Genomic DNA, 56621 nt, shown 5'->3' with positions numbered 1-56621 from the left:
GGAGCCCCGTTAATTCTAATGAAAAGCTGAAACATGTTTCCACCATTTTACATCTGCTTCTTTCACAACATAAGCTTATGGGAAGAAGTCTTTTAGGGCTGCGGTGCATCACATGACGTGGTAACTACACAGTTTGGACACTAGAGAAGGAATGAATCATTATTTGACCTGCTTGGGTTGCACCATGAATTACACATTTGATGTTTTTTGATTTAAAAGATGATGTTTCAACTTGAGAAAGTCTCAGATTGTCATCAAACTAATGAAATATCAGACTGTGAAAATACGTCATTATAAAGACTACACAGCCAACAGTGTCGTTGGTGACATGTGTTGAGTGAGACGATGTAGTTCACTGAGCGCTTTAAAACAAAACTACAAATCGAAAAATATCTTTTGACTGACTAACATAATACACTATATTGCCAAAAGTATTGGCTCACCTGCTTTGACTCGCATATGAACTTAATGACATCCCATTCTTAACCCATAGGGTTTAATATGACGTTGGTCCCTTTGCAGCTACAACAGCTTCAACTCTCCTGGGAAGGATTTCCACAAGGTGTTTATGGGAATTTCTGACCATTCTTTCAGAAGTGCATTTGTGAGGTCACACACTGATGTTAGACAGGAAGGCCTGGCTCTCAGTCTGCGCTCTATTTCATCCCAAAGGTGTTCTCTCGGATTGAGGGCAGGACTCTGAGCAGGACAGTCAATTTCGTCCACACCAAACTCTCTTCTCCATGTCTTTATGGACCTGCTTTGTGCCCTGGTGCACAGTCAGAGTTGGGAGCCTGGAATTGTAACCATAACCCCAACCCAACATCTCTTGGTATGCTGAAGCATTCAGAGTTCCTTTCTCTGGAACTAGGGGGCCAAGCCCAGCTCCTGAAAAACAACCCCACACCATTATCCCCCTCCACCAAACTTTTTAAGGCCGATACCGATACAAATATTTGGTGATTTAAAAATCTGATATTCCGATATATCAGCCGATATATATATATATAAATAAATCCAGAAATGCATAACAAAACATAAACATCTATTTTTGTATACATACACTGAGTATACTTTATATAACACAATGCATAACTGATACTGAGAGAGTAATGTAATGTAATGTAGTAATGTAATGTAACACTCGCAGTCTGCGATGTCTCTTCGAAGCTGCTGTGTCAAATCCTCGGCCATTACTTCACAGCGCTGTGTAACTGTACCATGACCATCCAACACTGCGCGAGCCAGAGGAGAACACAGCAGCAGAGGAGCCAGGCGGTGAAAAGAAATACATTGGGCGGGTGAATAAAATTTGGGCTGCTTTTGAATTAAAAAATAGTTTTTCGTTCAGAATCTCAATCAGGTCGTTGTGGGTCTTTCAGCACCACAGGTGTGGAAAAGAGGAGAAATAGAGAGGGAGGGAGAGGTGCTCTGTATGTGCATAATTTTGTTTTGTTTTGCATGTAATCGTCATACAGGTCACTTGTGATGTAAATAATGAAATCATTTAGGCCTACACTGCTTAAAAATGCACCTTTTTACGTGCAGCTGGCATTATTACTAATCTGGGCCTGGCGCTTGGATGCCAGAGGTTCATTTTGCAATTTGTGTAGCCGAAGGTTGACCTATCGCGCTCTTGTTGGTTGCAATGTGCAAAAACCTATTTATCTATCATTAATGTTATTTTATTAGGTTATCTGATGCAGATATGAAACTCTGGGTGTGTTTTCTATTGCATGTGTTATGATTTTACGGGTTTACACAGGTGTCTGGCAACTTCGTGGTTTGGGCTGGTTTTTATTGGATTGGGCGGGTTCTAAGATGTGATTGGGCTGAAAACTGTCAATCTGATCTGGCAACACTGCCTGTTTTCACTAACTGCCTGATTTAATGAAGTCTAAAGGACAAAGTATCGGTAACCTTGGAAGCTATGTGCAGCTACAATATATTGGTAATGAGCTAAATGTGGGACAAAGTGGTACAAAGACATGTTTCTGTGAAGACAGTTGTAGATGTAGTGTCTGTTGCAGATGTGACTGATGTGAGAGGATCTGCAGGCTGGGAGCAGCTGTACAACAGCCAGGGAGAAGGGCGGCCACAGCAGCATCACTACAGGAGACATGTGAGGGGTTTTAATTCAACAGCTCGTTTCATACACGACACACACACCAACACGTTGTGCTAGAAACTAGAGAGCGCACGTTTTCACACATTTTAAAATGTGCAGAAAATTGGCAAAACAAAATGCAAACAAACACTAACATGCAAATGTCTCCTCTGCTGCTCTGCAAACTTTAAACAGACAATATGTAATTTGTGTCATTAGGGGTCTCTATCAGAACACAACTAAATAAGTTTGCCAAGTGTTGTGTGGAGAGAACTGAGCGGAGCAGCGGAGCAGCCAGACCTCTGACCTCGGACCACCACGGGACCTCATTTCAGAAAGAATATGTTAATGAGCGGAACGAGCCAAATAATGTTCGGATCCCATTTGATCTGTGACATGATTTACACATGTGACCTCTTTACAATGTAAAAGATCATTTTTCAACTCAAGAAATTCACAGTTTGTCATAAAACTAATAAAATATGAGACAGTGAAAATACAGCCAACAGTTACAAGTAATGTGGTCTCGATTAACGCTCACAGAAACCAGAACTGAAACCTCGTAGAGCCGGTCGTGTTTCTTCTTCTGTCATTTCTTGATTTGCGTTCTTTTTTAACTGTGCCTTTCAGATATCTTAGGACCTGTTTTACAGTCGTCCACTGCTCCAAAAATACTGTGACAGTTTGCTGACAACAATCTCAGGTGGGGTCGTGTACATGTAGTGAGACAGATTATGGCTGCCAACTGCCTCTCTGTATTTTCTGAATATTTTCTGTATTTTCAATCATCTTTTCTGCATCATCAGTGTAGTTCACTTTTTGTTCACAAGGTGTCGCTCTAGGTTTACAGTTTGGCATTTTGAAGCTTTCAAGCACTCTTAACACCAACCTGAACCCGTCTCTAGACTCTGGGTCAGTCGGTCCTGCTGTATCTGTGTGTACTGGCTCCAAAGCTGCTTTGGCTCTCACATCAGGGCTCCTGGTTCTGTTTGAATCAACTTTCCCTGAGTGCACACTTCACACTGTTTATCTGTTTTACCATCAACCCGTTTGTGCCCAGATTTTTTTTTGGAGTTGTAAGGCATATCATTTTATCAGTTGAGTCCCTCTGAATCGTGTTATGTATTTATTTTTTCCATTTTGTACTTTGTTTTGAAGAAAATAGCATTTTTATGACTGGCAACAATTATTGCCAGTAGTCACACAGCTTGTCACTAGGTCAAATGTCACATAATAATAATGTAGAAATAATAATAATAATAATATAGTAATAACAAAATAATAATATAGTCATAATAAATAATAACAAAAAGATGGAGGGGGGGGGTGTAAAAAAAAAGTGTAATATATATACATATATATATACATATACATATACATATATATATATATATATATATATATATACATATATATGTAAATCTGTACATGGATACCAATGGATATATAATCCCAGGAAGGTAGCTAATGATCATGGTTCAGACGTTGGTTCCCCCTGTATAAAATTCAAAACAACAAACAATTTGAACTGGTTTCTTTATTCATAAATAACCTTTGTATCAGACAACCATCTCAGCAGTGGCGTGCACAGACTTTTCGAAGGGCAGGGGATAAAATACAGCACGTTCTCGCCATTGAAGAGGGCACTTTAGCGTGCATTTTTGCCACCCAAGAGGGCAGTTTATCGTGTTTTAACCAGCCAAGGGGGCAGTTTAGTGTGTTTTGCCAACCAAGAGGGCACTTTAGTGTTCGTTTTGGCTCCCAAGAGGGCACTTTAGCACGCGTTTTTCAACAATTGGACCACGACGGGGTGGCGACCGCCTAAAAATCCTATAGACACAGGCCTTGAATACCTGTGAGTTTATTTAGCTAGGAAGAGTATTCTAAGAGGACTAAAATGAGCTGTTGTACATCATTCTACAATTTGACATAAGTTAATTAAGAGCAATCCTGCAGACAGTGTTTTCCTTTAGTTAGCGACAAGCTATGTGCCCACTGGCAACTTTTGTTGCCACTCACAGAAATGAGCCCATGGACAAAAAAATAATCATCCCAGGTAAAATTTTTGGGGGGAGGGTTACTCTAGAGACTTGAATGATTAAATAATTATAAATATGTTTGGAGGGAAAATCATAAGAAATTTATGAAAATTGCCTCTTTCCAGGAGGATTGGCATCAACCATGTCTTCAGCCAGAAGTGGCAGGAAGCACCTTTGAGATTTTTTATTGTGAGTAGAAAATGACAGTGATACACTTCGGCAACAATTGTTGCCAGTGGGGCAAAACGGGTGGTCCTACCATCAACATCATCATCATAATTACAGTGCTCCAGGATCTCAAGACATTTCTGGATGTCAGAACAACTTTTACATTTGTCATCATAGTCATTACTTTCTGTTTGCAGGTAGTAAAGGCCGTTATACGCATGAATGTAGAGTTTTGTACCGTCTCCGTGTCTCAGGACGTCTCTCCTTGTTTGCGGATCACTGTTGCTCCACTGGCAGCAGCTGCTGTGACAGAAAACATGTCCTGTGAGTGTGATGGGACATACAACGCCTTTCTCAGCCTCGTCCTCTGCTGTCCATCAAGCAAACCTCTGCTTCTCCTTTGCATCTTGTGCCATCAGCCAACTCCACACAGTGTGTCTGGGGCTGTAAATCCTCCTCCTGGTGTTTGAACTTTGATATATGGTGACGATATGGAAGCTGCTCCTGAGTCCACCATCAGGCCCTTTTTGATGATCCCTCTGCCTGGCTGGATCCTCATGTCTCCGTCGCTCCCTCCTCGCTGCTCGCCTCCTCGCTTCCTCGCTGCTCGCCTCCTCACACACCTTTTCACGTCGTCTGGCTGTTCCCGCCTCCAAGTTGCCTCCCGATGCGTGGTGCCTTTACATTGACTTCACCTCTGCTTGTTCACCTGCTCTGGCTTTCTGTCCCTTTCAGCCACACCTGGAGTCACTATGTTGGCGCTGTCAGCCCCACGGTCATGTGCAGCTGTTGAAGCGCGTCTCACACTCGGCTGCACCTTCGTTATGTTGTCTTCGGATGCTGCCGCGCGCATTTTCTTAGTTGCCCTTTTCACACCGACATTTTGTTTCCATCTCCTAAAGTTCACAAATCTTTACATCTCCATCAACAACGAGCCCAGACCAACGGCTACTGCTGACGGTGCTAGCATAGCATAGCATAGCATAGCACAGCATGCTAATCCTCAGCGACCCGCTGTACGTTTGGACTTTTGTCTCAGTCGTAAATTGCTGCTTAACTCTGGTGAGACTGGACAAGAACCTGTCAGCACAGTCGGATAGCTCAGTAGTTCTGCGTGAACACCCGATGCTAGAGCACAAACATAATGAAGGAGGAATAAACTCCGTGAGACATCATCAGTCTTGACCATGACTGGAAAACGTCTCTCACACACGTCACGTGCCACTTACAGCGTCTCTGATTGGCTGTTGTTACTGTCCATCACATCACCTGCTTCAACTGAAAGGTCTGCCTAGCAACACAAACTGAGGCTCGTTCTCACAGAGAGCACAGTTTACATCCAGCTCAACACAGGTGTCAGTTACAAACCTGCCCAGTGACGTCATTCAGAGAGTTTATGGCAGAAAGACAGTTGTATGAATCTTAAATATAATGTTGGCTAACAGCTAAAACTGCGCGTGACAAACTGAGACAGACACAAGAGGTGGAGCAGTCGAGTTAAGAATAAGGCCTTTAAACGTTTCTCATTATGAGGCAGTGGCGAGCGGTGACCTTTTACTGTGGTCATGCTGAAGTGTCAATACCATGCGCGCCCGTAAGGGGGGTATTTATTTATTAATAAAAAACATAATATGAGTCGCAGTCCCTCATTCAGCTGATGATCAATCCGTGTGTTTCCAAATGTCTGCAGTTTCACCATACAAAGGATGTGTGAAGATGCACGCTCATGTTTGCTCATAGCAGTGTGAAGGTTGTTTAAATCACCATAACCTGTAGCTGTCCAGACTGTGTGTTCCGTGGAAAAAAGGAGACACGGCCAACAGAACAGTTTGCTAACCTGTGGACAGCCAGCTAGCCATTTATGTTTCTCATACGTGCTGGCTTGAAAGTGACAGACGAAATTCTTTGCAGTTTTTGTTATATTTACTTCAGGAGTAGGCCGTCCACTTGAAATTATAGTTTTCTTGCCCTCAAAAGTTCTCCGCAAAAACGGCACTGAACGCAAAGACTGAATAGAATTGATATTTTCACTCATTTTGACCCAGGCTACACGATGAAATGAACCACTGACAGTTTCCCGCTGAACAATTCAAAGAAGTCAGTTTTGCGCATGCGTGTTGGCAGATAAGCTGCTTCACTGACAGCTTTTTTGCCATTCAAAATGCTCATCTACAGTAAACACAGCCTCTAGCAGTAACTGTACTACTCGGTGTCATAGTGCGCATGTGCGAAACAAGCTGTCAGCTTTCCAGCTTTTCGCAAGCAAAACAGGACAGATTAGGCACGGATTTAAGACCAAAACAGTAGAACTAAGGTATTGTATAATTGAACACACTGCCAGATTAATATTTTCGATTATTTTTATTGAAGGGCTTGGGCATGCACTGCATTTATAGCTTATTATGACCGCTCGCCCAAGTTATGAGGATATGAGCATCAACGCTAGCTGCTATCTAACAAGCTGAGAGCTGTTAGCTGTTCCAGCTTCTGAGAGAGCGAACGAGACATTTCTTATTTGGTGTGAAAAAACCCAGTTAAACTCTCTTTACCAGCTAACATTAGCTTCCACACGGCCTTTAGCATCATTTCGAGCTAACATATTAGAACAATATTATATAAAGAAGAAAACCTTGACAAAAAATATGAAATATTCTCAAATGTGTTCTAATTGTTATATGATTAAAAAAAAAAAAAACTGTCCAGTAAAACAAATAAATACAAAACAGAAATGTTCAGACAGTCCATGGATCAATAAGGGATCACAACTATATAGAGAATTCATCAAACACAGAACCAGAGAGGCAGAAAATAAATATAAACAATATAAAATTAAGTTCACTAATATTGTGAAAATTAGTAGGAAGGAATATTATAGAAATCTATTAGATAATAAAAAACAATGATAAGGGTATATGGAACATATTAAACAGTGTTATTGGAAATGGTTCTAGACAAGTTAATGATCATCAGTACTTTATTGATAATGATATGATCATTAACAATATGGTTGATGTGGTTAATGGCTTCCATCATTACTTTGTAAGTGTTTGGAGCAACACTGTCAGGTAGAATCTCTGATTCTGTGACATCTGAAGAGAAGAACAGTTGTTTAGGCAGAAAGAAAACAAAAATCAGCCAATGAGGATTTTTCTCTGCTCATTAACATTTCTTCACCTAAACTACAGACTGCTCCTTTAAGGACAGTTAAAGAAGGACAGGAGCTCATCTGGCCTCAACTTTGTACCATCAGCTGAGGAGGAGAGGAGAGACGGCACCGGTCCAGCTCTCACATCTTCATCCTGGCTTCCTGTGTGTCAAACTATTGATTTTAAAGCAGTGCAGCTGGTTTACAGCACTGGAGGGTTTCTACTGTCCCCAGAGTCCAGAGCACACCTGGAGAAACAGCATGCAGCTGTTATGCTCCACACATCTGAAACTAACTTTCAAATCATGTGGACACAAATCATTTCCTATGAAACCACTGTTTCCTGTTCTGGTTCTAAACACGTCACAGCGCCATCCAGTGCTCATCTTCTGCTTCTGTCTCTGGAATTATCTTGTATCTCCACAAAGAGGAAACTGTGTTCGTGTGTCCGCTTTCACCTCATCTTGTTCTTCACATGCATCCACCATGTTTGTAAGAATTTCACCTTCATCTGAATAAAGGCTCATTTACTGTTTGTCAGAAGGCTGCCTCGGATCTTTCTCTGTTTAAACTCTCACAGTCCAACTCTGAGTTCTTTTAAATCAGGGAGTCAAAATGTGTTTGCCACTGCGTTTTATCCAGTTCACATGCTTACTCTTCATATCTGGCACTGCACTGTAACTTTAATTCTACCGTTTCATTTCTTCCTGATAGATTTCAGCTGGACTTGTTTTAAAAAATCCAGTTCAGGTGTATTCTTTGATATCTTGTCCTGTGTTTGCCTTCAGGGGGAGAACAAACTGTTACTAAGGGCTGCACACTTCATCAAAATACTATTAAAGTCACAATATGACCAAGTATCAACAGAGGCTGCAGTGTTTCCAAAAAGGTCAAATGTGTGACAGACATCAGTATAATGAAGTGCTGTAGTGCTGCAGAGACGTCCTGACCTACACATCTTGTTCTCCACATGGACAAAACTAAAACATGTTGTGAAACGTCCCGCTCTGCTTTCTGAAATGAAGAGTACTATGATCCAACATAGCCTGTTACTGATAGCTAGATAGATAGATAGATAGATGGGCAAAGATACAAACTATAACTATATACAATATACAAAAATCAATAAAAGACTATACACACTAACAACCTTAAGTAGTTTTTAAGTTAAAATAAAATACAAAGTTAAATAAAATACAATTATGAGCTATGGAGGAGTCAAGGTAAGTGGAACATAAGGTGCAGTTTTATTGTGAGTACAGTCGCCTTTACTGGATCAGTACCACACTGTAAACCCAAACCCATCATGACACAAACTTTCTACCATCCACAAAAAGATTAAAAACTGTCAAGATGACATAAACAGTCGATCCTTGTATCCTCTTTTTATATTAAGTCAACAACTTTTAGATTTTTGAGTTTATCTCAGTAAAGTTTGTACACAGCTTAATTAGTTTAAGGCCAATTAAAAACCTGCTGCACGTATCTGTAGGAACACAAGTCTTTGTCTCTGCATCTTAAAGTGGTCTCATTTCGGCCATGATTACCTTTAACCCAAATCGTCTCCTTTTTCCAGCCTATGGGACTGAAAGCCCCCATATCCTGGCCTGGCAAATCCTCTCCTCTCCACAAAGTAAGATAATGTTGTTTATCTTGCTATAAACAGATCACCAGAGATCTTCTTGTAGTAATTTACAATGACTAAGCACATCTGGTCTGTTTCCCTTCCTCCAAAGAAGATGAACCCCTTTTCCTCAGGTCAAACAAGGTCAAGCCCGATAGTCTTCTTTCTCCACACCAAGAGGAAGGAGGAATGTTTTCTAACATAGATGTGGTGATTTAAGATGTTTTACTAATCTACGTTTATCTTCCTCTGGAACATTTTCCAGTGGGGGAAGGCTTAATGGGAAACCTAATCTGTGTTCTTCTCCTCACATGTCCAACTGTTATTTACGACCGTTGTTGTTCCTGGGTCTGACATACCAATCCCCCTTGCAGTCTTCTATTCTCACCCAAATTCAAATACGTCCTGAATAACTAATAAATTACATCTCAATTTCTTAATTTTAGCAGATTCCAAATAGCGTAAAAAGGTCATACAATAGATCTTTCCCATGTTATTGTCAAGCCCAAAAGAAGTTTATTACTCAATAAGATTGAGGTCAACAAAAACCACCCTTGGTGAGGATGGAGAGGACTTGCACACATCATTCCTTGTGTAATACTTGTGTTATTTACCGGTTAAATGTCTGATATGTTTTGTTAAGATAGAACTACAAGGAATATGTATACGTCCTTGGTTCTACTGTGTATGGTATACTTTATTGTTTTATGTTGTATACTTTATGGCTGCATGTCTTAATCAGGTTATAATTCTTTTGAATGACAAATGATCATTATCATGTTGCATCTTTTCACAAAGACAAAAATTTTACTTTTAAGATGAAGTTTTGGGAAGGTTAAAACATGATTCAAAACATTAAATACAATATAGTATAGGTAGATTAACTTTTTGGGAGGCTAAATGAAGATCACAGAAGGAGGGACACTCTGCCTCACCCCTTCTGGTCCATCTGCTGCTGGTCATAAAACAGACCCCTCTGCTCTGCTCTTCTTCACCGGGCTCTCTTCTCTCCCTGTCCTCTTCTCCCCCTGCTTCTTCTCCTTCTTCTCTCTTCTCTTCTTTGTTTTTCATTTTTATTTCTATTTTTAAAGTAATCTTTAGTTTTATTTTTGCAACAAGCTCTAAGACAAGCGAATTGAATCCCTACTTTAAGTATTTACTTTTATTCAAGTTTTTAATAGAACAAATTATTTTCTTTTTGATGTTATACTGTTAAAGTATCACCACCTGATTCAGAAGAAGTTGAATTAGTTTCAGAATCAGAACTTGAGTACCACTACTTGAAACCATCAAGAAACGTTTTTTTCAAGACTGTGATCATCTGATGAAGAACGTTGCAAGCCTTGCAAGGAGTCTCCAACAAAAAGAGACTTTGTGTGCTCCCAGCAGAGACCGACTCTGCCCCCAGCGCTCCCAAGGCGGAAAACCTGCTGGGCCTTCGGACCAATAGTTCCTCAACAGAGTACCGGCCTTCCCTCTGGCTACTGGACCGACGCGCCGTGCCGTAGTCCAACCCAGAACTCTCAAGAACACCAAACTTCAGTGTCTCCTGACTCCCAGACAAAACCGGCTGAACTTCTTCATGCAGCTGGATCCACACACGTGAGAATGAGTGGTGTCTAAAGTTCTGACTTGTGTCAAAGTTCTGACTTCTGTCTAAGTTCTAACTTCTATCTTATGAACTTAAGAGAATTAAGATTAGGGTCTCGTAGTATTAAAAATTACTCTTGTAATATTTAATATATATATAACCCGACCCTTTAACTTTACCATCTACCAACGGTCACACGACGTTATTACTTTCCTTATTACAGTCTTTACCTTTTCTGTTATTTGTTGTTCGTCTAAAATTGTCATTTCATTTATTTTACTCCAAATTATCTAGTCAATAAACATGTGTAATCATTTGTCTTTGTCTGGAACTTAATTTTAATATGGAGAACCGATGGATACGTGCAAAGAAGTCACTACTTCTGAATACTGAGACTGAATGAATTGATTTTGAATGGACTCTAACTGTCCAAGCCAACTGGTACAGTTAGGTGTTTGGAATAATGTCCTCCGGATTATTCCAATAACTAAACATGGAGGTGGTGCCCCCTTTAACGAGTGTAATATTAATTGCCAGTGATTAATAATCATATATATATCAAAGTAGTGTGTGAGCAGTGTCTCCTACATTATATATTTATGGTGCTGCCCATGTCAGGCCCACATACTTTCCTACATATCGTATGTTTTGATATTTGAATGAACTAAAAATGATGTTAGAATGTAAACTAAATGTTTTATGTTAACATGACATATTGTCACTTTCTTGTTCAGTGAATTGAAACATCTGTGTCACTCTGCGTAACAAAGACACTAATCTGCAGTCAGACGAGGATCATGTGACACGCTGGTCTTTGTGTCAGGTGAACTATAACTCTCATGTTGCTGCTCTGGAAAGTTTTGTGTCGTAACTGTTTGCAAAAAAATCTTTGAGCTGAGTGAACAAATCTGGATCCTGAAAAACTTTCTGTTAATGTGACTTTAAAATGACAAAGGGATGAACATCATTATGATTGGGTTTAATGTGAAAATAAAGACATTTTAATGTCATTATAACATTTATTCTGTTATTATGACACAGAATTAATATGATGTAATACTGTTCGTCTGTACAGAACAACAACACAATTTAAAGGAGCACTGAGTAGTTTTATAGAATAATTTTAATATTTACAATATTAATGAGGTCATAATACAAACTTTTGGTCCTCAGAGGAAAATAAAGTCCCAGAAAACAGACACGAGCACAGACTTTACACTAGTTTAACTTGTGGACAATTTAAATGACTGTAGATTTACACAACGGATTAACAATATTGGATTTTTGCCTTTTGATATCTGCACATATTTTCCCAGCTAACTGCAGAGAACATCAAGTCTCTCTTAACGAGTAATGAAGTCATTATTTTGTCTGCTCCTAACGTGACGGCTCCTTGGCAGATGCAGCAGAGCAGTCCAGATACACTGATGACACTCTGTCACATCCAGAGGAACACTGGGATGATGCTGGACTGGACAGTGGAGCTGATCTCAGAGCAGTTCACACTGCAGCACTGACAGTCATCTCCACGTGTTGTGACTGGTCTGTCAGTCACTGCTGGATGAAGCTCTCCTCTCCGCCCAGTCAGAGCCTCTCCACCCACCAGCTGATGGTGCTGCTTCAACCTCTCTGGATCATCAGGACACAGCTGATCCTCTCAACACTTCCACCTTTCTCATCACTCGGACAGAGATCACCACCACCAGCTGATGAGAGAATCAGAAAGAGCAGAAGTGATACATGAGTGGTTACAGAGACTCCCTCTACCAGCTGTCAGTCAGTAGACCAAAAAAAGAATGATGTGGACTGGCAGTTGGAGAGTGCAGGTTCACATCCTGGGCATTGCCGAGGTGCCCTTGAGCAAGGCACCGACCCCTAACACTGCTCATTGGGCGCCGTGGCATGTCTGGCTGCCCCTTCGCTCATCTCTACACTGCATGTGTGTGTTTGTGTGTGCGCACCTGTGTGTAATGTGAGTGGAAAATAGAATTTCCAAATTTAGGATTAAAATAGTATATAGAATAAAATAAAAAATAAAATAAAAAAATTAATAAACCAGCACGACTGACTCCAACTCTCTACTGACCTCAGAGTCTCCAGTCGACAGTTTGGACTCTCCACAAGTTTAGACAGCAGCTTCACACCTGAATCCTGCAGCTTGTTGTCACTCAGCTCCAGCTCTCTCAGATGGGAGGGGTTGGACTTCAGAGCTGAGGCCAGAGAAGCACAGCTGATCTCTGACAAACTGCATCTCAGCAATCTGAATAAAGAATAAATGATGTAACTTTACAGTTTAAATATTCAGTCAGTATATACGTCACAAAGCTTCATGAAAATGTTGCAATAAGACAATTCTGAATACATTTGTTATTGTCTGATAGTTAAAATAGAGATTATTTAACTTTTCATTGTGGTACGTATTTTTCTCATCACTTTAAAAAATCATTTTAAAAAACATGATTTGGAATCTAAGATGTATATCAATAGTTGAGGATGTTCAGAGTGAATATTCATATTGTTATATGAAGGTTTAAAATGTGCAGCTCAACATTGCTCTGCCACAGTCAATGGACTAAACCACAGAAGAAGAAAACAGACTTAAGATGCTCAGTGTGGATCAGTATAATATCAGCCTGATGTCTGCAGATCAGTGTCAACACAACTTTCACATCATATTAATTTAAGCACAGAAGGAAAAAATGGTGTCTGACTTCAGAGTCTCCAGTCGACAGTTTGGACTCTCCAGTCCAGCACAGAGAAGCTTCACTCCTGAATCCTGCAGCTTGTTGTTACTCAGGTCCAGCTCTGTCAGATGGGAGGGGTTGGACTTCAGAGCTGAGGCCAGAGAAGCACAGCTGATCTCTGACAACCTGCAGCTCTCCAATCTGAATAAAGACTACATGATGTTAGTTTGAAAGACAATGTTCCTGCTTGAAATCATTCAGTGTTTAATTTTCTGTTCAACGTCTGTCAGTGAACTAGCCCCCGCCTCGGCTTCAGATTCATCAACAGCCAGCATTACTACCTCCAAGAGCGGTTAGTAAAGTATAGCAAGTATTTTCCGTGCCCCGCTGGCTAACGACAGTAACTAAGGCTACAGCGTTTTTTATTTGTAAAGATATCAAGCCTTACATAGTTCTTACTGACCTGACTCTTATTGTGACAGTGAGGTTGATGTTTGTTTACAGCAGCATGTGACCGCTTATACTAGTTTATTTTCTATGTGTGAGCTGTTACAGAAGACCTCTTTGTGAAAGGTTCATTTATTGTTATTGATCATGATATAAAAATTGGTCTGTGCTACTCACTGGTGAGTTAGCCTACAGGTTGCTTTAAATGTTTAAATCCTTAATTCAGTGAGCCAGGTATATTAAAAGTGCACTGTACTATTAAATTGAAACAGAGAACACTTTACAGGATTTGTGAAAAAAGGGCAGTTTGTGAACTATCCTAATTTTAGTCGATTAATAAATAATCAAACTCATTAAATTGTGTAGCCTCATTCGTTTGAATTGTCCAATCCCATCGTGTCACATCAACTTGCTCTGTGTTGAATCACACTGTGTTGATTCACATTGTGTTGAATCACATGATGTGAATTGTGTCATATCACATTGGTAGTTGCTGCATCTGTATCTGTATTGCATCGAATGATTGACAGTGTATTCAGATGTTTATCGTGTCGACCTCACACCAGAGATGCACAACTGTATTTCTCAAGTAAAGCTAGTTTTCTTGTTGTGATGAACAACCACATTTGTGTGCTGTGTGTAGCGAATGTGTGGTCGAGCAAAAGAGAGAGAGAGTGAAAAACGTACATTAATTACATTTTATAAATACACAGAAACACCTGAACTGACCTCAGAGTCTCCAGTCGACAGTTTGGACTCTCCAGTCCAGCACAGAGAAGCTTCATTCCTGAATCCTGCAGCTTGTTATTACTCAGTTCCAGATCTCTCAGATGGGAGGGGTTGGACTTCAGAGCTGAGGCCAGAGAAGCACAGCTGATCTCTGACAGCCTGCAGTTCCACAATCTGAATGAAGAAAAAATGATGTAACTGCTTGAAATCATTCAGTGTTTAATAATCTGTTCAGAGCTGAAGAAGGTTTAGAATGTAGAATACTGCCAGTATGGGCATTGCCACATGAAGACGTAGTTTTGTTGGGCTCCTCACAGGACTACCAAGTTCATATTATTTCTCTTTTCAAACCACTCTGTGCGACCCTACGTGCGTCTATAAACGAATTAGATTGACAAGTTTCTCAACTTGGAGAGGTAAATGCCCAAAAAATCGCCAAGGAAATAAGTTGGAGTCAGAGGCTAACGCTAATGCTAACACTAGTGCAGCAGATGATGCAAACAACGATAACCAACAGGCAGTGCTGCCTGGAAGAAAAGGCGACAGATTTTCTGTTGATGTAACTTGTAAACTGTGAATTCTTGCTCTTTTCTGTACACGCAACATCTATTGCATGTCTGTCCATCCTGGAAGAGGGATCCCTCCTTCTGTGGCTCTTCCTGAGGTTTCTTCCATAGTTTTTTTTCCCTTTTAAAAGGTTTTTTTCCATCAACAAGTTTTTCCTCACTCGAATCGAGGGTCTAAGGACAGAGGAAGTTGTTCACTGTACAGATTGTAAAGCCCACTGAGGCAATGTGATGGTGATTTTGGGCTATATAAATAAAATTGATTTGATTTGATTTGACAACCCAGTTGGCAGAACTCCACAGCCAGATTGGCCAGATTCAGACCATTCTACAATGTGCAGTGGATAAACAAATCGAGGTGGGTGTCTGAGCTGGAGGCTGAGGTTAGCGGTTGCTCGAACTGCCGCTATGGAAGCGGATGTCAGCGTTATGAAAAAAGAACTGGCCACACTAAGAGACCGCTGCAAGGATTTTGAGGCGAGATCACGGTGTTGAGATGAAGTCAGTGACTACTGCTGATGGCGACCATATCCGAATCCTGCGGGATTTCACCCAGGCCGCGAGTAAACAGCGGGCAACCTTCACCAAGGTGAGAGGTCTGCTTTGGGGCTGTGAGGGAGTCCGCTATGGCCTGGGATACCCCGCAATACTAAGAATAACCACAGCGGATGGACAAGAGGCAAGTTTTAAGGATCTGAAGCTGGCTAAGGAGTTTGTTTTTAAAGAAGGTGCTACACAAGGCTTCATAATGTCCATGTTTTGCTGAGTGGCCACTGACTAAAGTACCAGTTTTATTAAGCTGAGAAAAGAAGGGGAGACACATCAAGGACAGTTTTCTTTTCTTTTGAAAAATTGAGGATTGTGTTTTCCCGCTCGAAGTGGTCATGGTGTCCCTGCTGTCAACATTTGGAGATGGACAGACTAGTGGAGGACAGCAGAGGCTTCTATTTTGTTATATTGTTCCACTTTCAGGACTGCTTAATACCACTATTGGAAAGACTCTGACTTGTATGTTACGCACGCTCATGAGTGAAAGTGTGGAGTCAAGTTTGAATCTTTTATTATTGGGATCCAATTATGTGGGAGATTTCTTATTTTTTATTTCATGTTACCTTGTGTTTACAACTGTTTAACTTATTTTGATATTCTTGTAGATGAGTGGAAAACAAACCACATCGTGCTACACTAAGGACAATATGTATAATATGAATGAATGGGTTGAGTTCTGTTTTGCTTTGTTAACATACTACATTATCAGCATATTCGGCTTAAATAGATACACTGTAAGAGATAGGACATTTATTGAGCATTTTCTCCTGTGGGGAGCCCACATGGTAAGCAGTTTAGGAGAAGAGGTTGACTGGAAGACCAGGCAGTCTCCATGCGACAGACAAGCAATGCTGTGTTCATGTTTTGGTTTTTATTTGCAATGTTCAAGGTTGTTAGAGTTATATGTTGCTTAATTATTTTTGAATGTGTGTTTTTTGAATGTGTGCTCAAGTGCTGTCTCCCCCCTCCCTCCCTCCCACTTCTTTTTTTTTGTTGGCTATCACTCTATCATCAAGCTCAGGGAACCTCTGTTGCAGTATTTTAAAAACCACCAACAACAGGTCACAGAGATGAGGCAGTGGTATTGTGTGTAAGGTCAACTTGATTACGTTGGATAAAGGTTCAGACAAGGCTGACACCAGGTTGGTGAGTTGGAATGTAAGGGGTTTGAATCAGCCAGTTAAGCAAAGTAGGGTATTTTCTCAATTAAACAAATTAAAAGCTGAAATAGTGTATTTGCAGGAAACTAACCTGTTAAATAAGGACCAAGCAAAACTCCACAGAGGAGGATTCACGCAAGCTTTCCACTCAGACTTCGGTAACAAAAGTGGGGGATGGCTATTCTCTTAAATCAAAATGTGCTTTAAGGGACATCATAAGGGAAAAAAATGATTAATCAAGAAGAATAGAACAGTATACTCATTTCGGACCATTGTCTAGTACTTTTGAAGCTTTGGTTTCCAGAAAACATACTTCCTAAATGTACCTTAACTCAAGATTACTTGCTGAGAAAATTGTTGATTTCATAAACACACAAATAGACATATTCTTAGAAACAAATGAGTCCCCTGAGTACAGCTGCAACAATTACTTGAGTAACTCGAATAATTCGATTACAAAAAATGGCTGAAGCAAAATCTCTGCCTCGAGGCTTTATTTAATTACTATCACCCGCGTTATGTGGCCTGCTTAGCTCAGGGATAATTTTTTCACACAGACTTTTATTGCAGCCACTGCATTCAGAATTGAGTTCGCGCGATGGCGGAGAGCCAAGAAGCCATCTATAAAAGTCAGAGAATGTCCAAAGTTTGGGATCATTTCACACTTAAAAATGAAGATAACAAAGTGCAACGTGTCTACTGCAAAGCAGAACTGGTGTACCAAAACAGCATGTCAACAATGATTCAACATCTGAACCGAAAGCATCCAGTTGGCAACACCAGCTCACCAAGCATCGCCGACACAAGCTAATGTAAACACTGATGTTATACTAGTGCAGTGCCCGTAGAAAATATGTATTCCTACAGAAAAGTGGGATGTTAAGTAGCTTTTTCATGGATGGCCAAATGAGGCTGTGTTTGAAGGTGGGATGTCCGGGATATTTAGGTTTGTTGTGAAATCTGATATTCCAGGGTATAATTGGCCATTTTTGACTATTTTTGATTTTGCCATTATATTTCACCTTAAAAACTATTTACTTGGTGTCATTATTTTCAGCACAACCTCACATGTGTGACTGTACAGTAATTTTTTTATTTTGACATACTGTATTAACACAATGGACCTAAAATCACACAAAAAAACCCATAAAATCCAAGTAGAAATAGTTAGATTTTTTTACTGTGAAAACCACAAATATGTTTAACAAACCTCTTTTTTTTTTTTTTTACTTATAATGCAAATATAAATTGTTGTTTGCTAAATTTATCCATACATTTTAAACATTTACATGTAAATGCAGGCAATGCTCAGGTCTGCCTGAGCTCCTTCCAGCTGAATGAAGAGCTGCGCTGCCTGCTCCACACTCAGCTTCTCCTCATTGTTCTGACTCATTAAAAAAAAAAACGACTCCACTACACACTAAACACACTACACCAAACACTACATAACACACTAACTACACACTCCAAACACGCTAAATGTCACAAATCTGTCAACTCTCAATATCGCTGTCTCTACACCGACCGTTGTTGCCTGTCAATCATCTGCCTCCGTCCCTCCCACAACTTCCTGTCCCTCAACAACCAAACTTGCTGCTTGGACAGTTTGTGACAAAGCCGCGTTTCTTCCTGCACCAGACACAAAGCAAATGTGAAGGCAATGTTCGCGAAAAAAGCGTGGCGGACAGTATTTACCCTAGGTCCGGTTTTGGACGTGCCGATGCGTTCGGTCCGTCGCCTCGGGAAGTGGGCCGTGTAGCTAGCGGATAGCAGCTAGTTGATAGCTAGCGGCTAGCTACACACGAACACCCACAGATTCTGATTCCACTTTGTTGTCCGCGCATCTCTGGATCTCCTCAGACCCAAACAGACTCGGTCCAGACTCATTTAATCTCATTAATCCTCAACAGTCAGTTTAGATGCACAGAACAGAACAGAACAGAACAGAACGGACCGAACTGCCAGCAAAATCCCGGTCCAGCTCGCGCCGCTGCAGGTATAAATCCACTTGTTTCTTCAGGTATGTCGTGTGTTTGAGCTCTGCAGTGATTGGCTCTGGTGCGCACGTGACTGTGGTGGCTCCGGTAGACAATGCTCGGTGGAATTTGTAAAGCATTTATTAAATAATTTAGTCACGGTATCATTGCAGTCCAAACAAATGCTTAGATGCACACCACTGAACCACGCAGCAGCCATGTTGAAAGTCTCAGGTCAGTGTGATCCTGATCCGCAGAGATATTTGACTAACAGAAACACACACACACACACACACACACACACACACACAGACAGAGATTCCTTGCTTTTATAGAGAGTTTTAACTTAACCTTCCATCGCTAGTTAGAACATATGGTATTTGTAGAGGCTGTAGCCTGATGTCGGTATGACTAGATATCATGTTAAGATGTGGAAACTAATTTGTGTTAAACTGCAAGAGAGTAATAGACTACACCAAATAACTCCTTTCCCCACCCACACCCACACTCACACTCACACCCACACTCACGTCTCTCTCACTCTCCCTCACACACAGGTGCACACAAACATCTTTACTCCCGGTGTTAGGAATAGTTGGAATAAATACCTGTATGTTTTTTTTCAGGAATAAAAGCCAATAGCTTGGTCTATTTAACAGGCCTGTCATTTTGTTATGCATTAGTTGGTATTATTGTTTAATAATGCAAAATATTTTTTTATTAGATTACTCGATTAATCGATGGGATAATCAGTAGAATACTCGATTCTAAATATATTCGATAGCTGCAGCCCTACCCCTGAGATAAGCTATTGCACACGGTGGGAAACCATGAAAGCATATGTGAGGGGACAAGTGATGAGAGCCCGACTGATAAAGGATTTCATAACTGATATTGAGAGAGTAATGTAACCCTTGGTATTGCTCATAAAAATTGACATCAGTAATGCACATAGATGACAAACAGACATCAATACTGCACACAGTTTACACACCACGAGCTGGTGGTTTTCTCCATAAAGTTTTTGAATGACTGAAACCTGAACTCTCTCTGCATGCGTTCTTTCATGAGCAGTAATTTAAATAGCTCCTCTTTTGCAGTCATATCTGTAAAAACCATCTGAATAAGAACACACACCTGGGCTGTATCGCTGGTGTCTGTAGACTTGTCTAATTGCAATGAGAAACACTCGCAATCTGCGATGTCTGTTCGAAGCTGCTGTGTCAAATCCTCGGCATTTACTTCACAATTACTTCACAGCACTGTGTAACTACTTCTTGATAGCTGAAGAGCTTTGATTGATAATATTTCTAGTTTAAATTTAAAATTCCGAAACAAGGAGTCAGCTGTCTCAAAGAAGGCCTCTTTTATCATCTTAGCATTTAACAGTTGAAGTGGAACCAACAAAACATAGAATAAATGGAGCGCCTGTCAGTCTGCACAGAGGGAACATCACTGTTCATATATGGATTGATGGATTTCCAATAGAATTTTTTTAAAACATTTGGTCCTTAATTAATTCCATTACAATTGAAGGTATTTGAAGAGGTCCTGGGTAAAAAAAAGTCGTCCCCCGACTGTGACACAGGCTTCCATCTCTTTATTACTAAAAGAAAATGAAGATCCACTAATATGTGAGTCCTACCGGCCAGTCAGCCTATTATTTTGCGACTATAACATTCTAACCAAGGTATTGGCTGGTAGGCTTGAGAAATTATGCCTAAATTGATTCATTCAGACCAGACGTGTTTTACTGTAGGCAGACAACTATCAAGCAATCTTCCTCAAGTATTCAACATTATTACCAACCTAACAATGTTGAGTGAGAGCTAATACTAGGGATGAGCGAGTACAGCATTATCTGTATCTGTACTCGGATTGGGCGGGACCTAACCTGAAAGTGGGCGGGGTTTAACCTGGATGTGGGTCGGGTTGTCTTGAAATGGCCGTGGCTTTAACCGGTATGTTATTTTAAGCATGCAATTGATATGGGTTGATCAGAAATTGTTATATTTTTTGCTGATTATTAACAGGACAGCATCAGCATTGAGCTTCAGATTAATGGTTTTGATCACGATAGCAAACAAACTATTTACAGAACAAGTTTTGCAACAATGAATACAACCCATGCGGTTGCAATTATGAAGTAAAATGTATTGAACAAGAGTTTTCATATTCAACATAACTTTCTTTTTTTAACTTTTAATTTTTTTATGATCGGTGTGATTTTTTAAACTGATTGATTTTTTTTGGTTCTTTTTTTTTTTTTTTAAACCAGGTGTGTGTGTGTGTAGCTTAATTTGTAATATTATTTATACCACTACTAACTTTATCTTTTTTGTGAAATACAGCAAGAAAGTGTCAGACACTCTGGTTGGAGCCAAAAAAAAAACCAAACTCCGACTACCGGGGGAGAGAGAGAGAGAGAGAGAGAGAGAGAGAGAGAGAGAGAGCTGACGGTTGAAAAAAAAAAGAAGAAAAAAATCTCCGACAGGCAGAGAAGCAACGCGAGTCACATTCTACCAAGCATAACGTCTGAACGAACCCACGTTTACCAGAACTCTACTGGTTAATAAGTGAGTACAAACTGAAGTAAAAACAAACCTGAAGCTGAATAAACCTAAACGTTAAAGGAAAAGACCGTGAACCTGAATGACTGAGGGAGATAGAGACAGCTGTTCTGTGTGTGAGTGAGCAGAGCGGGACACAGAAACACATCTGTATGTGTGTAAGGGAGGGGTGCTGTGACTACTAGCCTATCACAGACACAGTCAGCTACCCAATGAGGATTTTCATTCAATCCAAGCACAGATATTGACTCGTATTACTCGTATAATAATCGTACTCGGCAAAAGTGCTTTATCCGTACCGGATACTCAGTTCAGCCGAGTATCCGGCTCAACTCTAGCTAATACTGTCCTTGGATGAACAAAAAACGTTTGACAGGAATGAATTTCTACCTGTTACCGCGCTACAGAGGTTTGGCTTTGGTCCTACTTTCTGTTCATGGATAAAAATTCTGTATACGACAGAAAATAAATAATAAATAAAATAGGTGAAATGTGCTCATACTTGCTTGTGCCAGTTAAAGGACATGCAGCAGCAATTTGTACCAGTAAACCACTAACCCCTATATAAAGTGAGTGCATTACAGTAATCCAGCCCAGTGGTCACAAAGGTGTGGATTACTGTCTGAAAGTGCCGTCTCTGAAGGACTGGTTTAATTTTTGCCAGCTGCCTTAACAGGAAAAAGCTAGACTTCACCACAGCTTTAATCTGGCTGTCAAATTTAAGGTCTAAGTCCACTTTTACACCCAGATTGTTCACAATTGGCTTGTGATACTGTGCCAGAGAAACCAAATCAACTTGGGGGAGGGTCACAGAAGTGCCACCAAAGACCATGACTTTCTTTTCTTCATTAAAATTCTGAAAATGTAAAGACATCCAAGCTTTAATGTCATGTAAACACTTTAGCAGTGGGTTAACGGAGTAGGAATCAGCCTTTTTGAGGGGGACATAGATCTGGCTGTCATCCGCATAGCAGTGAAAATAAATGCCATGTTTCCTGAGAATAGAACCAAGTGGTAGAAGATAGAGAGAAAATAAAAGAGGGCCAAGCACAGAGCCCCGTGGGACCCCACATGAAAGAGGAGCAGTGGAGGACACAGAGTCATCTAGGCTGACAGAGAAGGTCTGATGTGACAGGTAGGACCTGAACCACTCAGTGCTGTGCCACTGATGCCCACCCACTGCTCCAAACGAGCAATCAGGATTTCATTGTCCACTGTATCAAATGCTGCAGTCAAATCTAAAAGTACAAGGACAACGCATTGACCAGAGTCAGTAGCTAAAAATATGTCATTAAAAACTCTTAAAAGCGCTGATTTTGTGCTGTGCAATGTTTTAAAACCAGACTGGAAAATCTCAAGGATATTTTGTTCATTTAGAAAGTCCATGAGCTGGGAAAACACAATCTTCACTAAGATTTTAGAGAAGAAAGGTAATTTGGAGGTAGGCCTGTAATTTGCCAAAACAGCAGGGTCCAGTCCAGGATTTTTTTTAGAAAAGGCTGCACAACTGCATGTTTAAGATTTGCAGGGACTACTCCAGAGGACAGAATGGTATTAATAACTATGAGACATGATGGTCCAATAGTGGGAAAAACCTCCTTAAATAATCGGGGCGGGAAAGTATCATCAGGAGAACCTGAGGGCTTCAAATGACTCACAATCTCCTGTGCAACAGGCAGGGTCACAGGCTCAAATGTGTCCAACACAGCAGAGCAGGGGACAAACACTGAAGGATCAGAAGCAGGAGGTGAAATAAGTGCTCTGGTAGAAGTGACTTTGTCAATGAAGTAGTGAAGAAAGTTCTCACACACAGCAGGGGAGGTCTCAATTTCAGTCCGTGGTGCCTTCAGAACAGAACTGATCACTTTAAACAGCACACGAGGCTTATGACAGTTTAAAAGAACAATATCAGAAAAATATTTTTTTTAGCCTCTTTCACAGTGGATTGGTAATGACGCCAGCAATCCCTAAGTATTTGAAAACACACTTGCAATTTGTCCTTTTTATTTAGCTTTCTGCTGCCTGGTCTTTAATGGAGCCGCAATATCTACGGCAGTTTGACAGGTGTCAAGAAACCATGAGTTAAGAGCCTCTGTGTCCTCACTGACAGACTCGGGAATGATGCAGTTCTCACTGAAAACTGCAGAGAAGTGAGCAGCAGCGGAAGGATTGATAAGTCGACATCTGCAAGCAGCAGCGCGAGGTTCAACTGTGGGACAGCACACAGCAGCTTCAAACAGTACAGGCATATGATCCGAGAAAAAGGCATCACAGACCTCCAGGTTAAGAACAGGCAGACCATAAGATAAAACAAGATCCAGTGTGTGACCACGTTCATGTGTAGGCCCAAGTACAGACTGCAAGAGATTAAAAGAGTCAATGATGTTTAAAAAGTCTCACGCCAAAGAGTTTTCAGGGCAACACACATGAATATTACAATCTCCAACAATAAGGACCCGGTCATAATTGGGCATAATATCAGCCAAGAACTCAGAGAAATCTGTTAAAAAGTCTTTGTTATATTTGGGAGGCCGGTAGATCACAGCACACAGCACTGTGTGAGAATGCCCCAGCTCAAACAGACTGAGCTCAAAGCTGGTGAAGGAGGATGACAGAGATGACTGTTTACAATTAAAGTCACTCTTCAAAACAGTCGCAATTTCTTCCTCCTCGGCCAGAGGTCCGCGGAGAGTTAAAAAAGCTGCACTCGTCAGATAAAAGTTCGGTGAAGACACTGGACTCTTCGATATTCAGCCAGGTCTCGGAGATAAAGAGGAAATCCAGTTCCCGGGATATCAAGAAATCCTCAAGGATAAATGATTTGTTGGCCAGCGAGCTGGCGTTTACCAGGCCGAACCTGGCAGGAGCTGGTTGGTCAGGTCAAACAGCTGACAGGGAGGCCTGACACAGAGGCCACAGATTCCCCAGATTTACTCTGCGCCAGCGGAGACAGGGAGAGCAGGGTCTGCGGGGCTGGAACATCCCATCCGGGCCTGCCACCGGTACCAACCAGGCAGTGACAGGGTCCAGCGAACATCCAGAGATACAAAGGCAAGGTCCCGCTCCGTATCCTCTTCGATCAGAACGAACCAACCTGGCCCTCAGCCTCACCAGACAGCCACTACCTTTACTAGGGGTGCAACGGATCAAAAAACTATGGTTTGGATCGTTTCATGGATCAGAGTCACGTATCGGATCATTTTTCAGATCAGCAAAAAAAAAAAAAAAAAAGACAACACAAATAAACATAACTTTGTCTTTTGTTTATTATGTCAAACACTTGTTAAATTAAAATATATAAAATCAACTTAAAGTGCATAAGGCACATGGAAACATACATGGAGAGTGAAATAAAGCCTATGTCCACACCATCAAAGAAGAAGAAAAGAAAGAATGCAAAGCATACATGAGCTTATAATTTCAAATTCTTTTTCAAAAGGACAAGGATGTCTACATTGTCTGGGGAGAGTGTGGACCTCTTTGCAGTCACTATGTCCCCTGCTGTTGAGAACACTCTCTCGGAAGGAACTGAAGAGCCTGGCACAGCGAGATAGCATCTTGCCATCTTGGCAATGTGAGGGTATTTACACTCATTGCTTTCCACCATGTCAGTGGATCACCATCCACTGTAATGCCGCTTGCTGCCTGGTAGGATGCCACCTCCTCTTTGATGGTGTCAGCAGGAGTCTTGCTGCCCATGTCTTTGCTGGCAAAGGTCTCTCCAAAAAGTTCTGCCATTGCCGATTTCTTTTGTGGAGGAGATGTGTCCAAGTTTGCTCCTGTTGGCTCTGCAGCTTGACCCTGCAGAAAAAAATGTATTGATTAATGAAACCTATTATTTATTTTCATGTTTCATAGATATGAAAAATGTGGCAATAATGTTTAATAAAAGCCATTATTACTGAAAATAAAAAAATGTAAAATGTATTTAGATTTAAATGTATCATTTTTAAATAATATTATTTTTCTTTACCTCATCACAGTCTTCAGTGCCCAGACTTCTCACAATCTCGGTGGTGAGGTCACAGTATGTCCTCTGGCGTAGGGCAGGGTCCATGTGAGACAGGGACTCCAACCTTGGATCCAGGGCAGTAGATCTGTGAAGGTAGTCCTGTAGAGTAGAGGTGAGTGTATCTGGGCTTCAGGTCCTCTCTTATGGCAGTCTTGACATCTCGAGTGATGGTGCTGTCTTCCACACTTGGAGCCATGGATTGTAGAATCCTTGTTTTCGGCGGCAGGATCATTGACACAGATGGTTAAGTTTCAGTGCACAGCAGAGATGTAACAGTTTTGAGGGGTTTAAGCACCCTGAGGACCTCCTCTGCCACTCTCACATCATCATGAGACAGGGTGATGATGTCTTTGACATTTTTCTTCAGGGTCTTGTCGGTCAGTGCAGAGTATATAGCTGCCTGCTGCTCCAGATAACGCTCCAACATATCATAGGTGGAGTTTCACCTTGTAGGGACATCATGTTTGAGCTTATGAGTAGGCAACTTTAGCATTTCTTGCTTTGTCTTAAGCACACGAGCAGCTGCTGTGCTTCGGTGAAAGCAGGAAACCACCTTCCTGATCCTCCGAAGGAGGCAGTCCATCTTATTCACTGTTATTCCCTTCTGTGATGCTAAATTTACTGCATGTTTAAAGCACCCTATCTGTGGGCCCAGTCCTGCCTCATTCACTGCATTTATTTGGTTTTTAGCATTATCAGTTGTGACTGGGATATTAGTACTGGGCCTCTCTATCTTCCATTCCTCCACTGCTTGTGTCAGTACCTGCGCAAGATGAGTGCCTGTGTGACTCTCATAGAGGGGGCAGTGTCTGCAGCACCGGACTTCTCATCTCCCAGTCTTCTGTGATGAAGTGAGTAGTTATCGTCACATAGCTCTCCGTTCCCACTGGACGTCCACCCGTCTGTCGTGAGCGCAACAGAGGATGCTCGGGAAAGTTCATCCACAACTTTTTTCTTCTCCTGCTCATAAAGATCTGGCACATTCTTTTCGCTGAAGTGGGTGCGCGACGGGATGTCGTAACGTGGCTCAAGCACTCTCAGCATGTGTTTAAAACCCTTGTTTTGCACAACCGAATATGGCCTCATGTCTGCAGCTATAAACACACCGATAGCGTTTGTGATGGCTTGCGTGGCCATGCTTGATGTGTTTCCACTGTCATATGGCTTTCTTGTGCCACAGTGCCTACACACCGTCACGGTTTTATCAACTAACCTCTTTCCCTCATCATTATATTTGACGGGAAAGCCAAAATGCTCCAATACAGGGGATTTAAATATCGCAGGGCGTTCAAGCTCCTCCGTTCTTCCGCTCGCCATGACCATGCTGCACTTAACAAGTGTGTGGATTGAACATGCGCACAACTTTTTTTTTTTTTCATAAATCAATTTGCGGATCACGTGTGTGCTGAACCAAAGATATTGATCCGAACGGATCATGTATCAATGATGATCCGTTGCACCACTAACGTTTATCCCAGCGGCGGTGTTGTTTTCGCAGAGGAGGTGGCGCTGGAGTGCGGCAGAGGTATGACGGGAAGTCAGAGAGGAAAGGAGGCAGAGTTTTCTGTCCATAACTATCAAAGTTGACCAGATTTTTGGCGGATATTCTCTGATCTAGCAACGTTTGGCGATCATACACCAGCAGAGTGTTGACGGTATGTGTAACAAGTGTTACGAGCAACAGAAACACACAGTAGTCGGAGCAGCTGACGGCCCGCCTCACACACTGGCGCCATCTTGCTCCCAATCAACAGTATGATTGGGAGCAAGATGGGAGCGGACCCTGCTCTTAGATACCTACAGGTATGGAGTTATGTTTAAACACACTTCTCTTTAACAACTGCTCAGAGTACATGGTTAGATGAATGTTTGAGCATGGACCCAGTTGACAGAGGTCAGGTGTCTGTGTTATATGATAATATCCAGAGGGTTGCCGTCATATCACTTAAATGATTAGCAAGGCTGTGGGAGGAAAAATCATCAGACGTAAACTGGCAGGCAGCAATTACATTTGTACACTGTTCGTCAATATATATTCGACATGGGTTGCTGCAGTTTAAGGTTCTGCACAGGTTACATTTATCTGCAAGTAAGCTGGCCAATCTCTACCTGGGTTTAGACCCGATTTGCATCAGATGCAGCTAGGAACCAGTTAGCCTCAGCCACACATTTTGGTTATGCCCGAAACTGACTCTATTTTGGACAGGTATATTTGATACATTTTGACATATGTGTAATAAAGGTACCAGTCCTAACCCATTGACTGCAATACTTGGGGTTGTCCCTAAGGAGACACCAATAACAAGGCACTAGGCCAAGGCTTTAGCATTCTCCACCCTATTGGATCAACGTCTGATACTCCGTAGTTGGAAGAGGGTCACATAGGTCATAGGCGTTGGGTGGAGGAGGTGATGTCCCATTTCAAACTTGAACAACTTAAATACACTGCCTGGGGCACTACCTGTAGATATCATTAAGTTTGGCAACCGTTTCTATCCTATTTTGAGGATGAACTCGCTAACTTCAATATAGTGCAGCTAAAGTTTTTGAACTTCTCTCTCAGCTCTTTTTTCATTTGTTACATAACTATTTCTGTCACTTTGAAATATGAACCAAGTGAAACACGACCAATGTCTTCCAGGAAAGAACATGTGAGAAGTTACCTCCATATTTAAACCATTGTTGATCCTCCAGCAGCTCTTGGCTCCACCTTTGGCTGTCTGAAATAGCTATGAACACTTTTAGCTTCACTGATGCACACTGATACCATGCTAAAAGTTGGAGTTAACACACTGCAGACCACTGATTGGTCAGTGGGAACAGCCAGAGTTGTCTCGTCCTCCACGCTTTGAAGTAAAATTTCACTTTCTACCTTTTCAGCATCTTCTGTCTCGCTGCCTGCAGCCTTTCTCAAGTAAAGCTAGTTTCCTTGTTGTGATGAACAACCACAAGTGTGTGCTTTGTGTAGAGAATGTGTGGTCGAGCAAAAGAGAGGGAGCGAAACATGTAAATAAATTATATTTTATAGATCAACACAGAAACACATGAACTGACCTCAGAGTCTCCAGTCGACAGTTTGGACTCTCCAGTTCAGCACAGAGAAGCTTCACTCCTGAATCCTGCAGCTTGTTGTCACTCAGCTCCAGCTCTCTCAGATGGGAGGGGTTGGACTTCAGAGCTGAGGCCAGAGAAGCACAGCTGATCTCTGACAAACTGCACCACCTCAATCTGAATAAAGAATAAATTATGTAAGTTTAAAAGACAATGTTCCTGCATGAAATCATTAACACATCTGAACTGTTGACCTTGCCTGAGGAAACACTGGAGAGTTTTGCCCTGGTTGATGCAAGGACACTTGGTCGAGTATTCTCCCAAGTAAACCCAACAACCTGCCTTTTAGATCCAATTCCCACATCACTCTTAAAATCATTTTATGGATTCTTTGAGGAACAGTTTTTAAACATCATGAACTGCACTCTTCAGATGGGTGTCTTTCCCAACGCCTTCAAAACGGTGGTGGTGAAGCCCCTTCTTAGGAAGAGCAACTTAGACCCCAAAGTTTTTAATAACTACCGACCTGTATCCAACTTACCGTTTTTAAGTAAAATTTTGGAAAAACTGTTTTTTAACCAAGTTAATGACTTTTTAAACAAAAAAACATCTTAGTGAAACATCAGTCTGGTTTTAGGAGAAACCACAGTACCGAAACAGCACTTTTAAAGTTTTTAAATGACATCAGATGGAATTTAGATAACAAAAAGCTCACAGTGTTGGTTCTACTGGATCTAAGCGCCGCTTTTGATACAGTAGACCATCACATTTTATTAAACAGACTCAGCCATCTGGTCGGCCTCTCTGGTACTGTCCTCAACTGGTTTTGTTCTTATCTCACAGACCGATGCTTTTATGTAAGTATGGATACATGTTCCTCAGGAACCCATGAAAGTGGATGTGGGGTTCCCCAAGGGTCAATTTTAGGTCCACTTCTTTTTAATCTTTACATGCTTCCTCTTGGGGATGTCATTAGGAGACACGGCATCAGCTTCCATAGTTACGCTGATGATACACAACTGTACACTGCCGTGTCTCCTGATGACACAGAGCAAATTGATTCCCTTTTTAACTGCATTGTAGACATCAAGTCATGGATGGCAGTGAATTTCCTGCAGCTCAACCAGGACAAAACTGAGGTTTTAGTTATAGGACCTGAAGGCCAGAGAGAGAAACTTTTTCCAAAACTACAAGACCTTTAAAAAACACAATCAGTAAAAAATCTGGGCGTGATTTTTGATTCTGAGCTGAATTTTATTCCACATATCAGAAATATGACGAAAATAGGTTTTTATCATCTCAAGAATATGGCCAGAGTCTGCCCGTTTCTCTCCCAGGCCAGTGCGGAGGTGCTAATGCATGCTTTTATCTCCTGTCGCTTAGATTATTGTAATGCCCTGCTCTCTGGTCTTCCCAAAAAGAGTACTCTAAATCTCCAATTATTACAGAACTCAGCCGCACGAGTGCTGACGAGGACCAGAGCGTGGGAGCACATTACACCAGTTTTAGAGTCACTGCATTGGCTCCCCGTCTGCTTCAGGATCAATTTTAAGGTTCTTTAACTGGTTTTTAAATGTCTTAACAGCCTTGCGCCCTCCTACTTATCTGACCTGCTTTTACCATATCAACCCTCACGGACCCTGAGGTCCTCCGGCACTGGCCTTCTTTCCATACCAAAACCAAGGACTAAAACCCACGGCGAGGCGGCATTTAGCCACTATGGCCCCCGCTTGTGGAACAGCCTGCCGGAGAACCTCAGGTCTGCAGAGACTGTTGATATTTTTAAGGGAAGGTTAAAGACACACCTTTTTAATCAGGCTTTTAACTAATATCTTAAAATGTGGTTCTATCGTATTTTATGTTGTTGCTTCTATCTGGTTTTTTAAAAACGATTTTAATCTTAAATAATTTTATTTTTTATTTGTCTTTGGTATTATCTTATTTTATTTATTATCTTACGTATTTTATCCCTTTAACTGTTCACTCCATTTACTTATGTTTTGTCAGGGTTTTTATCTTATCTTATGTCTTTAGTTTTTAAGGTTAAACTCCAGAGTTTCCTCAGGGGGGTCCTCCACACTGGGAGCTGTGTCTGGGCTGCTGCTGGGGTGCTGTCCTTGGGTCCCTTCGGTATTCCAGCTGTTGTCTGTCAGGGTCGGGGAGCCTGGGCACTGGTGCCCCCAATGGCACAGCCTGTGACTCCTCCCAGTGTGGACGGCCCCAAAGGTGCTGTTTCCTCAATCGTCAGTGTCTTGCCATGTCTCCTTATTGCAAGTAGTAAGAGTGTGCAGGTGTGTGTGTGTGTGTGTGTGTGTGTATGTATTTGTGCGTGTATATAGCATGGAAGGTGGGAGGGAGGGGCTTTCTTTATTATTGTTCTATCTTTCTTGTGTAAAGCACTTTGTGCTACATGTCTATGTATTAAAAGTGCTCTATGAATAAAAATGTATTTGATTTGATTTGAAGAAGGTTTAGAATGTAGACGTTTAGAGAATGAAACTCCAAACACCTGAACCCAACAGGATGCAGGTTCAACACTGTCAGATACACAAAGTGAAACAGAGCTCTCATTAATATTAATGACAACGTGCTGCTGCTTCAATAAAGACGTAGTGATGACACTCTCATCGTCACCTCCACCCACACATGCAATTGCCGGCACATTGACGGACCAAAACAGACTCCCAGTTTGCCGCCTTTTGTCTAAATCCGCAGACCTGGCCGAAAACGGACGGCCAATGGGGGGTTGCTGCCCTTTATAAAAACGGTTAGCAGCACCTTCCTCACTCTGTGATTGGTGAGCTGAGTGGAGGTGAGATAGAGCCCAGGTTTCAACTTCTCTCTCAGCTCCTTATTCATTTGTTACACAACTACTTCTGTCACTTTGAAATATGAACTGAGTGAAACTGAGAGAACATGTGAGAAATTACCTCCATATTTGAACCATTGTTTTTAAACAGCTATGAACACTTTTAGCTTCACTGATGCTCACTGATCCCATGCTTAAAGGTGGAGTTAACACACTGCAGACCACTGATTGGTCAGTGGGAACAGCCAGAGTCGTCTCGTCCTCCACGCTCTGAAGTAACATTTCACTTTCTACCTTTTCAGCATCTTCTGTCTTGCTGCCTGCAGCCTTTCTCAAGTAAAGCTAGTTTCCTTGTTGTGATGAACAACCACACGTGTGCTGTGTGTACAGAATGTGTGGTCGAGCAAAAGAGAGAGAATGAAACATGTAAATAAATTATATTTTATAGATACACAGAAACACATGAACTGACCTCAGAGTCTCCAGTCGACAGTTTTGACTCTCCAGTCCAGCACAGAGAAGCTTCACTCCTGAATCCTGCAGCTCGTTCTGAGTCAGTTGCAGCTCTCTCAGATGGGAGGAGTTGGACTTCAGAGCTGAGGCCAGAGAAGCACAGCTGATCTCTGACATTCTGCAGTCCTCCAATCTGAATAAAGACCAAATGATGAAAGTTTAAAAAACAATGTTCCTAAAAAACAATCATTCAGTGTTTAATAATGTGTTCAGAGCTGAAGAAGGTTTAGAATGTAGACGTTTAGAGAATGAAACTCCAAACACCTGAACCCAACAGGATGCAGGTTCAACACTGTCAGATACACAAAGTGAAACAGAGCTCTCATTAATATTAATGACAACGTGCTGCTGCTTCAATAACGTAGTGATGTCACCTCTTAAACTCTGCAGCTCCACCAGAGGCTCCATCTATACAAACTCATGTTGTGCAGCTAAATAAAAACCCACAGAAACTGATTGAACATTTGATTCTACTATTTAAAGCTCCTGTTATTAAAACAGTTCGAGTGCGAGTGCAGTAGAGTTCTGCAACTCATGGATGAAAATGTATGATTATGACTCCATGGAAAAGCAATCAAAGTTCATATGTGTCTTACCTGCCAGTTTATAACAGTTATTATCGAGAGCAGACAGGGAAAAGAACGGAATTGAGCATTTCTAACCGCACTCGGTAATCGTTGCGTCGGGACTTCCCCGACCCGGAAGCTGATGGAGGAGAGTTGAAATCTGTTTTTAGCTTCACAATAGAAATCCAGCTAAGCTAGCGGAGGTTAGATGCCCCGGACTATGTGCTGAGACCCTATTTGTACTGTTGCTGAAGTTTGGTGCTGTTCTGAGCATTATTTGTGGCTTTTTGGTGGCGGTTTATATTTGGATCCATTTACTGCAGTGTATTGTTGTCGTGCGGTCGTTTCTGAGGTTGATAAAACTCCGTAAATTAGCGGTCTGCTAACTTGATTTCTCGAGAGGGAGTCTAACACAGTTTCACGGTGTGTTAGACCATGGAATAAACTTACACCGGAATATCCCTTTAAACAGAATACTAACACCTCCTCCTTTTTTATGCATTCTAGTTTCACTTATGGAAGAGAAATTTGGAGGACTTGATTCAATGTGAACAGCTGCACTGTTATCCTGGTCTAACCAAGTTTCAGTTTAAAACATAAAAGTAAGATTGTGTTTGATGATAACCTCATGCATTAAAAAATATTTTCCTGCCAGAGATCTGATGTTTAATAGAGCTACAGTTACAGCATCAAAACCAACTGTGCAATTTTTTGCGACAGTTATTGGCTGACGAGGAATGGGAGCTAAATTAAATGGATTAACACATTTAGTCCAGCATTTCCTGTTTCTCAACAAATTCACAATTTTTCTATTACCTGTAAGCACAGGAATTGAGGAGGCTGCCTGAACTCCAAGGGGCCCTGGCTTTTCTAGGGGGAAAACAGTAGTGATATCAACTTCGTAGCCCGGACCCGGCACATATCAGTAAGTGTTAATTGTACTGTCAGCATGGACAGGATGTGCTTCACTGTTTTCAGACTGTAGAGACTGAGGATGATTCAGAGGGGGTGGTGGGGCATGATGACATTTTGGCGATGGTGCTTTCAAGCGTAGCAGAATTGGACGGGGTGTGAGTCTGAGTCCAACATTGACCAGCTTTTTCATCTCATCCGTGAAATCCAGGAGGGGGGAAGAGGGGGAGAGGCTGAGGCTGGCTGGAGAGGGCAGAGAGTTGGTTGGGGTTTGGGTGGAGAGTGGATGTTCCCTCTTGTTGCGACTGGGGGGGAATCCTCCTTGGGGGGCAAAGATTGCAGCAAGCACTCCTCCTCTTGGCACAGCTGACTTGTCTGTTCGAAGCTTATCTCAGGCACAAGTATTTCTCCTTCCAAGGGCTGTCTTACAGTTGTTTTGGTTTGTCTTGCCTGCTGTCCTTGAAGGGAGGAACTGATGTGTGGTGCACTGAGTAGAATATGTTGGAGATTAACAACCTTACTCCTGACTTGTTAAGGCAGAATCCATCTGCCTTAAAGAGATGTCTGCCTTCCCAGAAAATGTTAAAATTGTCAATAAAGTTCACAGATTGAGCGGCACATGTAGCTTTGAGCCATTTGTTCAACATCATCAACCTGCTGAATCTCTCATCACCTCTACAGACAGTTGGTAGAGGGCCACTGACAAACACCACAGTATTGAGAGATCTGATTTCGTTCAACAGATCAGTGAAGTCCTTAGCTCTTTCTGTGGTCTTTTACTTTTGGATTTGGTCTCATATCTCTCCTTGTTCACTGACGGAGAGCTAGCAAGGTCTTGATAAAGTGGAGCAAAGCTTCAGTTGTATTTTTGTTATTTGGGTAGGTTTGCTCTTACTTTTTGTTTTCACTGTTGTCACAGTTGTTTCCTATTTGGTATGGGTGTTGAGGAGGCACTCTTTTCAGAGGACAGTGCAGGCCAACCAGTAGCATCATAGATCTCAGGACGCTGGGCTCTGCCTGTTACTCGTTCTCCTAAAAATGATTTATCTTTAGGCTTTGCTCCAAGAGTATTCCAGCAGGGAAGAATGTTCCTGGGCTTTTTATCTAGTCCCCAGAACTTCTGTTTTGTTGAGTCATTGTCGGGGCTAATAAGCCGTGTGTTAGCAGAAGAATAACAGTGGAAAAGAAAGCAAGCAGAAGTGAGAGAAAGCAGAAAAGCGTCTGCATCCAAGCAGATACAGGAAGTAGAAATCTCTGATCTCTGTAGACCACTGATTGGTTAGTGGGAGCAGCCAGAGTCGTCAACAATCACATGTGTGTGCTGTGTGGAGAGACTGTGTGGTCGAGCAAAAGAGAGCAACAAATTTAAACTAATGAAATTTTATAGTTACACAGAAACACATGAACTGACCTCAGAGTCTCCAGTCGACATTTTGGATTCTCCAGTTCAGCAGACAGAAGCTTCACTCCTGAATCCTGCAGCTTGTTGTTATTCAGCTGCAGCTCCCTCAGATGGGAGGGGTTGGACTTCAGAGCTGAGGCCAGAGAAGCACAGCTGATCTCTGACAAACTGCAGTCCTCCAATCTGAATAAAGAATAAATGATGTAAGTTTAAAAGACAATGTTCCTGCTTGAAATCATTCAGTGTTTAATAATGTGTTCAGAGCTGAAGAAGGTTTAGAATGTAGACGTTAAGAGAATGAAACTCCAAACACCTGAACCCAACAGGATGCAGGTTCAACACTGTCAGATACACAAAGTGATATAATATTAATGACAAAGTGCTGCTGCTTCAATAAAGACGTAGTGATGTCACCTCTTAAACTCTGCAGCTCCACCAGAGGCTCCATCTATACAAACTCATGTTGTGCAGCCAAATAAAAACCCACAGAAACTGATTGAACATTTGATTCTACTATTTACAGCTCCTGTTGTTAACACAGTTGAATTCTGAGTCTCGTTCCAGATGATTTTTCCTCTTCCACATTTCTCTGCAGTCGGCCATTAACCCACCCGCTGCCCCTTCAGCTCCGAGGAGTGAAACTGAGACTGCCGTTTGGACTCGGTGACTGTTTGTGAGAGTGAGAGCAGCAGCTAGCTGAGCTCTGAGACCACCGAGTGAGAAACAAGATGTCCACCGCCGAGGGTCCTCCACAGTCAGCCTGCCATCAGCCCGCCGCGTATCCCCTTCAGCTTGGAGGTGACCTACTGGGACTCTTGTGACTTGAGCTCTACTACGGTGAGTACTCACCTGTTGTTTCTGCACGCTCAAAGTGAACCGGCTTCAACTGTATTTGGCCGCCACGCTCCCCAGCTTCCACCAGGCCTGCAGCGTGACATTTGTCTGATTTCTCTTTGTTGTGTTCCCTGGTTGCAGCTTGTTTGGGTGTTTGTGGGCCCACAAAGTACCGTATTGACCTGAAAATAGGACAAGGTTTTTTTCGATGAAAATTATGTGAAAAAGTGGGGTCGTCTTATAATCGGGGTCTAACCGTTGACACATCTTGATAGTTGTCTGGGTCGCTACGTGACCGCAATGGCAGAGGGCGCCAGCTTATTGTAGAGACGTGGCTGGGGTTATCTGTCACTCACAGAGGAGAAGAAGTGACAGGAGACAGGATAATGGTGGTCAATTAAGCGGAGGCGCCAAACAACTGTCAGCCAGCCAAGAAATATGGAGTTACGGAGTGTAACGTCCGGAGATGGCGGGTCCAAAAAGACCGTCTGAAAACGCTAACAGTAAGAGGAAAGCTTATCGTGGTCCTCTAAGCTTTCAGGGTTGATCTTGATGACCTAAGCTTTAATTTAAGATGTTGAGGCATTCTCAGTTTGACCCCTGAGGTCAGCTAGAGGTCATTGACCTCTGTAGTATGACATTTTCATGCACAAAATTGTAAATGTGTGTATCTTAGGATCTAAATGTGATATAAATGTGAACAAATGTGAACATTTATGCCACTGATAGCACTCTAAGAGGTCAACATCATTAAGTGCAGTGAAGGTAAGTAGGAATGTGAGTGGCTTAAGGCGAGACACTATAGGTGAATAGGGTAAAAAAATTAAATACTAGATATCACAATGAAACTTTCTCAGCTATGGCTGAAAAAAAACTATGGCTATTGACAGTATTTACAGGATAATTGAAGTAGATGTCCATAAACCCCTCTGAAATTATTTCATCTAATATGACAACAAAATGAAAACAATATTTTTTGCCTAGCTTTATCACACGATCTGATTTAGTTTTTTAAAATATATGCAAATTAGCGCAGTCATGAGATAAGGCCTCATTTGCATATTTAAACATGAAAATACAAAAAACTTGCAATACATTTTTTTCTAAGCTTAACATGAGCAATCAACTGAAAACGTGTCATGTGATATCTATTATTTAATTTTACCCCATTATAAGAGTTCTTTTGCTGTGTTTAATATTAATGAAGGTCTTTTGTGGTAAAGTTCATTAGCAGTGACCAATAGCAGAGCGAGGTTAAAACAACATTTTTGTGTTAAAACAGAAATGTATTGACAGTGAATAGTAACAAAACAAGGTTAAAGGAACATTGCACCGAATTCATTGGTTTGACTTGTTTAAGTTTAATTTTGAACAAGGTGAGTAGAAAACCACATTTTGTGTTTACTGTGATTTACTGTGGATGGTTACATTTATTTTTTCTGGCTATCATAATTTTTATTTTTCTGGCTATTATAATTTGAAGTTAATTTATTTGGACATAGTTGTCATGTGACTCATTTTAAGTGGACATAACTACATTGAGAACACATTTACAAGGTACGTAATAATCCTTTAACACTGAAATAAAAAGAGACTGTTATCCAAAGAGCAAATAAACACATGAAAGGAGGTGTGTCTTTAGTCCAACGTGACTTAAACATCATCCAAACTGCTTTTTTAAAGATTCAACACTTTCTGTTCAGAGTAGACAATAAAAAAATAAAATAACATAACATAATAAAGTAAACAATAAGATAAAATATTGAATAATAAAGTAGACAGTCTGGAAATATACTGTATACAATAAAATATACAGTGAGATAATATATACACTATACAGAGAAATACTTGTATTTTAAATTACAGTTTTAATTTTTCTTTGTTTTGTTCTGTGTTTTGTTTTTTATTTTGTTTTTTAATGTAAAAGTCTGATCATCAGAGGGAGGAGTTGTACTGTTTGATGGCCACAGGCAGGAATGACTTCCTGTGGCGCTCAGTGGTGCATTTAGGAGCAATCAGTCTCTGGCTGAAGGTGCTCCTCTGTTCAACCAGGGCATTGTGGAGAGGGTGAGAGCCATACTGCAGTATCGCCCGCACCTTCAACAGCATCCTCCTGTCTGACACTGCTGTCAGAGAGTCCACCACAATGTCACTGGCCTTTCAGATCAGTTTGTTGAGTCTGTTAGCATCGGCTACTCTCAGTCTGCTGCCCCAGTACACAACAGCAAACAGAATAGCAGAGGCCACCACAGACTCATAAAACATCCTCAGCATCGCCCGGCAGATGTTAAAGGAGCGGAGCCTCCTCAGAATATAGAGGCGGCTCTGTCACTTCAGTGTTCTTAGTCCAGTCCAGTTTATTGTCAGTGTATAGCCCCAGATATTTGTAATGTTCAACAAAGTCCAAGTTATGTCCCAGGAAGGAAACTGGGGTCACTGGTGTCCTGGTTCTCCTCAGATTCACCACCAGCTCTTTGGTCTTTGCTGTGTTGAGCTACAGGTGGTTCAGCTCACACCATGAGACAAAGTTGTCCATCACAGCCCTGTACTCAGCCTCCTCACCCTTGCTGATACATCCAACTACAGCAGAGTCATCAGAACACTTCTGAAGATGGCAAGACTCTGTCTGGTAGCTGAAGTTGTGGTGTAAAGGCTGAACAGGAAAGGAGAGAGGACAGTCCCTTGTGGGGCCCCAGTGTTGCTGACCACATCTGACACACAGTGACGCAAGCGCACGTACTGTGGTCAGCCAGTGAGGTAATTCAGAATCCAGGACACAAGGGGGCGATCCATCAGAATCGCTGTCAGCTTGTCACCCATTAGAGCAGCCTTGATGGTATTGAAAGCACTGGAGAAGTCAAAGAACGTGACCCTCACAGTGCTTCTCGGCTTGCCCAGGTGGGTGTAGACACGGTTCAGCAGGAAGATGATGGCATCCTCAACTCCAATCCGGGGCTGGTAGGCTTACTGGAGAGGATCCAGGTGCCTGACCTTAGGCCTGAGCTGCTCCAGGACGAGTCTCTCCAGGGTCTTCATGATATGAGACGGCAGTGCCACTGGTCGGACTGCTGGGCTGCGACATCTTTGGCACTGGAACGAGGCAGGACATCTTCCATAACACAGGGACCCTCTGGAGGCTCAGGCTCATGTCGAAGACACGATGAAGCACTCCATAGAGCTGTTCGGCGCAGGCTCTGAGAACCCGTGGGCTGACACCGTCAGGGCCTGCAGCCTTACCGGTGTGGAGTTTGCTCAGCTGTCTCCTTACATGAAGCGGTGTAAACAGTGCAGGTTGAGGAGGGGGAGATTTGGATTCCGTAGTGAGAGGAGGGCAGAGCATAGCTCCCTTATGTTGTTCTGCTGAAGTTTCCTCTCCAGCTTCCTCCTGTAGCCGTCCCTAGCCTCTTTGATCTTTGAATTCAGCTCCTTCTGAATGTCCCTCAGCTCCTCCCTGTTGCCACCTCTAAAAGCCCTTTTCTTCTGGTTGAGAATGGCTTTGATGTCTTAAGGCCCCGTCCAGACGACAACGCTCTTTTGCAAAAACGCACTTGTATTGCATCGTTTTGGCCGACCATCCACACGGATCCTGAAAAAGCACTTTTTTGAAAACGTGTCTCAGGGTGGAGAAATCCGAAAATGCAGCCCTCCCGTTCTCATGTGGACGGCGAATCCGCATACTTTCCAAAACGATGACGCTGTCGCCCCACCCTGCAACATCTCATAACAACAACAACAATGGCGGACTACGTCTTCGTGCTGCAGAAGATATTGAGTCTTTCTTGCTACTTACTGGCCTTGTAGTTGCGTGTGAGTCGCAGCAGCAGTTCGACCTTATTAACTGTCCACACAAATGATTCTGGTTTCCTTGCACTAGCCATTTTCATCATCTTCTTGTTGTGTTCGGTTTCTCCGTCTACTTTCTGTTTGTTAACAGCGCGCAAGCTTAATGCGCATGCTCCGTCTCTTCTTCACCGTTTTTGGTGAAAGTCAAGCGCCACCTAGAGGCTGGAATATGAACGATTTGAAGTGTTTTCGGAGGTTTTCAGTGGATCCGTGTGGACACAAATATTCTTGAAGCGATGCAGACGAAGACGGAGAAAAAAAAAGATTGTTTTCACCGGTCTGGTCAGCCCCTTAGTTACCCAATGCTTGTTGTCTGGATAACAACGCACAGTCCTTGCTGGGACAATGCCATCCACACAGAAATGTATGTAGTCTATAATGCACTCAATAAGCCCATCAATGTCCTCTCCATATGGCTCACAGAGTACATTCCAATCACTTCAACACAGCCCTGCAGTGCCTCATAGCAGTCCTCTGACCATGTCCTCACTGTCGTTGTGGTCACAGGCAGCCTCTTCATTAGAGGCACATAGCAAGGAGTGAGAAGCACCAAGTTGTGATCTGATCTTCTATGCGTCCTTTACGTTAGCAAACAGCAGGTCAAATCTAATCAAATCAAATCAATTTTATTTATATAGCCCAAAATCACAATCACATTGCCTAAATGGGCTTTACAATCTGTACAGTGAACAACATCCTCTGTCCTTAGACCCTCAGTTCGAGTGAGGAAAAACTTCACATGTTGATGGAAAAACCTTTTAACAGGGAAAAAAAATGGAAGACAACTCAGGAAGAGCCACAGAGGAGGATCCCTGTTCCAGGACGGACATGCAATAGATGTTGCGTGTACAGAAAAGAGCAACAAGTCACGGTTTACAAGTTACACCAACAGAAAGTCTGATACAAGTTATATGTAAAGTGAGTGGATCCAGGAGACGACCGAGCAGGACGAGGCATCACCAAGTGGAGCCCGAGCCAGACGACCTCCTGTCCACCATGCTGACCTGGAAGAGGGCAGGCCACACTAGATAATTAGTGATAGACAGAGAGAGGGATCAAGGTGACAGAAATATAGATATGAGGAGATAGTGAAGCAGAGGAGAGCAATGATCCATCAGAGCCCCGGGTGTGACGATCCAGATCAGTGAGTGTTTCAAGGCAGCAGGAGCCCGGAAATGGTAGATGATCCCAGGGGAGGAGGAGAAAGAGAAGGAGGAGAGAGAGGAGGAGGAGGAGCAAGCTATGCAGCTTCTGGTAACAGAAAACTAAAACAAAGGTTGGAGAAATGCGATATTGATCAGAATAAACAGATACAGTACTATAGGAACTCATTGAGACTGACACCTAGCCACTGAAGAAGCTTACATTTGATATCAAGGGCTAATTAAAGGCTAAATCGAAGAAGTGAGGCATCAACAGAGCCTGATTGTCTGATGTCAGCTGGGAGGTTATTCCAGAGGAAAGGAGCCCGATAGGAAAAAGCCCTGCAGCCAGCTGACTTCTTCTTGATCCTGGGAACCATCAGGAGCCCTGAATTTTAAGAGCGAAATGCCCGAGTTGGAACATGGTGTAATGTGATCTGACATGTACGACGGGGCACGGCCGTGTACAGTATTGTATGTCATCAGCAGCACCTTAAAGTCTGATCTTAGATGTACTGGGAGCCAGTGCAGTGATGCTAAGAGTGGTGTAATATGATCAAATTTTCTTGTACGTGTTAATATTCTAGCTGCAGCAATCTGAACCATCTGAAGACTTTTAGTGTCCAGCGTCTTCTCCTCTCTGGTTGTACAGGTCACATAATGGGTGAATTTTCGGGAGTGTCTTTTTAATGGAGACATGGTTGAAGTCACCCGAGATTATAAGGAGAGCACTCGCACGTGCAGTCTGTAGACCGGCTATTGTAGAGTGGATGACGTCACAGCTAACAGTTCAATATCCGGGCTGCAGATGCGGTTTTTTAACGGTAATGTGACCAGGACTACACCACCTGTTGTTCGCGTAAACAGCAAGCTTCCCTCCTTTACGCTTACCTCTCGTAGTGCAGTCCCTGTTAGCATGGACAGTGTGGAAGCCCTCTGTGGAAACATTGTGGTCAGGAACATCAGTGTGTAGCCATGACTCCGAGAAAATCATCAGACTACACTCCTGGTATTCCTGATGACTTAGCGCTGCAAGCTCGTACGTATTATTCCCGAGTGATCTCACGTTGCCCATGATGAGAAATGGGAGACACGGCTTTAATGTCTTCCTCTCCGTAAGTCTCCGGGGTTTTGCTCCTTTTCTCCGCTGTAGTGATCCTTTCCCTCTGTATCCCCGGTGTGTTTTCCTCCATGTGGCTACGGTGATGTCCTCCACCACCGTAGCCAAGCTGGCCGGCTTCAGCTCTATCAGCTGATCCCTGTAGTAAACAACGCAGTGTTGCTGAGCGACAGTCGAGTGGCAGAGTGAAAGGAGCGGTTCCACCGTAAGCGAAACAACAAAAACTCTCCACATAAGCATGATTAGAGAGGTCGTAGCTTAATAAATAACTACGAAAAAAACTGAAAAAGTAAGATAAATTAAAAAAGGAGAAAAATTGAAAACAAAGTTAAAAGCAGGAGCGACTGGAACAGGCTGCATACACCGCAGCGCATGGATTTAAATTTTATAGATCGACACAGAAACACATGAACTGACCTCAGAGTCTCCAGTCGACAGTTTGGACTCTCCAGTCCAGCACAGAGAAGCTTCACTCCTGAATCCTGCAAGTCATTTCCACTCAGGTCCAGTTCTGTCAGATGGGAGGGGTTGGACTTCAGAGCTGAGGCCACGACTTCACAGTGACTCTCTGAGAGATCACAGTTCATAAATCTGTGATTACAGACAATAGAACATTAAAATAATAAAAGGTGACACTTTATTGTTAAACAGATTCATACATTTTGCATCACAAAGCTCAGATGGTCAGCTGGTCAGCCTGAGCTGGTCAGTCATTGATCACAAGGTTTGTAGTTTGAATCTTGAGCTCCTTCTGTCCACGAGGCCCCAGACTTTCCCTGCCTGAGGAGATCAGAGGGGCTGAATCAGGGCCCCATTTTATATCAGCCCCCAAAACACACTTTAATAAAGCTGCCTTTAACCCTGATGTGGATGTTTCTATCTTCATGTTTGATTTTGGTTTGTTTTATTCATTCTGTCGTCTTTATATTTATATTTGTAACTGTCGCGGTAACACTTGCTTTTTCTTGAGACTCTTTCATTGTTTTGCTGTTTAATGTGTTTACAGCACTTTGATGGAAACAAAGTATCCATGGGTTGTTGTTCAGGGATTGCAAGATATGATTGTGTTTGGTTACTAATCCAATCCTGGACCTGTAGAAATCTTAAAAAATTTGATTTTAGTAAATCAAATTTAGCTCTGAGCTGGGCAAAATGATGCAAAAGAATCTGCTAAGTACAGATCTTTAAATGAGACAATACCTTTATCGCGCCAGAGTAAGAAAGAGTCATGTTTGAGTGAGGGGGGAAACTGATGGTTTGCCACGATTGGGGCACAAAGCGAGCCAGTCTGCCAGATGAGGTGTTTTCGCTCCTGAGCTAATATACGTAGAGAATGAAAGACTAGGGGTGCAGTAAATGCATAGCATGGTGTGATAGGCATTGCCGAATACAACAAGGCTGGAAGGGATAATGGGAGGCTTGCATTAGCCTCCATTTGGACCCAGGCAGGGGCCTCATTATTAGCATGGGTTTGAATCCAATAAGCCAAGGCTCTCAGGCTACTTGCCCAATAGTATAATTAGAAATAAGGTAGAGCCATTTCACCCATAAATTGGGGTATTTGTAAAAATTCCTTACAGACACGATGTGGTTTCTTGTTCCAAATGAAGTCAGAGATAATCTTATTGAGATATGGAAAGAAAGATTTGTTGATAAAGATTGGTATAGTTTGGAATAGGTATAAGAATTTGGGTAATATGTTCATTTTCATTAGGTTAATTCTGCCAGCTAATGAGATAGGAAGTGTAGACCATCTGTCAAGGGCCATCTTGGTGCACTCTAAAAGAGTAGCAAAATAAAGTTTAAACACATCTGTTTTCCGAGTTACAACTATACCCAGGTACGTGTATTTCTGAGAAGACACCTTAAAATGATAGGAGTTAAAAGAGAGTGATTGTGCAGCAGAGTTGACGGAAAAAGCTCACTTTTCGAGACATTAATCTTATACCCAGAAAGCTTGGTAAAACAATCTAGTGTAGTCATAATATGCAGCAAAGTATTCTGGGGATCAGTGATGTATAACAATGAATAATCAGCATATAATGATAACTTATGTTTCTTTCCACTCCTTAATATGCCACGAATCTCAGGTGAAGAGCACAGTGATGCTGCGAGAGGCTCAAAAGCTATCGCGAAAAGTTTTTCTATAAAGTTAGTTTGGTCTGGAGAGATCATCGAAGGTAGGTTCAAGTTCAAGTTCAAGTTCCTTCATTAGTACCCAGAGGTAGATTTTGTTTGCAGCAGCAGAGTCATTTCCCACACATATGGGAAAACATAGAGACACACACATCATCCAAACTCAGGACAGCGAAAGCTAGAAAAAAAGGAAAGACAAAAAGAAAAGAAGAATCTTAAAGTTTTTTTAGAGCATTCTTAGAGGTCCTCCGTCATTCTGTGGCGATAGTAAATATATGAGAAGGAAAAAAATGTATGAATATATATATATATATATATATATATATATATATATATATATATATATATATATATATATATATATATATATATATATATATATACGCAAGATGAAACAAAAAGAAAAACAATAATTTAGGTTGTAAAAACAGACATAATGTGTAAGATTTTTTAAAAAATGAAAAAAATAAGTAAAGAATAAAAAATTTAATAACAACAAAGAGTAAAAGTAAAAAAAAACACAACAATATCAATCATTTGTGCAAAAAAAAAAAGTAATTACTTATTCTTCAGTGTAAGAGCTGCACAAAAACAGAGCTGTTTTTGTGTCTTTTTGTTTTGCACTTGCGCCCAGAGGGGAGAAACTGAAAGTCAATGTGCAATGGGTGGGAACTGTCCTTTAAAATTGAATCACATATGCGTTGTAGTTGTTTTGTGTACAGGGCCTCCACGTTGAGCTGTGGCTCACCAATCAGCCTGCTGGACCACTTTACTATCTGGTGTGAGTTTTTGTTTTTCAAAGAGAGGTTCCCAAACCAGGCTGCTAGTGTGAATAATAAAACCGACTCAATAAAAGCACGGTAAAAGAGGGTCATGATAGATTTATCGATGTGAAAGCGACTCAGTTTTCTCAAACAGAACAGACGCTGATGCCCTTTTTTACACAGAGCTTCACAGTTAATTTCGAATGTGAGTTTAGAGTCAATAATCGTCCCCAGATATTTATAAGATTGCTTTGCAAGAACATTGAACAGTTTGACCTTTGATCAATTTGACTTCTTGTGTCTGGATTTTTTTCCTGAAATCAATGAGCATGTCCTTTGTCGGTAGGATAGTTTCTAGGTGGTGAACCAAGACCTTAGCAAACAATTTGCAGTCCACATTCAGGAGTGATATCTGACGGTAAGACCCACAACTAAGGGGATCCGTACCCTTTTTCAATATAACTGAGATAGAACCCTGAGAGAATCTTGGCCCTTGGCAAAGGACTCCTCAAAAACAGTGAGTAAAATTGGCAGCAGCTTATCTCCAAATCTCTTAAAGAATTCGACTGTGAATCATCAGGACCTGGAGCTTTAGCATTTTGCATACTGTAAAGAGCTGATCTAGTTTCCACCAGAGACAGAGGTTCTTCTAATTGCTCCATAAATGAGTCACTTATTTGCGATAGATCCATGCTCTGAAAAAATTACTCCAGCCTGGAAGGGTCAATGATCATCTCAGAGGTGTAAAGGGAAGAATAAAATAATTAATAACTCATTATCTATCTCCTGCTCATCATTAGAGACCAGGGCCCGTATTCACAAAGACTGTTATCTAACGTTAGGAGTACTCCTAAATCGGAATAAAAGTTTATATGTAGGAGTTGTTTCATAAGCGTAATTCACAAAGCCGCTGAGACCTACTTTTAGTCATGAAAACATTGAACTCCTAAACTAGAAGTAACTCTCTGTTTCTATGGATGACGTCATTTTATAAGGACGCACTTAGAAGTGGTGACAACGGTGATTGGTTGTTGAGTGACAGGGCAGCCCATTGAAAAGTCATATAGGCTACGCAATGCATGAAGTGAAAATAAGGAAGTTGCCTACATGCCCATGACAAAGCCTATGAAAAGATATTGGATAAAGAAATGTATTTGAGGAGAATTAAGTGCAACCCCCCCCCCCCCCAAAAAAATATACAAATTAGAAGATTGCGATGAAAAACGTGAATTGCTCGAAAAGCTGCGTCAAACCACTTTCTATTAAAATTCGGGAATCGTGTGTTGATCCAGGCCATTTCGCAACAATGTCCAGTATATTGTAACGTGTGTCAAAGGCAATTTGTGTATTGATGGAATGCAACTTTTTTCAATTGACAAAATCCCTATTCGCCTGGGACTAGTATAACCTGGGGACCTCCAGTAATTTCTAATAATTGCGGAGGTCCTCTGTGATTTTATTCATGTGGAAATCTGCCATGTCTGTAATTTGTAAAGTAAAAATTCTACCACAAATTACCTACCATATTTCGCCAAACACAGAGGTCATGTCAGGTCGTTTTATGTTTTTCTTAAGGTTTTTTGTGTGTTCCACACCTTTTTTCTGCCTTTTTCCCGGTCGAGAATTATGGAGGCTGCGTTGGGAATTATAAATGCAGGTTTAGACAGCATTTTGGGTGCAAATTAAGGAGAGCGAAATCTCGAAAGATGATAAGATGGATGGCATGCATGGTAGCATAAGGAACATTTTTCCATCTTTCAACAGGCTCACCAGTTATTATATTAAAAACATCTATATCTAACTGTGGTGCTGCTCCAGCAAGGGCTCCGGTGCGATCGACCCGGGGAGATAATGTCAATAAATTAGAATTAAACCACAGACTTTGCTTATCCCATGCGAATGTGCAGCACGAAACGCAGACGTGGTGGGATAATTTCTAAATCACTTGAGATCCCCAGGTAATACTAGTCCCGTGCGAAGAGCTGCATTTTCCCCGTAGCCAAATACCGGAGTGTTGCCAAACATTTTAACTCTGGCGTTATTGGCTTGTTTCAGTTGATTGGGAACATTATTGCGTCCCTCACCAACTCAGCCACAAATTCAATCCCTTCACGGTCCATCCGCCATCGTTTTAATAATTCCGTTATTTAGCGTCTCCAAAACATTCGGCTGTGACCAGGTCTTAGCAAGTTAGGAGTCCTCTGGACTACTTCTAAGGTCTCCCAGACTTAGGTGCTACTTTTAGGCCTAAAACTCTTATTTTCAGAAATTAGGAGTCCTAAAGTTACAACTGACACGCCCATTATTTTTAGGAGCTGTTCCTAAATTCACCTGTTAGGAGCTACTTCTAGCCTTAAGATTCTTTGTGAATATGGGCCCTGACCATCATATTTATGGATCCTTGTGATAAGGGCGGGTGAGAACCTTGCCTGCCTTGTCTGAGAGTTCCTACAGATTAGTGCGTGACTGAAGCAGTTGTTGCTCGAACTCTGTTTGCAGAGCTGACCTCTCTGTTAAAGGTTCAGCGGTGGGAGCAGTCGAATATTTACAGTCCAGCTCATGAATTTGGTCTGCTTTCTACTCCTGCATAGGGGTGTGCCAAAATATTGATTCTACGATATATCATGATATTTCGTCTTGAGGTACGTTATCGATACACCGGTGCCAAATATCGATATTTAAAAATGTAAAAAAACATTTACATTTACATTTTTTTATTTTTTTTTGGGCCCCCCACCACCACCCCTCTTCGGAGGACAGCTTTATCTTTATTCAAACATAGGTATACAGCCAAATAAAATTTTAAAAATGGTTTAAGTAGCTCTGAAACCCACACATATAGATGTTTAATGACAGTTGTAGTCAGTGTGTGTGTTAAGAAGAGACACTGTGCAATATACTCTTTGTTTACTTGGCTGTCATTCATGTGAAATTGATTGACATTGTTTTGTAATTCCTGTGAAATGGATTCAGTGCAGTCAATAAATTATGAATGCCTTCAGTGACACAGATATCGTGATGTATCGTGGATGAAATGTTTTGCAATATATCGATTATCGCAGAATCGCTGTATCGTGATATTATCGTTATCGTGGGCAAAATATCGTGATAGTATCGTATCACGAGGTACCTGGTGATACCCAGCCCTACTCCTGCCCTCCCAGGTGATGTATGAAATAATCACTCCTCTCATGTGAGGATATTATGTGACTTTTTGTTTATTCCTGGTCCACACCTGTTATGTACATGAGTGTATTATTTTTACACATTACTTTATTGATGTCAGCAATAACCTACTCAATGCTTGATGTAATTTCAAATCTTATTGTGAAAGACAATATTAACGTAGGGGAAACACAAGAAAGCAGAACCAAAGTGAAGGTATCGGTGCACCGCACCAATGCATGATGGTAAATATTGCTTGGTTAGTGACCACCGGTTGTACACTACTTTTATTTTTTTACTTTTACTTTTATTATTTTATTTTGGCGATGCATTGTGGGATACTTTGAGTGCACTATATAGGGTATAATATTCCCCACTAGACATTCGTACAGCACTACAAAATGGCGCAGTCACTGTATAGTGCACTATATAGGGAGTAGTGAGTGATTTCGGACACAGCCCAAGACTTGGGGAAGAAGATGCTGGCTCACTCATTCATTCACTGATTCCGTGATTCTGTTTTCCAGGTCGGTACTCGGTAAAACTTAGAAAGACTGTTTCCTCCTAAAGTGGGTAGTGGTGTACTGTAGCTGTAATGAGTCAGCTGGTGGATTTGTAATGTGTGTCGTCGAGCTGAAGAGCCGCGTTTATAACCGTGAAATGCTAGCTTAGCGCTAGCGGCCATTTAGCGTGTGTGTATTGTTACTGTGAAAGTGTGATCCTGTTTGCTGGTGTCCTCAATCCCTGGCTGTCTTTATTTCGGTTTTTGAGGTATCCTGACATGTATTGAATGATTGCCAGGGTTAAAGAAAGGGCCGTCTACTGTTTACAACGTAAAGAGAATTACTCCTGAAGTTTTGCAGGAGCAGTTATATGTTTGGTCTGTGTTTGAAAATGCATCATAAGCTGAACGGTTCTCCCCATGTATATTGTGTTTCATGTTGTGACTCTAAAGTCATTTAAATATTAAGTTAAAGTTTGATTTACATTATTACACTGACATAATGGTGGATTTCTTGTATTAAAACAAATGCAGTTGTCACATGGCAGTTGGGACTGGGTTTGATTATTTTATGCTTTATGGATTATTGTAAATTTTTATTGATGACTGTATATTTTATTGATTATTGTATATTTTAAGAGTTTCTGCATGGTTTTATTCACGTGTGTTTTTAAGTTTTTATTGCATGTTTTTAGAAATGTCTCACTGCCTGTGAACGCACCAGAGTGATAATGCACTGCACCTGGAGGTTCTGCCCTTGTCCTCAGCAGGAGCCAATCAACGGTGGAGGAGCAAGGGGTTTTTACCTGCAAACACACACAAAAAGGGGAGAAGAGTGGCGAGGTCGGGGGTGTACAGAGGACGCGGAGACCGGGACACGAGGCGGAGAGAGGAAGATGAGGGGAGGCCACCTAGTTCAGTCGTTTTTTGGCAAGCAGTCGTTTTCTGGCACAACACCGGAAAAATCCAGAGTGTTACGACGCGTCACAATCGCAGCGGCAGAGCTTAATCGCTCTGCCTGGCGTGTGAGTATCCCTTCGGGCCACTAGTAACACTCCGGTGTATGTAGCCTTAGGCTAAGGCATCGTGCTAGAAGATGACCATACTGGCAGTGATTTTGTGCTCTCCAGGTGGCTTCCAGGACGCTGGAAGAAGCCGAGGTGCCAGAGAAATCCCACGCCGTTGTCAGCCTGCTCCTCTGAACTCCGTGTGACGCAACTCTCCCGGTCTGGCGACCTGTTAAGACTTTCTCTTTTTAAGGACAATTACGCAGCTACCTTTTTAATCCTCATGCAGTGAGTTTTATCACTGTATTGTCGACCCTCGTAAAATAACTGCTTGTAATAAATGGTTGTGTGCACCGGCATCTACGTCTTTGCCCTCTGTTTCCTGAAACGTCACCTGCAACGTGCTCTCCCCTGATATCACTCAGAACCTGCACCTATTCAATAATTATCTCCCTCCATTATTTAGAACACTCCACACTCCCCTCCGTTACAGTTATGAGTTAAAAGCATGTTATATTCGATGGACATGATTGCGCTTAAAAGAGAGTGATGTTTATTTTTATAAATACATGATTTCATGAATATGTGTGAGATGTTGCCCACTGATGTGCGAAAAAAAGAGACAACTGGATTGTTGCATTTAAATTTAAACTAATGAATGGACTTTGAAATTAAAACATGATTGCACTGGGGAATGTTTATTGTTTGATACTATGATTTTGAAAATATGTCAAACTGATTCCGTGATTCTGTTTTCCAGGATTTCATACAGGAGAGTGAAAGCAGGGAATCCCAACAAAATCAATTGTTACTCCAGTTGCACACATCTGGTGTATCACTCGTGGACAAGAATTTGTGTTTATGTGGTTAACATCACTGAGTGAAGCATTGTGAAGCGACACGGGCGTCGAGAAACTTTTTTAGGGAAGGATATTTGCAAAACTACAGGGCCATGATCAGAAATGACAATGCTTTTATACCTGCAATCTCTGACTGAGGTCAACAACTGGCTATCAATTAAAAAATAATCAATGTGCGAGTAGGAACGATGCACAGGGGAGAAAAATGAATAATGTCTTAAATCAGGGTACAGGCAATGCCAGGGATCAGTCATATTATATACTTGAAGGAAGGAATTAATAATCTTTGCTGATCTTATGATGATCTGATTATATTGTAGGGGGTGCTAGAGGAGCGGTCTAATACTGGATGTAATACACAATACCCTAGAATAAGCCTGTGTGTGTTCAAATTGGGTAATGAGGATAAAAATGCCTTCAAAATGTGTGCATCATCTCCGTTTGGCGCATTTACATTGGCCAAAATTATAGGTATATTATACAGGGTACCTATGACTACAACATATCTCCCTTAGTGGTCTGCAGTGAAAGTTTGCATAATAAAAGGAGTATTAGACACATTAAACAGACTTGCATTGATAATTAGAGTGATGTAATTGCCCCGCCCACTCTTTGCAGAATCTGTTATGGTCGGAGGTCGTGAGATGGGTTTCTTGAGGGAAAGCTATATTAACAACAAAACTTCTGAAATGGGATAAAACTCTATTACATTTGATAATGTGATTAACTCCCTTGGTGTTCCAACTGATACAGTTCACTGTATAATGTCGTCATTACTTGTGGTGAGCACTGAACTAACCATAATCAGAGGTAAGCAGGGAATTGACTGTTGTTAAAGCATCCACAGGATATCGGTGACACTACCACACACCCATACAAAAAAATTATAATAAAGTTAAACATACAGACAAAAAAACATCATGCCCCCTTCCCGGAATTATCTCCCCCCAAATAAGAGGTAAGAAGCTCTATATACACTCAGTACTCTTCCATTGCACTTTCATACGCAAAGAAAAAAAACACAACAAAAACAAACACACTTTTCCTTAGTGTTACATGTTATAGTAGTCAAAGTTAAAGAAAAACTAAAATCCCTGCTTTCAATATCCAGATATAAGCACGGAGAACCACTGATAATAAAGGAAACTAAGTATACACACACACAGACAAATAAAATATTGTTGTCTGCTAGAAACGAGGATATGAGCTTGTAAGCTGCATATCAAGATGCAAACATATGAACATACTAGTACTGTGCCTCAGCTGAGCCTAGGATCAAACAGACTCATGAAAAATATATGCAGTCAGTCTCTTGATATGTGTTATTGTTCATCCAAATACGTCCCATACCAGAATAAATAAATAAGTGTCTCTCTTCCTTTCTATATCAAATAAATGAGGGACTGATCATAACTCAAGTCCAAGACGACATGAAATAGATAAGTAATAAGGATAATAGTAATGATAATGGTATTTGGATGGGCAGCAAGAAACTTAAAACTTAATTAAGTTCGAGGTACCAGAAAAATAGCTGCATCATTATGGGTTAGAGTTCTTATAGGAGAGATCCACATATAACAGGAAATACCGGTACCATTTTGTCTTCGGTGAGGGATGACTCCGTCTGGTAAGGAAATCTTCCACGTATGAGGGTTCTTTGAAGGAGTGTGAGATGCCGTCATATGTGAGACGCAGGTCGGCTGGATGAAACATGACATACTTGATGCCCGCCTGTCTGAGCTTCGCCTTCACCGGGTTAAAAGCTTCTCTGCGGCAGCTAAGCTCGGCGCTCATATCCGGGAATTTGTGGATCCTTACCTCTCTGAATTTTAGTTTGCCTTTGTTTCTGGATAACTGCAGGGTCTTGTCCTTATCTGAGTACTAGTTTAGTCGCACAATCATGGGTCTGGGGCAATTGCCAGGTTTGGGTTTCACAGCCAGAGTTCTGTGAGCGTGGTTGAGCACCAAAGGGCTCGGTATCTCCTTGCCCAACACCTCGGTAAAAAATGAGGCCATGAATGCAGTGGGTTTGCCATTTTCTGCGCTCTCAGGGATCCCGATTATCCTCAGATTCTGGCGGTGGTTTCTGTTCTCTAGGTCATCATTCCAGTCCTTTAATTTCCCCAACTCCCGTTTGAGCTCCAAAATGATGCTCTCCATGCTGGTGATGCTGGAATCATGACGGCTCAGAGTGCCCTTGATCTCCCGAACGGTAGGTCTGTGTGGAGCGCATAGCTGCGATTTCAGCTCTAAACTCTGTTTTTAGAGAGATGATGTCAGCCTTTGTGTCTTGTCGGAGAGCCTCGAGGTCTTGTTTGATTTCAGCACAAAAAGTCACCATCTCTTGTTTGATTATATTGGCCAGTTGTTGAGGAGAAGCATCCGTCTCAGCTTTAAGTAGCAGGACAAGAGTATTCTCCTCAGGTTGAGGTGGCAAAGATAGGAGGTCCAAGTGGTGGGTGGTTGTAGTGCTAGCATTAGCCATGAGCATTTGCTTGAGTGATGGGCTAGCTAAATTTTGCGCTGCTGCCTTGGTCGACTTTTTTTAGCGAGTTTTACTCGCCATAACACACATAAGTGGTTCTACAGTATATATGCAACAGTGTTACGCCACCAAAAAGATAAAATGTTGTGTCCTACTCAAAGTAATAAATTAAAATATACTGAGCATGTTGGAAAGACCCCATGGAAGACAAGAGGTGTGAGGCGATAGACCCTGCCCGGAGGAAACCAAAGGCCCACGTCCGGAACCAGGCGCCGGGCAGGTGTGCAGATACTCTCAAGTCCCCGGCTGAGCGCCGCCTTGTTGGAGTTTACCCCGGTGGACGAGAGGATCGCCTCCCTACGCCTAAGGGCTGGGGGGAAAACTCTGACTGGTGTCTTAGCATATGCACCGAGCGGCAGTTCGGCGTATGCAGCATTCTTGGAGGTCCTAGCTGGGGCCCTGCATGGGGCTCCTGTGGGGGACTCCGTGGTCCTACTGGGAGACTTCAACGCGCACGTTGGCAATGACGGAGATACCTGAAGGAGCGTGATTGGGAGGAACCGCCTCCCCGATCTTAACTTGAGTGGTGTTCTATCGTTAGACTTCGGTGCTAGTCACGGTCTGTCTATAATGAACACCATGTTCAAACACAAGGATGCTCATGAGTTTACATGGAACCAGAGCACCCTAGGTCAAAGGTCAGTGATAGATTTTGTGATCATATCATCTGATCTGAGGATGTGTGTTGGACACTTGGGTGAAGAGAGGGGCAGAGCTGTCAACTGAACACCACCTGGTGGTGAGTTGGGTTCGGTAGCAGGGGAAACCCCTGGACAGACCTGGTAAGCCCAAATAAGTAGTGCGGGTCAGTTTGGAATGTCTGGGGGAGGCCCCTGTCCGAGAAGTCTTCAACTCCCATCCCCAAAGGAGCTTCTCTAGCATCCCTGTGGAGACTGGGGATATCAAGCTGCAGCTGTGTCCTGTGGCCATAGGGTCTTAAAGGCCTCAAGGGGCGGCAACCCTCGGACACCATGGTGGACACCGGTGGTCAGGGAAGCTGTCCGACTGAAGGGACTGCCCTTTAGGGACATGTTGTCCCGGGGGACTCCTGAGTCAGTTTTGGGGTATTGACGGTCCTGAAGAGCAGTGGCCGCAGCTGAGGCAGAGGCAAAGCAGCAGGTGTGGGAGGAGTTTGGCGAGGCCATGGAATGGGACTTTAGGGTGGCGCCAAAACGCTTTTGGAAAACCGTCCGGCACCTCAGGAGGGGAAACGTGGAACCATCCAAGATGTGTAAAGAAAGGATGAGACCTTGTTTGCTTCAATTGAGGAGGTCATATGGTGATGGAAGGAGTACTTTGGTGACTGAATTACACTCAGCCACCCTCTGTAGCGGAGACAGGGCTGGAGGATGACGGGGTATCATTGCCGATTTCCCTGGGTGAAGTCGCTGCGGTAGTCAAACAACTCCACAGTGGCAAAGCCCTGGGGATCGATGAAATACCACCAGAAATGCTGAAGGCTCTGGGTGTTGAGGGGCTGTCTTGGTTGACATGCCTCTTCAACACTGCATGGGGGTCGGGGACGGTGCTAAAGAAGTGGCAAACGTGTGTGGTGGTCCCTCTCTTTAAGAGGGGGGACCAGAGGGAGTGTGCCAATTACAGAGGTATCACACTACTCAGCCTGCCTGGGAGAGTCTACCCCAAGGTGCTGAAAAGGAGGGTCCAGCCAATCGAACCTCAGATTGAAGAGGAACAATGCATATTCCGTCCTGGTCGTGGAACAACGGACCAGCTCTTTACTCTGGCAGGGATCCTGGAGGGGGCCAATCTCCCAGTCAAAAAGTGGACTGGGAGATGTTTTGTGGGAGGTGCTGGGTACAGGGATGTTCTGTTGGAGGTGCTGCGGGAGTATGGGGTGAGGGGGGCCCTTCTCAGGGCCACCCAATCCCTATATTCTCAAAGCAAGAGCTACGTGCGTGTACTTGTAAGTCATACTTGTTCCAAGTGGGTTTTGGTCTCTGCCACGGCTGTGCTTGTCCCCAATCCTGTTTGTGATATACATGGACAGGATTTCGAGGCGCAGTCGTGGTGTGGAGGGGTTAAAGATAGCATCACTGGTTTTCGCAGATGATGTGGTCTTTATGGCCCCATCGGCTTTAGATCCACAACGCTCACTGGATCGGTTCGCAGCTGAAAGTGAAGCAGCAGGGATGACGATCAGCACCTCTCAATCTGAGGCCATGGTTCTCAGTAGGAAACTGGTGGATTGCCTAAACCAGGTGGGGAATGAGTCTTTGCCCCAAGTGAAGGAGTTTAAGTACCTCAGGGTTTTGCTCACGAGTGAGGGGATGATGGGGCGTGAGATTGACCGGAGAGTCGGAACAGTGGGGGTGGTGTTGCATGCGCTTCACCGCACAGTTGTGATGAAAAGGGAGCTGAGCCGGAAGGCAAAGCTCTCGATCTACTGGTCAATCTTCGTCCCTACCCTCACCTATGGTCATGAGCGATGGGTCACAATTGCATGAGCAGGTACAAGTGGCTGAAATGGGTTTTCTCCGCAGGGTGGTTGGGCTCTCCCTTAGAGATAGGGTGAGAAGCTCAGCCATCCGGGAGGGACTCCGAGTAGAGCCGCTGCTCCTCTGCGTGGAAAGGAGCCAGTTGAGTTGGTTTAGGCATCTGATGAGGATGCCACCAGGACGCCTTCCTAGGGAGGTGTTCCTGGCACGTCCAACTGGGAAGAGACCTATAGGTAGACCCAGGACCAGATGGAGGGATTATATCTATTCTCTGGCCTGGGAGCACCTGGGGATTCCCCAGTCAGAAATAGCCAATGTGGCCCAGGAAAGGGAAGTCTGGGGCTTGCTGCTGAAGCTGCTGCCACCGTGAACCAACTCTGGATAAGCGGTTGACAATGGATGGATGGACAGATGGAGCGTGTTGGACCTGCAGCTACTCCATGTCGGGTGCAAACCGGAAGTCCCTGTGTACAACACTTTGTAACTGCCAAGACAAGTCTTATATCAAGAAAATAAATAAATAAATAAATAAATGAACCTCCCCTAGTGCCCTCAAAAACGCTGCACATTGATGTTCAGGTCAAAAGTATCCAAATGACTGTAATGTAAACGTGTCAGATTTTAGTTGATTTATATTCATGAAGCTTTATGTCACTGTAGGTTGTAACTGCAATTGTATGTGTTTACCTCAGTTATGTGTTTGTGTGCATTTTGTTCTTTGATGCATTTTATTCAGTCACTCCGTCTGCTTTTCACCTCCAATTAAATTAATTCAGTGTCTTCTACTAAATCAATACTATAATTACTACTAAACATTGAGTTATTATCATTTGATGGGTAATAATTTGCCTCAGGTGGAGTTCACCTGGCTGAAGTAAATGTTTTGGAGAGTAGACGATTACATTTCAATTCATATCTGAGCTTGGTGATGATAAGTGATCCAATAAGTAGGTTTCATACTTGTTCAGGCTTTAGCTTTACCAGGATATTTAATGTTAATCACACCTGGACTTACCGAGCCTTTCTACAGTTCCTCACAGCTGGAATCAGTCTCTGTTTTCCCTGTTGTGATGTCTTGTATTTGTTTGTGTCCAACTCATCCAGAGCCTCCTCTGACATTTGCAGCATGTAGGCCAGAGCTGAGCAGTGGATCTCAGAGAGGTTCTTCTGTGATCTGTTCTCTGACTTCAGGAACTCTTGGATCTCCTGATGGACTGAGTGGTCGTTCATCTCCGTCAGACAGTGGAAGATGTTGATGCTTCTGTCAGGAGAGATCTTACCAATCTTCATCTTCTTCAGGTTGTTGATGGCTCTCTGGATGATTTCTGGACAGTTGTCTGTCTGACCCAGCAGACCTGCTAAGAGTCTCTGATTGAAAGTTAGAGAGAGGCCATGAAGGAAGCGAACAAACAGGTCCAGGTGACCATTTTTACTTTTGAGATATTTCTGCATGGCACTCCTCAGGAACTCATCCAGGGATGAGGGACTTCTTCCTCCCAGGAAGTCGTTCAGTACCTCTGTGTTCCTGTTGGTGTAACAGTGGAACATGTAGACTGCAGCCAGAAACTCCTGAACGCTCAGATGAACAAAGCAGTAGACTGTTTTCTGGAAGATCACACTCTCTCTT

General features: G+C 42.3%; 1 protein-coding gene and 1 long non-coding RNA gene across 2 annotated transcripts; both read right to left on the bottom strand.

The window, feature by feature from the left end:
• Positions 1-11679: 11679 nt before the first annotated feature.
• LOC115574365 (uncharacterized) lies at positions 11680-12816 on the bottom strand. Its single transcript, XR_003982473.1, has 2 exons — positions 12761-12816; positions 11680-12380 (listed from the first exon to the last, which is right to left on the bottom strand). It is a non-coding gene; the product is annotated as an uncharacterized LOC115574365 (long non-coding RNA).
• A 1774-nt stretch (positions 12817-14590) lies between these two features.
• On the bottom strand, positions 14591-56224 carry LOC115573861 (ribonuclease inhibitor; the record flags this gene model as incomplete). The annotated part of the gene is made up of 6 exons (XM_030404908.1): positions 56010-56224; positions 41977-42150; positions 34630-34803; positions 31700-31873; positions 28422-28595; positions 14591-14708 (listed from the first exon to the last, which is right to left on the bottom strand). Coding segments are annotated over exons 1-6 (1029 nt in total), but the record flags the coding sequence as incomplete, so codon positions are not given.
• Positions 56225-56621: the final 397 nt, after the last annotated feature.

This window comes from Sparus aurata, chromosome 22 (genome assembly GCF_900880675.1).
Source record: "Sparus aurata chromosome 22, fSpaAur1.1, whole genome shotgun sequence".
Taxonomy (NCBI): domain Eukaryota; kingdom Metazoa; phylum Chordata; class Actinopteri; order Spariformes; family Sparidae; genus Sparus; species Sparus aurata.
Note: the sequence above shows the minus strand (reverse complement) of the source record. Positions and strands in the feature narration are given on the sequence as shown.